The sequence below is a fragment of the Rhipicephalus sanguineus genome, chromosome 1, assembly GCF_013339695.2.
Source record: "Rhipicephalus sanguineus isolate Rsan-2018 chromosome 1, BIME_Rsan_1.4, whole genome shotgun sequence".
NCBI lineage: Eukaryota > Metazoa > Arthropoda > Arachnida > Ixodida > Ixodidae > Rhipicephalus > Rhipicephalus sanguineus.
Window position 1 is genome coordinate 70,614,829 of NC_051176.1, and position 72,089 is coordinate 70,686,917.

Here is a 72,089-nt window from a genome sequence, read left to right on the forward strand (position 1 = left end):
ATTGAAAGTATCCCTGAAGAACACGGACAGACACAGGTTTACAGGATGAAGCACAATTTCGCTGTTTTCACTGTTTCAATATCAGTTGAAGGTTGCACTTTGGCCTTAACCTGTGTCCGTCTGTGCTCTTCTTGTGACACATTCAATCAGCGCACGCTCGAGGTCAAGGTTAAATTGTGGGAATTACCTGAATTTTGTTGCAAACTTAGTGTTGAATTTCCAATAATCTTTTGACAAAAACAAGACAAGCTCTGGCTATTGTGAATGTGAGGGCATTCGACCAGGAATTTGTAGCCATCTTAACGTTCTGGACTCGGGTGGATGCGAATAAACGTTAAGTCTTGGCCAGCTTTTCTGTTTGCCATATCTTCAATACTTAGTGTGCATACACTGGAGAGAAAAAAAAACCAAGGATACTTTCAGCCGTGAATGAAATAAGCAACAATATATTGTCTGGTCATGTTTTTATTTTCTGTGTTTTTCAAATGTTGTGTGCTGTATATCGACGAGCTCATTATGTTATGGCGCAACTTCATGGTGTGTTTGAAAGGCAGTGAGGTTTGCTCACTGATTTCATTTTCTGTAGGCATTTGCCAGGTGCAATTTAAGGAAAAACATCAGTGCAACAGGTTTGATATGTTGATTAGTTTATTGATTCAGTTTCACATTTGTTGGGGGTGCTCATGCTGTTTGAAACACAGTATCAGAGAGCACCAAATTATTTTTCACTGCCTTAGGCTTTTCAGTGCTTGTTGATTGCTGGTACTAATGTAAGTTTTTCCGCTTTGCCCACATTGTAAAGTTGTGGCTGCAGCGAACTTGTAAGAGAGAGATTCTACGACACCATAGCTGGTGAGCCACATCTAGACATGGACTGAGAGTATTTAGTTCTGGTTATTTATTTATTTATTTATGTATTTATTTATTTTATTATTCTGCGGGTCGAGGTCCGGCCCAACGCCAAAGGGGCACACATATATACAGACATTTACATGAGTAAGTTATTCAGAAATTTCACATTCATAACAAAAAAGGCTCAGTAAACAAACGAACAATTGCATGTAGAAGCAGGGACTACAATTACATGTTCATAAGTAAGATTAAAAGCAGCACATGAACATAAAATCGCAAGAAACAACCAACACATCGAAGACCAAAAGCACTGGTATCATATATTCTCTGACAGATATTCTTCTCGACAATGATGGTGCTTGAACAACGAACTCTGGTAGCTAATTCCATTCCGATATCGACCTCAGAAAAAAGCTATTATGAAAAGCCACTGTTTGAGCAAAAATAGGCTTCAAAGCATGGGTCAGGGTGTGACACGTTCTTGATGTCAGTTGCCTTAGACAGGGCGGTGGCATTATATTTGCAGACATGACTGAATAGCGCAATAAAAACCACAGACAAGGTAGAGACGACAGACAGGTCGGAGTGCTCCATCCTGTCTGTTGTCTCTACCTTGTCTGTGATTTTTATTGCGCTATTCAGTAATGTCTGCAGTTAATATGCACCGACTAGCCCAACTCACGTCTCTAGTTATATTTGCCCTTTTGCAAAGGACGCTATACAAGAAAGATAAACAGGCTCTCTTTCTACATATTCCGAGGGGTGTGAACTGTTTATTCTTATTACAGGATGCGTAATTTTCTGAGTTCAGTTGCCTCCAATCTATGTCGTGCAGATTAATATCGCCAGTTATAATGTAACATTATGATGTCCATGCAAGAACAGGAAATCATACGAGGTACGAATAAGCAGCACCAGGTGGCCGATAAGCTGCACGATGCAAAAATGTGAAGCCCAATATTGTTACATTTAAAAATAAACTCATGGTTTGTAAAACCAATAGCTATATTTCGCTACAACCACAACACCACCACCTCTTGGACCTCTATCACGTCTGTATAATTTGTAACGTGGTGGTACAATTTGCTACTTATTTTGTCCGAAAGCCATGTGTCAGTGATTACAAGTTGCCCATGTAACAGGAGCACAATTCTAGTTTATCTATCTTTTTCACACTGCTTCTTGCATTCAGAGAGGAGCCAGTTGCTGTGGCACCTGGCATAGCTACTTTCTTTCCTAAATGCATTCGTTTGAGGCATCGTCCAGACATGAAGTGTATTATCCATACGAACCTATCATTCACTAAGGAAACCTTTTTCTGTTCTCTTTATCAGTTTGCACTTGCCACAATGCCTCGCATGGTGGTCTAATGGTTATGGCGCTCGCTACTGACCCGACGTTCGCGGGATCGAGTCCTGGCCGCGGCGGCTACATTTTCGATGGAGGCGAAAATGTTTGAGTCCGTGTACTTAGATTTAGGTGCATGTTAAAGAACCCCACGTGGTCGGAATTTTTGGAGCCCTCCACTACGCGTCTCTCATAGTCATATCGTGGTTTTAGGACGTTAAACCCCAGATATTATTATTAATATTACTTTGCACAAGTTCTTTTGTTTCCTACACTTTTCATAAGAAAAGTTTTTGAAGGAATATACGAGCTCCTTTCAACTTCCCTGATTTACGTAAGACATCTTGTTTCTCCAAGTAATTTTGAAAGTACAAGATGTCTGGTCGGTTTGATGACTCCTGTCCTTGGTGTGTTCATGCGACAAACAGCAAACCCCAAGCTTGTCCTCCATTACTTCCTTAACAACTTTCTGCCTGAGCGTTCTCCTGTGTTTCGTCTTTGGTTTCATTACTTCCAAACACGACAGATTAGATCTTCTACTCCTATCTTCCAAATCCACCAACTTCTTAGGTGCGCTTTTGTAGTTTTCTTGAATTTCCCTAGGATCACATTTGAGCTAGCAATAGTAGTTGTCTTCTTTGATACTACTTCCTTAATTTATTGTTCCACTTTCGACATCCTTTACGTCATGGACTCTGTTTTTTTTTTTTCAGTTTCATCTAGTCTTTTTTTAACATTAGCTAAGTCGTTTTGTAATAGCCCTTCTGTTCATCTGTAAGCATTTGAAGCATCTTAGCGACATCAGGACCAGGGTTTTTCTTCTATGTTCCCACAGAGCAAAAGCTTAGAAACATGAAAACACTCCAGTGCGATTTTCAGAAATCTACGTGGGCACGACACAATCAAATGCATTGCTCATCACTCATGTATGAGCGTAATAACTAACCTGAAAGCACAATAAAGTATGCTGTTCAGAGCTCGGACCCACTGCATTTCCAAGAACCCACTGAAGTTTTCGCTCAGCAGCGTTGAGTTTATAGAAAGCTCGACTGGTGACGTCACTCCCCAGGCTCCCGTCATAGCCTTTGTAGCTGGCTGTTCCATGTCTCAGTGTGGTAGCGTCGATGCGACAGATAACAGCAGTGCCTGAAACCACAATAAAGTACACATGTTCAGAGCTCAGACCACTGGACTTTCGCTGGAGTCTTAGATAGTAATAGTTTATTGTCATTCTTGCGAAGTATGTAGCTGATCGTGGTGATAGTAAAAAAGTACAGTCGCCTACGAACTGCCAGAAAGGTGCACTGTATAATGCTGAATCAAATGATTTAAAAGTATCGATCCTGAATTGTAAGGATGGAATCAGCGCTGTGTCCTGCGTGCTCATAGTCCCATTTTCTGCGCTGTTCTGCCAGAATGAATTTCAGCTCTGTAATTGCAGTCCATGCTTGCTTTTTTTTTTACAGAGGACCTGTGCCACTTGCTGCCCTTGGCCCTGGCAAACTCGTCCCCCGCTGCCTAATGAGGCAGACTCTGTCTCAAAGGTACTGGGCTCTCTGAAGGCTGTCATGCTGCAAGCCAAGCAAGTGTCGCTACGCATGGCTGCAACCCACTGCATTACTGCCCTTGTTGTGCACGCCAGCTGCCCCACTCTGTGCCCAACTTCACTTGCCTGGTGAGCGGGATGGCAGGGATCTGGTTAGCTGTTAGGTCGGACAGAGATGTTCATGGAGTGCAGGAAGAAAATGTGCAGATTTACGTCAACACATTGGTTTAGGCCACACATGGAGATTTGGGTAAACACATCAACACAGACAGCTGATCCATTCTGCAAGCACAGTGCTTCATTTTCCTCACGCATTGTTCTGACTGCACAAGACAGTTTGTCATGAGGGACAAAATAAGATTAGTCCTTCATATCAATGGAAAATGCAGACCCTAAGTCTTGCCTGCTTTTCAGGTGAGGGATTATATTGGCTCACTAGCAGAATAAGAAAAAGATCATTAACATCAAGGCATTCCAGTTTGCCTTTAAAGAAACGAGGTGATCGTGTGTCTGCCAAGAAACATTTTAGCTGACCAGTCATTCTAAAGGAACATTATTTTGCGAGCTTATGTTGTAAAAAACGCATCAAAGAGCCGTACTTGCTACTGACAGTGTTGCTTGCTAGGATTTGTCGTTCAAGGCTTTTAACTCCAATCCTCGGTTCTTGCCTCAATTTTTGTAGCCTGGTTAATGACCAGTGTTAAATTCTTTAGCAGGGCTTGTGCTGCCTTCGAGTCGTAGCTGTCAGGACACAGCATTCTTGCAAATTCCCTGCTTAATTTGGGGCAGTAAAATGCAGTGGGGCAAAGCTTTAAATTTGAAAGGTCTACGATATCTTGAGCAGTACACAAGCTGAGATATGCTGCTTGTGCAGCTCGTCATAATTCTGGCAGAAGTTTAATTCTTGTGGTGATGATCCAGGGATTTTTTGGTGACGAAGATCAAAAATACACTCACGAAGTACTTTTTTGCAAGCTAGTTGGTGCGTTCTGAAATTGATAATTGAACTCTTTTCTTTTGTGTCTTTATTTTTGTGCGCCTTCACAACTTCTGAAGTACACTATTAACACATTTCATTGTGTGCTTTGTTCTTTCCACTTTGCTGAGAGATCAATTGACACATTTTGATGCATTGCCTTCAGGTGCATTGCCACACAGGTGATGTGTTGCCACACAGATGCATTGCCTTCAGAGATGAAAGCAGCTTGCTGTCACCGCACCCATGTGTGGTCAGGAGAAATGTGGGCACTATGACGCTTATAGCAAACATGTTTGTATGGTACAGCAAGCGTCTAGTGACGGCGTGAGCTTTGTAGGCGACGTGATGTGGCACAATTAGGAACGATTGCTCCATGCGGCAGCAAACGTTGCGTTTGATAAAGCGGCGGATGTTTTTATGTAGCACACCATTTACACACGCAGACGGATTGGGCAAAGCTGGACAGTCTCTCCCGCCACAGGCCTTTGTTTTCCTCGTCATCATTTCGAGTACACTCAACCTCGTTATAATGAACACGGATATAACGAATTATCGGTTATAACGAAGTAAATGAAGAATAGTCGTGTCATAGATACAGTGCTACATATAACCGTTTATAAGGAATTTTCGGACATAACGAAGTTATTTTCGTGGCAGATGTGACTTTCGTGGCAGATGTGAACCCGCTTTGCGGGGTTCAGCGGCACTCGTCACGCCGACTTAGCACGTGGTTAAGCAGGGCTTTCCGGCAAGTACTGAACATATTCAAGACAACGCTTGTTGTGCAAGTTCTGAGTTTATGCACTTGGTTTGCCGTATTGGGGCATAATGTGTTTGCTGTGCCACCCACCTTCTCTCGCATCTCTCATTCCATCCATTGCAAGCGCTCTCGAGATCTATGATACCTCTGGGTGGTTTTGCCATCAAATTTGCAATAAAGCTGAACTTTAATGAAACGCTGTGTGCATAGTCATTGCAAAAGCCAAGCTAAACATACTGTAATTTTCTCGCATATAACCCGCACCAAAACTTGAAAAAATCGCCTGAAAAGTGAGGGTGCGGGTTATCTGCGAATAATCCGGAAGCAGAGGGTCGGCTTCACGGCAATGCATGGCCTGCCGTGCAGTCCGCATCCCCATCGGCATCGTCTGGTGCAAAGCCAATAAAAGCAACACAGGCCATAGACAGATCCCTCGTAGCGTGTTTATTCACTTTTTGCGTGCTTTGTTTGATTTGGTCAACAGCGTCACAACAGTGACTTGGCAGCGTCTGTCTCCGAGTCAGGTTGTGGCCAGTTTGCACCGTTGGTCAGCCTTGTCTGATGAGGCACCATGAGTGGGTCTCGGTGGCAATCTTTCACCGCGAAAGAAAAACTTGAGATTACAGCTGCTGCGGAAGAAATCGGCAACAGAGCTGCTGCGAGGAGGCACGACGTCGACGAGTCCTGCATTCGCGACTGGCGAAAAAAAAAGGCCTCTCTCGAAAGTGCACACAAGGAGAAGCGAGCATTTTGCGGCCCGAAGACTGGTGCCTACCCCCTTCTTGAGACGCAGCTTGTCAAATTATTGAGGTTGGTCCGCGCTGAGGTTGGCCCGCGAGATGAACATCTCATGCAAGTTTCGGGCGAGCCGTGGATGGCTCCAGCGATTCATGGCCAGGCACGGATTTTCGATGCGGCGGCGAATGACTATGTGCCAGCGGCTTCCCAACGCCTGGCGAGGATAAGCTGTTGAGCTATCAACGTTACGTCATCGGGCTGTGGAAGGAGCCACAACTATTTGCTCTCCCAGGTGGGAAATGCCGATCAAACGCCGGTGTACTTCGAGATGCCAATGGGCACCAATTTGCAGAAAAAGGGCTCGAAATCTGTAAGCGTACTGACGGGCGGAAACACCAAACTACGCTGCACAGTAATGTTGTGCGCTTAGGCGGACGGTACCAAACTGCGCCCGTACGTAATCTTCAAGCGCAAAACGCTACTCTGCACTCCACCTGCCATCAGGGATTGTTGTGCGAACCGAAGATAACGCGTGGATGAATGGTGACTTCGTCTGTGACCTAAGACGATTGCGTCTTCGAGAGCGGCGACGAAGCCTCGGATGGCAGCAGCGACAGCGGCGAGTCGGCGATGATTGAAGGAACGGGAATCGGCGCCGTCAACGTTGCGGCGATCGCTTCCAAATAAAGTTCTTTTGTAAACGAGATTGTGACTGTGCAGTTGTGACTTCCCAAAACAGTTTTTTTAAGCTAAGCATTGCGGGTTATACGCGAGGACTTTTTTTCTTTTTTTCGGGGAGTTCAGAGTTAGGAGTGCGGGTTATATGCGAGAAAATACGGTACCTCTTGCTTGTGATAACTAGGCTTCCAGGAGTTAAACCTCAGCCAGTTTTTGTTCAAGAGACAAGGAGTAGTGAGTTTTCACTTCCTTTCGTATCTCACCATTGGATGGAGGATGTGCCAGTGCTGGAGAGAGCCCTGGCTATGTGGGAGCAGTTGAGGCACTACACTGAAGCACTAAGCAGCTGCAGTGAGCTCGCACCAAAATGCGCAGTTTATGAAAACGTCAGTGCTCTTCTGAAGGACCAGTACAAGAAGGAAAATCTGGGCTAGTTGGTGAAGGTTCATTTTAACAGCTTACAGTGCTAAACAGACAAGGACGAAGTTCAAAGAATGTAATGACATGAGCGCTGACTCAGAACTACGGTTATTATAAAAAACGAGACGAATAAATACAAAAGCCAACCACGCCTCAACAGAACGACTGCACATGTGCAGCACAATCATCCAAGTGATGTAAACATGCCAGAGCACGTGGACTATACACGTGCGTTTAGAAACAAACAAACAAATAAGACTAACCAACATAAATGTGAAAGAAACCTTTTCCCGCCTTAATCAAGATGACACTCAAATTTCAAAATCGCACCTACTTTTCGCTAAGGCAACAGACAGATGCACCTCTCCCCTTCGCTGTTAATGCGCAGTACTCACGGATTGAAACAGGACAATTTAGAGCTAAGTAACGCACATACTTTCATTTCCACCGTCTTCAGTTTGGGTAATATCGGCGTAATTTTGACTCGAAGGCGTAGATCAGAGCCAACATTATCTTTAGAGACCAGATTCGTCGTGACATGACGGGGTTATCTCGAGCAATAGTGCATACCAGTCGTTATACCAGAAAATTTGATGTCTGGTTTGAATCCATGAGTACTGTCATAGCTTCCATTATCTCCCTTGTGTTTTGATGTTTATGCTGGAACAAACAATCGGTTTCCCTTACCATGGGTTCACATCCACACTCTTAGCAGTGCGATGGAGGGTGCAAACCGCCTGTAGCCCTCAACAAAGACAGAAGTTCTTTCAATCTAATATTCACGCATCGCCCGGTTTGTCCAATACACTGGAACCTCGATTATACGTCTACCGGTTTGTGACATACCCGCACTTTACGATGAATCGGTTTGGTCCCTGCAAAACCCCCATAGAAATAATGTATTAAAACCTCGGTTATACGATGCAATTTTTACGCTGACCCCACGTTCCCACGTTGTATGACGACTCTCTGATACCATCCGAGAAAAGAAACGCCTTTTTTACTCTAATCTAACACTGGCCAAATATTTATTCACGGGCGCAAAATAAAAACTTATGTGCCGTTAGGTTGACGATTAAGAAAAAAAGCAAAGAGACATCTACAGTATCCCTTCACAGAATGGAAAATTTATTCTCCTGGTAGTCACTTGGTGCTGTCATCCAGTTTCCTTGGCTTTAAGGTCATTTATGGATATGCCTCGATCGAGGCACATCCCGGATTGTTACCTAGACAAGCTCTATCTACACCGAGTAGCTTCAGCTAGTCGACAAACTCGTATTTGAGATCTCGATATTTTCACGTTTTCGGCCCATGGGAACTGTTCCTGGGTGGCGTACAGCTGAAGATCTCCCTCTGTTTGCTGTACTCGGTCACAGGCCTCGAGCACTCAAAAAGGATGTAACGCAGCTATCTTCACCGTGCAGAATAACTTTCCCTTGATGTGAGCCTTCATAATAGCAGCAGCACATCACCAACTGTGCTTCACAAGGAAACAATTACAATGCGCACTGCTCAGTCAGGCACGAGAGCATCCTATGCAAACTCTCAACATGTGCTCCATCGCTATCATGTGATCGCGATGACACTGTATCTGTTTCTTCTGATGCAAGGCTGTCGCCAATGCGGTTTTGGTTTCGTTTCTACGCGCAGGCAATTTTCGGACTCGATTTATCGGAGGAAGATGCATGTTGGATTAGATTTTTTTTCAAGTTGAGAATAAAGATTCGCTCACACGTCCTTCAATGGTTAGCTGTGATTTTTAAAAAATAATTTAACCTACCTTCCTCGGAGAAATGCAGGATCGTACCGCGGGCTTATTCAAGCGGTCTGTACCCGTTTTTTGGACAAGACTGAGTGTCACTGCCTATGTTCTTAATTTTTCGATTATACGATGCCCGTATTATACGGTGGTTTTGCGTGGTCCCCTCAAAGTCATATAATCAGGGTTCCACTATATATACACGCCCGCATGACAATGGCAACCTATAAACAACAGCTGACTTGTATCTAATATATCTGTCTTTTTGCTTCTCAGAACATGAGTTGCAAGTTTTACCCACGCTCTAAGTTCCTTATGCAAACAGGAGTGGATTAGGGTTGCCACCTGCCCGGTTTTCGATCGGCCCGCCCCGGTTTTTTTTTAACAGTGGGCCGGTTGCCGGTCCGCACCCAAGACTGGCCGCCATTTGCCGTTTTTTTTTGCCATCGTATAATGGTTAATACTTTCTTTTGGCATTTTATAAGCGTAAATTCAACAACTACGAAGCTTATACTAAACATTTTTGTCAGTCACTGAACTCTCACACAACTTTGAACCAATTTCTATCTTGTGCCCATAAAAACTCGAAGCAAGATTCGTTCAATTTTACCAATAAATTAAATAGAGCAAAAATGAACATCAGTGGTTACGTGCTTGCATCATGAGTGAAAATCCTCCGCCTTCGAAGCAGCGAAAATTATGTCAATGTCTGTTCCGAAAGACTGGATATCTCAACCTGAGAACGAGAGCTTGCTCCTGGCCGTGGACTACATGTATTAATAATAATTGCTAGGGCTTTACGTTCTAAATGGATGGCACATATGTAGATGGCAATGGCGTAGCCAGAAATGTTTTGAGGGGGGGGGGGTTGTATGTTTGCGTACAACGATTGAAAAATTTCGGGGAAGGGGGTGGGGTTGAACCTCCCCAACGCCTACGCCAGTGGTAGATGACATTTATTTATTTTTGTGCCAACAGAATAGTTGGTTAGCTGTGTTTTTTTTTGTACATGTACATCACATTGATTTCTGACTAGGCAAACAATGTTACAATACATGACATTGCGTGTCAATGACTGAACATGGCATCTTTGTTTCAGCATAAAGTCAACCACCTGTATGAACCCCCTCTCCCCTTTCGAAGAGCCGGTTTTTTTTATAGTGGTAATGTGGCACCCCTAGAGCAGATAGTGGCAAGTTTATTGGGGGCAAATAAGGCCACACGCACCCCATACCTGCTTCCTACATTGTTCAGGCAGTGTGAAACTTTATGTATATAAAGTACAACCACTGGCCTTTTTTCATTGCGGACCTTCTCTTTTTTATTTTTTTTTCCTCATTGACACCTTGACCCATTTGATCAAATTATGGCAGGCTGTCATGACTTCCATTTCGGGGTAGCCCGGTGACAGCATTTTTTTGATCTGGTTCAGGAAACTCTCGTTCAGAGAATGAGTGCAGATTTTTGGGAGCATGGCATGCACGCTGCACTCCGGTATCGTGTATCGCGTACACGGCAGCATTGTGTACGCTGCACTGCCAGTGTTGCTCGTGCGTTTGTATGATCCACAACAGCAAAGAAATATATTAGAAACAGCCGATCGTTTTTGTATTCTAAGCAATGCTTTTCGGCTGGAGAATATTACAAATTCTTCTCGCACCAATATTTGCACCAGCAGTGATGTATGACTGGAGTTTCACTGTATGAGTTTTATCTAACTCGTGTGCGCAATATCACTGTAATTTTTTTGCCTTGCACTTTTCTTCAAATAAGTTTTCGAGATGTTTTTTTGGTGTAATGATTGAACAGTTCATTTTTCAAGTGCTAACGTTACATCAAGCAACCATAGTTATGTTTTAGGAAGCTAAAACAATTCACATGTTGAAATGGCGTTTTGGTTCATTTGGACAGATGTGAAGAAAAGGTGTGGTTTCTTAGCTTGTAGTATTTGTGTTTCTTCTGCCTAACCGTAGCCACAATCATTAATGTAAATGCAGTCTATTTTCCTGTGACGTGAAAAATTATTTGCCCTTCATGTACTGTATGTGCTCGTGCTTTTGCTGCTAGGTTTGCCAGACTGTTGCTAAGTGCGCACTCATGTTTGTGCAGATGTTCTTGTGGAGTGTCTGGCATCAGCTGACGTCCTCTTTCTTGAGTGAGTATGTTTGAGCCCTGAATCGAGTAGTCTGATTGTACATGGAATTTAACTGTTTAAAGGTGTCCTCAACCACCCCTCGTGCTTGGTTAAAAAAACGAATACAGCGGAAAGCAGACACTGCTTTGAACAGCTCAGCGAAGGTTATGTGGAACAAGGAGAGTTCACAAGCAGAGCGCACAGTTATCACGTTCTCAAGTGCCCTCTCTTAGACCTGTCCACACTCTCTTTGGAGGGTCTGCGCCGGCTCTATTTCGTCATAGAGCAGATTGCTGCTATTGGCTGGTAGCTGACATAAACCCAGAGTGGCGTTTGGATCAGATTCACTTCTTGCCATACGGTGCTGCCACATGCTATAGTCTACTAAATCTACACAGTGGCAACAGTAGCGCAAACTGGAATCACACTGGGACAGCGCGATAGCATTTTATGACGCGCGCTTGAGGTCATGATGCACACTGGCGTAGCTTCCTATGTCATCGCTCCCCATATAGCTTCCAGTGCACTCTTCGGGATGCAAGAAGAAAGTGATTAAAGCATGGTACATATCCCTGTAACTTCACTCGTTCCTGAGGGGTTTGAAAAATTTTTTCATTGATCAGTTCATGAGGCAATAAGCTTTGATACTGAGGTCATTCGACGATTACTTGGAAAAGTGGTTCAGGGCCCTTTTAAGCTCAGTGAACAGCATGTGTGGTCTGTTACATACTTGCTATGAACATTATTTATGTGTTTGCATGTGCTTATTAACTGCAAACATGTTTCTGCTGGAATGCTTTATTGGAAACGAAATTGAATGGCCTTTTCTGCACAGAAGAAAATTTGATGCACCTTTATTAAGTTATTTTTGGGATGGGAGTGGCATTTGGCTGCACTTCCATCATTTGCATGGCTAAGCAACAAAAGTGGTTATGGTAGCACTTGGAGTGCAAAGAGATAGGTGTACCATACCCTGAGATAACTATCAGTCGCAGCCCCAGCCAAATCAGCGTAGGCAGTGCTGTTCCCACTTGCCCGAATATCTTCTGTAGGTAGCGCTTCTGCACATGTATTACTATGTCAAGCAACCTGCTTGCAGGCAGTTTCAGTTTTGGCTTTACCAGCACATCCAGCACAATTTTTTTTTCCTTTTTTTTGAGGCGCATATTTTTCAGATGCATTTTTTTCTTGTGCTATCATCAATGGAATAATGGTATGGAAAATTGGTTTTCCATAACTTTAACAAAAAGACACTGCAAGTATTGATATATTTATTAGTATTGATTAGTAAAAGCTCGTTAATTCGAATTCCACGGGAACACTGAGCAATTTCGAATTAAACAAAATTCGAAATAATGAAAGTGAGCAAAAATGGGTGGATTTCGGGGGTGGGGGCACGAAAAATATTTATTGGCCAAAAAAGTCGGTGATGACCATCTGCTTCTTTTCTCTGAATGCCACAGCTGCGGGTCTCTGTTCCAGCGCGCGGACGCGGCGCAGGGAATCCTCTTCACCCTCTTCAAAGCTGAAGAAGAGACGCGCCACATTAAGTGCCTCCATCACCGCAGAAGCTGACGGGCGCACAGGCGCTTCGTCATCTTTGTCTTCCTCACCTTCTGGCTCTTCAGCAACAGGCTGCGCACCGGCTACTTGAGCGATAATGTCCTCATCAGTCAGGGCACCACACACCGATGCACCGGTGTCAACTTCAACATAATCGGCAAAACGTACGCCCCGAAGAGTGTCGCGCAATGCCACTGGCATGAGCTCCTCAGCCCCGTCCACGTCGACGTCACAACTATCCTGCGCACTTCCAGCTGCAAATCCACTGTGGCGGAAACAGTTTGCGATTGTGGTCGTGGTCACCTGTTCCCATGCGCGCACCAACATGTGCATGGCAGTGAGCAGCGTAATGCCGAAGTCCTTCCTGTCGCCCGCGCACAAAATCATTCTCTCCAGCATGTGACGCCTATAAAAGCACTTGATGTTCCTTATCACACCCTGGTCCATTGGCTGTAGGGCCGCAGTCGTATTTGCTGGAAGGAACACTAACTTTGTTGCTCTCAGCTCAACGTCGACTTTGTGCGCCGAACAGTTGTCGACGACAAGAAGAACGCGTCCGCCGCCCAGTTCCATTCGCCTGTCGAATTTCAGTAGCCACTTCCTGAATAGGTCACCTGTCATCCAGGCTTCCTTGTTTGCGGCGTACTCCGTCGGCAGTGACCGAATGTTTTTGAAGCGCCGTGGCTTGAGTGCTTTGCCAATCACAAAAAGGGGGACCTTTTCCGTACCGGTCATATTTGCGGCGACCAGAACAGTGACACGCTCTTTGCTGCGCTTGCCGCCGGCACAGCTGTCTCCCTTGTAGGTGATCGTCTTGTCTGGCTGCAACTTGAAAAATAACGCTGTCTCGTCAGCGTTAAACACATCCTGTGGTGAGTAGCTCTCCAAGTACTGCTGCAGGGTGTCGCTTCTCCAAGTAGCGCATGTTTCGGCGTCCACTTCCTTTGCCTCGCCGGATAACGTGCGGAATACGAGATTGTGCCGCTCCCTGAAACGATGAAACCATCCCTCGGAGGCGACAAAGTCTTCAATGTCCAAGAGCAGGGCGAAATCGGCTGCCTTGGCCATGATGATAGGGCCGCTCAATGCGATACTCTGGGCTCTCATTTCTTTAACCCAGATAATCAAAGCCGACTCCAGTTCCGGGAACTTCGCTGTCCTTAGCCTTTTTCGACTGGCACCAAAATCCTCGGCTTCATAGGCGTTTTCAATGGCCGTCCTGTTGCGTATGTAGGTTGACAACGTGCTCGGAGGTATGCCGTGCTTCCTCGCAATTTCGTATTTGTTCGAGTTCTCTTGGTCAACCTCTCGCAAAATCTCCACTTTCTCCTTGACAGTCTTCGCGCAGTAGTTTCCCCACGGCATCTTGCAACTTCGATGCGGAATAAGATGGCTTGACGGCGTGAACGAACAACGTGCTCGAGGAACAAAGTGACGCTGCCGGGTGCGGCCTAGGACTGCTAGGACTACTCCGCCGACTCCTCAGCGTCCCGCGGGTCCCGCGTATACAAGTGGCGCCAGGCGCTGAGATAGCGGGAGGGCTACGGAAAAAAAAAAAAATTGCTCCCTGGATTTCGGAGGCCATACTTTGCTCGCCCTTTGCTCGGAGGCCACTTGAAGCTTGGATTGGATTGGATTGGATTTATGGCCTCACCCTTTGTAACGGGCGGGCATCAACCGATGCCCTGGCCTAAGGACTTAAAGAAAGAAAGAAAGAAAACTATAGCGCGTACACGTAAGTGGCTACACACACATCTGACCACCACTGTACATGCACATGTTCAACGGGGAGAGCTTCGACATGTCAATGTGCGCGCACCTTTGTCCACCACTCACTGAGTCGCTTCTTGGTCGTAGCCACTCCGCCACCACCAGGAGCGTCGTTGGGCGAGAAGCCAAGCGCCTGCTGTAAGGTGGTGCCATCTGTAGGTGCTGTTGTGAGGCCCTCGCAGTTCATGACCAAGTGTTCGATTGTCTCCTCGTCGGCACCACATACACGGCACATTGCATCTCCCACACTGTCATCAAAGCGCCGGCGATATGCCAGAGTTCTGAGAGCGCCGGCTCGTGCTTCGAAGAGGAGGCTGCTGGCTACACTATTGTCGAATAGAGGTTCGACATGGATTTCCTGTTTGGATTCCCTATAGATCCTCAGTGTACTCTTCTCCTCCATGTCTCGCCGCCAAGTGTCAGCCTCCGTCATTCGCACTTGGGTCTTCACTGCTTTGGACCACTTACGCTCGGTGTCCTCCTGCACAGGGCTCGCATAGAAGCCGTATTTCCTGCTTAGGTGCTGCAGTCTTTTCGACCATCTGGTGCGGATGCCGTTGCGGTGAACATAATCAAATATTCGCCGTGCCCAGCGATGTGGCTGCATCAGGCGCAACCTGCCTTCGTAGGACAGCTTGCTCCGAGCTTCCCGCGCTTCGAAACAGGACCAACCCAAATCACCCTGGACTGCCTCGTTGGCAACGTTGCCGTGGCACCCCAGAGCCAGTCGTCCCACGGCGCGCTGACTGCGTTCAAGCCACTCCCGGGTCTGCGCAGCGGGGCAAATCACTGCATTAGCGAAAGTCAGCGCCGGCACGTGTACCGCCTTCCATAGTTCGCGCACCATAATGGGGTGGTTGAAACCCCACAGGCACCTCCTACGGAGTACTTGGCCGGCCCTCTGGGATGATTGTCTCAAGTGCCTCTCGTGGTTTGCTGTATAATCTACTTGTGCCCAGAAGTTCACCCCGAGGTATCGGTACTCAGGTGCTTCGGGCAGCAGTCCTCCATCTGGCAGTGTCAGCAAACCAGGAAGCCCCGGGCCAGAGAAGTTGACCACCGCCGATTTCTTCGTGTTGAACTGCAGTCCCAGTGGCGCCATGGCTTCGGCACAGCTGGTAACGAGGGTCTGCAGGTCGCCACTGTTTCCCGCCAGCAGCACAATGTCGTCAGCGAATACGAGTCCCGGCAGGGTTTGCTGTTCTTTGAGCCCATCGCTTATGCGCTCCACCACAAAGCCCACCCCAGAGGCTAGTATTTTGCGCTCTACACCGGCGGTATACAACATATAGAGTAAGGGTGAAAGAGGGCAGCCTTGTTTTAATCCCTTGCCCACCCTCACCTCACTTGAGTAGGCTCCGTTTAGGGTTGCCACAACAGAGCTATCTCTATACAGGCGTCCGAGCAATCCAGTCCATGTGGGCGGCATTCCAAGTGCCTCTAGATGCTGTAGTAATAGCTCGTGTGGTACACTGTCATAGGCCTTTGACACATCTAGGAAGCAGCCAATCAGTCCCCGTTCCTCCTTTCGTGCAACCTCTATACATTGGGTAAGGACAAAAAGGTTGTCCTCCAGCCGTCGGTCTCGTCGAAAACCGTTCTGTAACTCCGTGAGGTGACCACCCTCTTCGGCCCACGTAGTCATCCAGACCTTGAGAACTTGTGCGAACACTCGGTACACAACACTTGTGATTGTGAGCGGCCTGTAGTCTCGTAGGAGGCCGGGGTCTACCCCCCTTTTCGGGAGCAGGATTACTTTGCCACGTAGCCAGTCACTTGGGATAGGGCCACCAGCTAGGATTTCGCTGAAGAAATCGGCCAGCTGGGCCCGTGCACCAGCACCGAGGCGTTTCACCAGCCCTGCAGGAATGCCGTCGAAGCCCCGAGGAGTGCGGGCACCTATCTTGGAGATAGCCCTGTCAATGGCGCTCCTTGCCACTGTCCACTTCTGGTGGCCTGTGCCAGTCGGTTCTGAGACATCTGGGCAGGGGAGTTCAGTATGTGTACTGGGGTGTGGCTGCGCGTACAGTTGGTGAAGATAGTCGGTTAAGGCTCGGTGGAGATCTGTGGTCTTGTCCCCTGTTGATTCTGTGCGAATTTCCGGTTGTGTTGCTTTGCCATCGAGCCGAGAGACATATGTCCAGAACTTGGCCGCTGCTCCTCTGCCTGCAGACTTGATTGCATGGAGCGTCTTGTGATTGGCTTCTGCTATCTTCCGTTGTGTGATAGCCTGCATCTCCCGTTTTCGCCGCAGATATTCCTGCCATGTCGCCTGGACATCCTCGCTGTGGGGCCTCTTTACACACTGGCGGTGACATCGGTTGGCGGTTCGGCGGGCTTTTATTGCTCCTTGGACCTCCCCATCCCACCAACTCTTTCTGCTAAACCCTCGACGCGCCTTGACAATCTTCTCGTGTTTCCGCATGATCTGGCGGAGCTGGGCAATGTACTGCTCATAGGTATCTGCTTGTTCGCGGCCGGGGCATAGTTCAAAATCATTGGCCACTTCCTCGTAGGCCGCGTCGGGGAGAAACCGCGTAGCAGGCTCGTGTTTCTTCACCTTTTGACGCCAAGGAGATGCTTCAAACTGCAGCCTGAGGCGATTATGGTCACTGCCCAAACTGTGCCGGCCTTCCTCATCAACATGCACATTCCGGAGGCTCTTGCCAAGACCTGGTGACACAAGGGCATAGTCGATGCATGAGCTCAGGCCCCGTGCGCACCACGTATACGTGCCCTCGCAGTCTGCTCTGAGGTTTGCGATTTCAAGGGAAAGCTCCTGGGTCATCTCTAACAAGAGCCTCCCATTGTGGTCAGTGTAACCGTCGAGCTCCTGGATGTGGCCATTAAAGTCGCCTAGGATCAGCACTTCATGACCTTGCCCCCGAAAAAACCGGTCGTGCCACCTATCGTTCGGCCGTAAAAGCTTCCACTAGTGTTTGACGATGATGACGCTCGGCGGCGCGCGCTTCGAATTATCCGTAGAGGCGGCAATTTCTGTTCGAATTACCAAATCGTTTTACACATGGTCTCCTATGCACTGCGAACCGGACTGCGGCGACCATTTCGAATTATCCAAAATTTCGAATTAATGAGGTGTGAATTAACGAGCTTTCACTGTATATGTGTCACTGAATAACTGACATATTGGCAGAACTCTTCTGCAAAGCAAATTACTTCATCTCTTACGTTTTCACTAATCTGCCAGTGTATTGAGTCTGCATGCAAACATGCACCTTACACCACAGTAATGTTTTTAGAAAGCGATAAAGTATTTTTCTTTCGAAGGAGCGTGGAAAGCAGTTTTATTGAAGCAAGCAGTTTATTTTGAAGAGCCATGGGGCACGAATTGTACAATTTGAACTCCTACATACATGCGCAATTATTACTGAATTTTGTTGCATACAGGGTTGGTACTGTTGTTTGTCCCCTTTTGGGGTTTGTGGGGATGCTTGCATCTCCTGATAACTTTTCACCACATGGTGCAATGTAAGCTAGCTTCCCCATGAGATACGGGCCAAGCCAAGGTCAGCTACTTGTGCTGCAGTGCAAGAGATGGCACCAGTGTTCCCGGGTGACGTAACCTGATGGCAGGGACAACCTTAGACTAGGTTCAGTTTTCAAATTCCTGTCACTGTGTGGACCTGCCACCACTTCTGGCATCTCGTGGCGTTACTGTCACTTCTTGATCGGTCAGAGCGGCATGAATGGAGCGGTGCTGGTGGCGCAGCACTCTGTCTGTGGCTGTGCATGTGCTTTGGTGATTTGTTTACATGAGTGTTTTCCTGTACTCTCGGTGCTTTTTGCGATTGTCATAGCCTAGGCGCATAGTGATGACTGCGGTCCGTGAGTGAACGATGCCGACATGCTATGTTCCTGGCTGCACGAGCGGCTATGTGACGGATATCAAGTCCAACATTTCTTCTCTGCTCCCAGCGATGAGACGGTTCATGGAACAGGGCCATTCCGCGTGCTGACAAAGAGCTCTGAACGAAGTCTAAGGTTTGCAACATCTATTTTCATGACGACTATAATCTTGAAAACTATGTTCATGTCATCAATGGAGCAGTTGCTCAAATGGCACATGAAAAATGGAGCCTCTTTGAAGGTGTGATCCCAAAGGTCTTTCCAAACCTACCTTCCTACCTCCGGAAGCTGCCCTCAGAAGAAGTGGAAAAGAAGAGAGGGCGTTCAGGAGACATTTTGTCAAAGTGCTGTCTGGAGTTTTTCAGCACTTGTCAAAATGTTGTCGCATTTTTCTGTTGACTCAGCTAGCAGGGTTGTACGAATAGAAAGGTGCGTAGGAGACGAACAGCTGGCTACAGTAAGTGCACGCACACTCGTGGAAGAGGCTTACTTGAGTGGCAGCATCGCCATTATTGATGACCTCCAGAAACTACTAATGACAGTTGACAGACATCTAGTTTGTGAAGGAGAAGGGGCTCATAGAAACAGCTGCTATACATCTCTTAAGTGCAAAGTACTTTCATTGCAGGCATTTGCACATTCTGCCAAAAACACGTGCAAAGAGATGCCTCTAGGGAGAAGGAACAACAAGCACAGAGGCAAAATAATGTGAAAAATTTTGAAAGGAAGGCGATGAGGTCAGCAGCACCAGCAGCAAGAATTTCGTCTTTGCAGAATATCATGAAATTGAAAGAACACTGTCATCTAAGGATCCAGTGCAGTTCTTGGATTGCTGCCACTGATAGAGGAGTTAGATTTTGAAACCTCTGTGGGACAAGTGTAAGTCAAACGCTCACAAAGGAGTGCGGTACACAGAGATGTGAGAGATTAACTGCCTGCTACTTCGCATTGCCAGCCCCAAAGCATATATGGCTTGCTGCGCAGCATGACACTCCTCCCACTTACAACGAGCAGCCGGCTCAATCAGACAATGTCAGGTGTACCTTGTGAGTATCCGTAGCTACAATGGAGCAGCCCTTGAAACAATCCATGGCTTCTAAAAGGACAAGCCTAATATACAAGTGTGCAGAACACTTGCGCTCAATGAGATTAAACTTAACGAGACTTCAACAAGTCACCGGAAAAGTTTTATGGTTTTGTCGACTTTTCAGCTCGAGCAGGACAAAGCTGGGTCATATCTGCCGACCATGCTTTAGTTACTATGTTCATCCCTATTTTGCACTTGTGAATGCGGTGCTCTGATGAACGAAATTAGTGCTGGCTTCATTTCTTTTTGATCCCGAAATAAAGTGCTCAGAGTGTGTATATATCAGGAGAAGCTGCCTTGAATTTATTCATAGTACCTTAAAATATGTACACCAATTGGCCTGTTGATTGCTGCTTCACGGCTTCTTCAGTGATTTAAAATAGTAGGTCTGAAAAGAATGATTAGTGCGTTTTCATGCCCGTTACTGCTGAGCTACTTACACTGTACTCAGACTGAAATGAAAATGCAACTAACTTTGAAAAGACTTTGGCATCTTGGTGGCGATGATGAAATGTAAAGGGAATCTTCACCATGCTGCTTTACTAAATACGCAAGAATCGGCAACAGCTGATTAATAGAGTGTAGCGCACGGCCAAGGCTACTGGAGCTCTTGATTACGCACTTCAACAGTGCACTCTGGGAGAGTGCAGCGGCATTTTTCACAACTCCACAAATTTTTTCAATCAGTCTGCTGAACACGAGGCCATAAGAATATTACAAAGGGCATAAAAAAGGGCATATTAAAAAGGGGTGAAAACACCTGTTGCGATTGTACACAGTGTGTCTACTAAGTTTCGAGACTGGCAACACTGCAAGATAGCGAATGGAGCTACAAAGCAGTTATTCTCTGTAGCTTTTAGTGGCGAGTGTGCTGTACATTGTGTGAAGAATTCACGAAGTTGTGGTGTGAATTTTGTGAGTTACAGTGATTTCGGGAACATTGTTCAGTTTGTTCGTCATGGATAGCAAAGTGGAGCAGAGAGTAGCCATCAAGTTTTGCATAAAACTTGGCAAAACAGCCACGTAGACCACGGACATGATTGAAACTTCTAACAACACTGACACTCTTTCTCAAGCGAACATTTTTGCATAGTATCGACGGTTTCGTGAGGGTCCGGAGGTGGTCATGGACAGCCTTAGACCTGGCCGTCTGGTAACCGTTTGAATTAACTGTTAAAAATGTTGAAAAAGTGCGGGAAATGCTGTCTGAAAACCGCTATCAGTCCCTCAGGATGATAGCGCAGGACCTAAACTTTAGCAAGGATACTGTCAGGAAAATCCTGGAACAAGATCTAGAAAACAGGAAGATTTGTTCGAAATTTGTGCCCCACAGTCTGACAACAGAGCAAAAAGAAGACCGGGTATCTTCGTGTCAGTTGTGGGTTTAACTGGCAGAAAATGACCCAGAATGGTTTTAAAAAAATGTTATAACTGGCGATGAATCACTTTTCTATGCGTGTGATCCTGCTACAAAGAGACAATCAGCAGCATGGGTGGGGAAGAATTCCCCACGACAAAATAAACTTCGCATCCAGAAGTCGCTTGTGAAGACAATGCTTGTGGTGTTTTTTTGACTGGCAAGGTGTTGTGCATAAAGAATTCATTCCAGAAGGACAAACTGTGAATTCTACAATGTACAGAGACATTTCAGCATGCTTACTGCAGAGAATGCAACGGGTCCGGCCGGCAATAGTTCATTCGCATGACTGATTCTTGTTGCATGACAATGCATCGTGCTACAGAGCAATTGAAGTACAGACATTTTTGGCAAAGAAACAGGTGACGTGTTTCAACCATCCGCCTATTCATTTGACCTTGCCCCAGTGGACTATTTAATTTTCCCAAAAGTCAAAATGACATTGAAAGGAAAACATTTCGACTCACTTTCGGAGATCCGGAGGGCTGTGACGAAGGAACTCAACACAGTTGGGCAAGAGGACTTCCAGACTGGAATCCAGAAACTGTACAGCCGTGCAATTGCTTGTATACAACAAGAAGGTCATATATTGAAGATTAACAGCCAATCAGGGCAAATCTCTTCTGCATTATTTTTCGATGACGCCAGTCACGAAATTTAGTAGACACTGTGTAAGTTTAAATGTAAACATTTCGACAGAAGTCTGTCTGGCTGGGTAGAAGAATTAAGAAGTTGAAATACCTCCAGCCACAAATTCTTGGAGGAAACCCGACGTTTCGAGACCGGCTTGGTCTCTTCTTCAGGGGTGACTGTGCTGATCAGGGGGGCTTCGTCGCAGCTTGTTTTTGGCTCCGCCTTTCTTTTTCCCTCACATTCCGGAGGCCGTGCACGTAGATCGGAGGCATTGTTCCGAGGGACCGGTTCACATTCGCAGGTGTGTTCTGGATGTGCCACGACTCGAGTAAGAGCCTCCTTCCCAGATTCCTTTCCGTTTCTATGATGGCAGCGCCCTCGAAGTCAATTTTGTGGTCGTGCTTCTCGCAATGTTCTGCAAGGGCACTGCGTTGCATTTCCATCTTTCTGACGTCGTTTTTGTGTTGGCGCATTCTTTCCAGGAAGCACTTACTCTCGCCTATGTAGCTCGCTGGACAGTCAGCACATGACACTTTGTAGACCACGCCCTGGTGTTGCTCCCGGGATGGTCGATCTTTCGGCCGCGGTAGTAAGCGAGCGAGCGTTGAGGACGGCTTGTGAACCACCGTGACCCCAGCTTTTCCGAGAACCCTGGCGAGCTGTTCGCTAGTTCCCGGAACATACGGGATGACGACTCGTTGGGCTGGTTTCTTCGATACCATTGTATCCGGTGGGGTGGCCAGCGTGGGAGGAGGGTCGCGTGTGTCGTTCGCAGGTGCGTCTCCGCGGTGGGGAAGCTGATCTCTCGGCATGCGGCGTGCCACACGGCGGATGAAAGCTGTCGTGTATCCGTTCTTTCTTAACTCGGCCACGATCCTCTCTTCTTCTCTCTTTCTCTCTCCTTCTGATGTGCAAATGGCTCTTGCTCGTGAAAAGAGTGCCGACACCACGGAAGCTTTGTGGGCAGTGGGGTGACTCGAGGTGAAATGCAAATACCTGCCGGTGTGCGTTGGTTTTCTGTACACCGAGAAGGTCATGCGTTCGCCTTGTCGTCGTACTAAAACATCGAGGAACGGTAGCGCTCCGTCTTGCTCTCTTTCCACCGTAAACTGGATTGCTTGGTCGACGGAGTTAAGATGTTCGAGGAAGCTGTCTACCGCTGTCCTCTTTATGATGCAGAAGCAGTCGTCCACATACCTCACAAATACTTTTGGCCTTTCAATAAAGGAACGCAGTGCCGCCTCTTCTACGTGCTCCATTGCGAGGTTCGCAGCTGTAACGGAGACGGCTGCTCCCATCGCGGTCCCGTTGGCCTGTCTGTAGAAGTCCCCGTTGACACTAAAGTATGTTCCCTTGAGGCAGTACTCCAGTAGGCGGCACAGCTCATCGGTGCTCAGGCAGGTTCTTTCACTCAGGAGTTCGTCGTCATTCAAAGCTGCCCGTGCGCAAGACACCGCTAGTGTTATGGGCACGCTGGTGAACAGGGACACGACGTCGAACGAGACGAGGCACTCATCACTGCTCACGGTCACTTCCTTCATGCGCTCCACGAAGTGGCTGGCGTTGCGTATGTGGGTTGGTGTTTTTCCCACGAGCGGCGCCAGAGTCCGGTGGAGATATTGGGACAGCGCACGGAGTGGAGAAGATGTAAAATCCACGATCGGACGGAGCGGGATGGTGGGCTTATGGATCTTTGGAAGCCCGTAAAATCCTGGTGCAGAGCCGTTCCTGCAGATGAGCTGGAGATAGATGGCTCTTGCCTCTTGGTGTCCTTTGAAGATATCCGCCAGAAGCTTGTTTAGTTCCCTTTGGACTCTCGGTGTGGGGTCTTTCGTCAGCTTTTCATAGGCCGGGCTTTGGAGCAAATCCTGAACTTTGTCGTCGTACGCCTCCCTATCAAGCAGGACCATCGCGTTGCCTTTGTCGGCCGGGAGGATGACAATCTTTTCATCCTTTCGGAGCGCACGGATCGCATTGCTCTCCTCTCTCGACAGGTTGTGCTCACGGTGTTTTCCTATTTTTGATAGTACACCGATGGCCTTGAGACGGATGTTCTCTCGAATTCCACTGTCGAGTCTCCTGATGCCTTCCTCGGCAGCCGCAATGATCTTTGGTAGTGGCGGACACGTCGTGGTCGTGTTAAAATTGTGTCCCTTTGCCAGCACGTCGTGCTCGGTCGGGGAGAGTTGTCTGGAGGACAAGTTGACGACGAAATTTTCGTTGACCGGACTGCGGTGGCGTTTCCCTTGAAGCGTCGCAAGCTTGCCTTTGTGAGCTGCTTGTTGCTTCCGAGCTGTTGTTGCAGCCACATCCCGCGCGAATTCTTCCAACGACGGAAAGATGTTGGGCAGTCGATGTTGTAGCTGTCGTCGAAGGAAGAACAGGTCTAATTCCTTCTTCTTGATCACGTTGTGGCACTCATGGATTCGGGCTTTGAGCAGGCGTCGTTCAGCTTGTGCGACGATCTTGTTGCCCTCCGCCGTGTGCACCATGCGTTTAAGTTGAAGGCTTCGCGGTATTGCGTTCATCTCCCGGCAGGTCTTCGAGAAGTCGAGATGAGTCCGATAGGTCGCGATGCCTCGTGCTACGTTCACGTAACGCTTTGCGAGAAGAGCTGCCTCTTGACCAAAGTCAGTGCGTAAAGACTTAAATGTAAACATTTCGACAGAAGTCTGTCTGGCTGGGTAGAAGAATTAAGAAGTTGAAATACCTCCAGCCACAAATTCTTGGAGGAAACCCGACGTTTCGAGACCGGCTTGGTCTCTTCTTCAGGGGTGACTGTGCTGATCAGGGGGGCTTCGTCGCAGCTTGTTTTTGGCTCCGCCTTTCTTTTTCCCTCACATTCCGGAGGCCGTGCACGTAGATCGGAGGCATTGTTCCGAGGGACCGGTTCACATTCGCAGGTGTGTTCTGGATGTGCCACGACTCGAGTAAGAGCCTCCTTCCCAGATTCCTTTCCGTTTCTATGATGGCAGCGCCCTCGAAGTCAATTTTGTGGTCGTGCTTCTCGCAATGTTCTGCAAGGGCACTGCGTTGCATTTCCATCTTTCTGACGTCGTTTTTGTGTTGGCGCATTCTTTCCAGGAAGCACTTACTCTCGCCTATGTAGCTCGCTGGACAGTCAGCACATGACACTTTGTAGACCACGCCCTGGTGTTGCTCCCGGGATGGTCGATCTTTCGGCCGCGGTAGTAAGCGAGCGAGCGTTGAGGACGGCTTGTGAACCACCGTGACCCCAGCTTTTCCGAGAACCCTGGCGAGCTGTTCGCTAGTTCCCGGAACATACGGGATGACGACTCGTTGGGCTGGTTTCTTCGATACCATTGTATCCGGTGGGGTGGCCAGCGTGGGAGGAGGGTCGCGTGTGTCGTTCGCAGGTGCGTCTCCGCGGTGGGGAAGCTGATCTCTCGGCATGCGGCGTGCCACACGGCGGATGAAAGCTGTCGTGTATCCGTTCTTTCTTAACTCGGCCACGATCCTCTCTTCTTCTCTCTTTCTCTCTCCTTCTGATGTGCAAATGGCTCTTGCTCGTGAAAAGAGTGCCGACACCACGGAAGCTTTGTGGGCAGTGGGGTGACTCGAGGTGAAATGCAAATACCTGCCGGTGTGCGTTGGTTTTCTGTACACCGAGAAGGTCATGCGTTCGCCTTGTCGTCGTACTAAAACATCGAGGAACGGTAGCGCTCCGTCTTGCTCTCTTTCCACCGTAAACTGGATTGCTTGGTCGACGGAGTTAAGATGTTCGAGGAAGCTGTCTACCGCTGTCCTCTTTATGATGCAGAAGCAGTCGTCCACATACCTCACAAATACTTTTGGCCTTTCAATAAAGGAACGCAGTGCCGCCTCTTCTACGTGCTCCATTGCGAGGTTCGCAGCTGTAACGGAGACGGCTGCTCCCATCGCGGTCCCGTTGCGAAGTCAGAGGATCCGAGCGTGTTCGCCAATATAAGACCTGCACCTGCGTAGAGCTGCTTGTGCCACTCCCGCCATCTGGTAGCAAGCCAAGGCACGGGGTCGCCTGTGATGTAAGGTGCCTGCAGGGAGTTTGACAATTGACCTAGTCTATTAACGTTGGGCAAGGACACATGGGGCCATAAGGAAGTGACCGATTTTCGCATTTAATGCACCGCGACTACACTGTGACTCAAGTTGTCTGACCTTCATGTCAACTCGTCGCAAAGAATGAATATAAACTGTACCAGTTCTGAACCTGAAACTGTGGCATGTTGTCCAAGTGGCCAAGGTCAGCCAATGTATCAGTGGTGTATCTTGGAAGTGCAGCTCTGAAGTGATGGTGCTTGTGGTGTAAAGGGCGTTTATGTAGAGGGTGTTTCTAACCATACTGATATCAATAACTTATCAATGTTATTCTATGTTATTATCTGTCTACGGTGTTCATATTTGTCGTAACGCGGAAAGAACAGGACACAGGACCACGGTGCGACAAGAAAAAACAGGGTCTGTATTGAGAGATCACAAGAGCAGACGCTCCAACGTAGTCTTCCTCAGAGGAACGGTGGTTGCTGCTCGTGCTTCTCACTTTGTTGTCGTCTTGTCGTCCTGCCGGCTTTTAGTCGTGACATCAGCCTCCCTTCCATGAAAGCGTCGTCCCGATGCTTTTATCGTCTAGGGGTTCGTACTCATTGGCAGCCCATAAATTCATTCGGACAAATAGTGCTTCATCCGACCCACATGTACGACTTCTGCTATATGCCTTTGATGACTTGAGCAATGTGGACTATCGGGAACAACCTCTTAGTTAACGTCAGTGAGACGTTGGAGAACTTTACACGGCCCGAAGTACCGCCTTAACAGCTTTTTGAGAGGCCACAATGGTGAATTGGAGTCAAGACACAAACTTTCTCTCCTGGCTCGTATGAGACTGGTCGGTGATGAATATTATAGCGCCTTGAATTGTAGTCCTACTTGCGCTGAATATATGCGCGCACAGGTTGTCGCACTTCTCCAGCAAGCTGTATGATGTGTAATCACCATCTGTTTCAGCACCTTCGCATTCATGTGGCAGCATAGCATCTAGCATAGTTGTGATTTCACGACCATGGAGAAGACGGAATTGTGCCATTTGTGTCGTTTGTTCCTGAGCTGTGTTGTATGCGAATGTGACATACGGCAAGATCTTGTCCCAGTTTTTATGCCCTACATCGACGTACATGCAAAGCATATCAGCAAGTGCGTTTTTGAGGCGCTCCGTCATACCATTCATTTATGGATGATATGACAGCTTTTCGAAGCCAAAGTGGCATTTTTCCGGCTTAAACCTTAGTCCAGCAGAATGTATAGCTTGAAATATTGCATTTAGTCGCTTCATGTGCTCATCAATTATCGCAGAGAATGCAATGACGTCGTCCACATACACTAAGCACGTCTGCCACTTGAGGCCTGATAGTACTGTGTCCATTAGCCGCTGTAAGGTTGCTAATGCTGAGCGCAAGCTGAAGGGAAGTACCTTAAATTCATAAGGCCATCAGGTGCCACAAATGCTGTTTTTTCTATCTCTTTTGTCGACTTCTATCTGCCAATATCCACTCCTTAAATCCATCAACAAGAAATAATGTGCATGCCGTAGTTGATCGAGGGAATCGTCTATAGATGGTAGCGGGTAAATGTCTTTTTTTTGTGACCAGATTGAGCTTGCTGTAATCCACGCAGAAATGTAAGGTGCGATCTTTTTTTTTTCACTAATACTACCGGTGATGCCCAAGGGTTCTTTGACGGCTGAATAACGTCATCTTGAAGTATCTTTTGCACTGACTCTTGATGGCTTCACGTTCCTGCGGAACTACCCGGCAGGTGCTGCTAGGCTCTCCGCTAACAACTTTCATGCTGGCACTCGTGAGCATCAGATCATTTGTCAAACGAAGGTGGCGCCACTAGAATGTTCTGTTCAATACAAATGAAGGCATATCTGCACATTTTAAGCTAGAAAAGATTGTGATAAAGAAAGTCTCTTGTATTTTAACAATAATATAAAAGCACTTAAAGGAGTACTGACACAATTTTGCGGCACCCCAAAAGGGACATTTTTTTTTCCATGGTGTGCACTATCAACACTCTCCACACACCGGAGCCAGACAACACATATAAAATATTTTTCTTTGATTTTGAAGTTTTCGTCGCCCAGCATCTGCAAGCCATCTCCTCCACGATGGACATTATCACAACCAGTCAATACAGTTCATTGGCTTTGCGAAATCTGCATCCTGCATGCAGCCTAAATCGCAGAAATCGCTGTCAGAGTCTCTGGATGACAATTCACTCGTCGTTGTTTACGTGAACCATGTGTGACTGACGGCAAACTGACAGCTATTGCTAGTATGTTGCGAGTTGCAGTCTTTCCGTGACGTCAGACTTGTGTTGACACGTCACTGCAAAGCAGCCCTCTCAATACCGAAACAAAAATTTCTGTTTTAAGATAGCAGTGTTTAAAAACATATTCAATGCATCCCCAAGCACTATGACACTCTTTTCAGGGTTCTTGACACCCGTGTTTTTATTTAGAGCCACAGCCCGAAAATATTTAAAATTCATGTCAGCACTCCCTTAACCGCGTACACCAGTGAAAAGGTCACATGATCGGGATTATATACGATAATCCCTCGTTATAACGAAGTCAGCGGTACAGTGAAAAAATTCGTTATAAGCATTAGTTCAATATGAGTGACCACTCGAGAAAAGCTAAAGCAGTCAAGCTTTAATTGCGCCACAACTGCGAGGAAGTCAAAACGATGTATTCAGTGAAGCAAAACTCTATTGAGGTGCAAAAAAGGCAGTGAGCTTTGGCTGTATCAAGTTCCTGCCGGGTGCGAGCAACCCCTGCTCAATTTAACCAAGCATTGCATGAGGCCAGGGTTGCCGCCCATGCATTAACTTTATTTCGCAACAGGTGTAGGTACTCCCGCGTCAGCACCATAATTGGCACTTCACGTGGCTCTTCGTCCGCCGGCTCTTTGTCTTCGTTGGGGCCACCAACAGTGTCAGTTATCTCCGCATCCGTTACTGGGGCGTTCACGGGAGCGGCAGCATCAACCAGCGGGAATGTGTCGAAGTCTCCTTTTACCACTTGGCCAGCAATATTATGAACAGCCTTGTACAGATTACTGCAAGTCCGGTGAGGGAAAAGCCGGCGTGTGCAGAGCCGTTGGTGACCTTCGAAGGTGCGAATTCTTTCCATGAAAGGTTCAGCAAATGGATTGCACCAAGCAAATCAATCTTGTACCTCTTATGGAGCTCTTTTCAAAGCCATGCAGCACAGCTTTCTTGTTTTTCAATACAGTTGACAAAGTAGACAGTGATATGCCAAGTTTCTTCGCGATTGCGATGTCAGTTTTCTGCCGGCCACCTTTTTCCACTTCTTTTATCAGCAGAACTTTTCGCTCAAAGTCAGGCACTTTCGCCTGGAGCCAGGCAGAGCCATTTATCACTGTAGACCACAAAAACACATGCGAGGCACGCCTAACGAAGCACCCTGAATGACACAATCACATGGCCTGCAGCACGGATCAAAGGCACACACCGTCAGCGCCAAAGTGACTGAATGCAGCAGGTGACGCAGAAGCTTCAAAATGTTATCAAGGCATCTCGCTTTTCTTGTGCACGCCGGTGATGGCGACAGTTGCAATGGCAGGCTTGGCTTCGGCTTCACATGTTGCAGAAGAAAGGCGATCGGAGTCGTGCAAGAGGCAGGAACCGTGGAAGGGCACCCGTTGGTGGAAGGTTGGGCTCAGAATTGCAGCTTTGGAGGAGCAGCGACATTTAAATTAGCAGCAAGGAGGCTAGGAATTGACTTGAAGGCGAGCGAGAGCAGTGACTGGTGTTAGAACGGCTTGCAGACTGGAGAGCGAATGAGGAGGGGAAGGCAGTGAATGCTTTTATAGGGGGTGTGTGAACGTCGCAGAACGCTACGAGTTTTGCGCTGGAAAGTGCCGCAAATGCCGTGGCTTGAGTCTGAGGTTGTGTTTTTTGTAGAGCTGTGCGAATAGCAAAATTTTTGGTGCGAAGTGAATTCGAATATTGAAGTCTGAGTGCGAATCGAATCGAATATTTTTCTAATATTTTTCTAATACTTTGAAGCGAAATTGCAGAAATAAAGATTAGACAGTATTCCGAAGCATATTCTTATGAGATAGCAACATGAAAGTGTTCCTTTTCGCTAAGTTGATGACGCGCTGGCGGGGTGTGTTTGGAATACTTCGGCCTCATCGGCTCATCAAGAATGAGGCAATGTAGAGGCCGAATTGTATTTATGTACATGACTTGGTGCAACCAGTGTTGCCGACAACACTTTACACGTGATAGGCAAAGATGCCATTTCCTCAGCCTCTCCTCCTCTTTGAACTTTTGTGGAAGCCCAACTGATGTGGCGGACAAGGGTGTGCTCCCTTCAAGTCCGGAGTTCCAAATCTGCCTCGTAGACGTTGATACATAAGAACATCTGAAATTTTGGATGCTAAAAAGCTTCGGCTTCCAATTTTTCGAACTTCGTGCCGAAATTTCAGGTCCAGAACAGCATTAATTGAGCCCCCACCTCTGCCACATCTTTCATCTCCATGTTGGAACCAGCATTTTCTTGAGCTAATACATTTGCGACCGTAGCAGAGCTTGAAAGGCAGCTTTGCCGCAATACGGGGGTGTGATGAGGGGAAGCATATTGGAACTCTAGGGACCACTTCCAGTCGGACGTTGACTGTGTCTTGGCCACTTGGGAAGTTCGAATAGTAAAATTCCAGTGTGAATCGAATCGAATAGCAAACACTATTCGAAAAATAATCGAAATTTCGAATATTCGCACACCCATAGTTTCTTGTGCTAAAAAAACTATTAACCACTCATTGTGGGTACACAGCGCAATTGTGAAAAATGACCGGCTTTGCAGTAGGCGTTTGGCATGATCACTGGGGGATTTTTTCCCGAGACGTGCAGCCGTGAAGCTTGAAAAACAAGAGTTTTTCTGTGCCCCGTTGTTGACGAAACTACTAACTACACATGTTTAGGAACGAAATTAAATGACCCTGGCACGCGTTTGGACCATTTGTCTGAAGTCGGATGGCACGTTTCAGTGCCAGAAGTGCTCTTTAGAGTGGTAAAACTTCGCTTGGGTGCACCCCATGGAATGCTGTGGTGCAAGTCAGCGCGCTGTCTTTTGGCTGCTTTTCAGCATCCAAGAGACCGTGGTTTTCTGGCGTTGCAAAGTACCAGGAAAACTTTATTTTCATTTATATTCTATCACGGGGGACACCAGTGATGCGGTTACGATTGAGATTAACGGTATGGGCGCGTTGCACCATGGAGTTTGACAGCTCCCTTTTGCTCCGCAGTAAACAGCTGGGAGCACTCGGCACTAGCTTGGTACCCGTTACTAATTGGTCATCGGTCGTGGGTTTGGTACTTTTGTGGCCTGTTCTGTGCCTGCAGGAGACTAGTTCGTCAGCAGCATTAATTTGACAGCGCATGCGCAAGTGGGTCGCTACCGCTTGGCAGCACCTCTGCTTGCCACTTCGTTCTAAGCGGGTCAAGCTCTTTGTGCGCTTCGAGTAATGTGGCTCTATATGCATGTGTTTGGGTTGGGACTGGAAAAAATTTCGTATAAAGTGATATTTTGAGTAGAGCGATTTCGTTATAATGAGGGATTACTGTACATTGTCAATTTTTTGCCGAATGGGGCACCAACAATCATTTTTCACGACTTAAGGGAAGAAATGAAAATATAAATCTACGTTTAATGAGGAAAATAGGGTTTGTTTTAGCCAATACAACAAACAATCTTTCCATTAGTGGGGTTATCTCAATTCGTATTCTGAGCGGTTGTCTGTTCCTTTAACCAAGATCACAGCTCAACTGCTGCTTTGCCATTAGAGCTATGGCAACAGCTGTTCCTCCATCCACTTTGATTGGCAATTTGATAAAAAACAGAGCCCCGGAATTGTTAAAATTGGCGCTGCTCACCATTGTTGTGGCTAGTGTACTAGCCACTATAGACCTCGCATGATTTGTGACTTTATCGACAGTGACAACAGTGTACTATTCTGAGCTGTATCTTCAAAATGATCGAGGTGCCACGCTTAAAGGAGCACTGATAAAAATTTTGAAGGCGATATAACTTGTGAGATTGATTTGTGTGATCATACACACGTCATCTACAAAATATCGATAAAAAAATATTGAGTACTGGTTAGTCAGTATCCCATATTTTTGGCCTTTAGAGAGTATGCAAGTTTGTTTGGTTGTGAAATCCCTTGACAATAGGTTGGCTACTGGATAGTGGCCAATTATTTCTTGTTTCTCTGGTTGGTAAGAATGGGGAGTTTCTTCTGTGCTGTGTGGCGTTTTGCAGCCTTCTGAGGAGGCGGTTGCTTTTGCAAAAGATTCTATTGAAGAGAGAAGTGGGGTGCTTTATGACCCAGTTGTCGTCGTGCGAAGAACGTGTCCACTTTCTTGTGGAGGACAGTGTGTCACTCATGTATCCGTGCTGTCACCAGTCTTTGCTCGGCCTTGTTGATGACTTCCTGACCTTCCAGGGTATTCACAGGTTGGCGTAGCCGGAGGCTTTGTGGCATGATGGTCTTCTTGCAAGAACAGAAGTGCATTGCTAATCCGAATCAGAGAGAAGGAAAGAAAGAAATTCCGTTTTCATCGAACTCCAAAAAAAAAATGGCTACCTGTACCACTTCATTCGGAAAGCAATCTGGCAGCAAAAAAAGAAAACTTTGAACAGATCCCCCAGCCATTCCCTCTATACCAGAAGCAAATCTCTCTTCCCTGCATGAGAGGCACCAGTAAAACCGTCAGCAGATTCCTAAAGAAGGAAGGCATAACGGTTGCACACAGACCAGCCGACACAATAAATCTCCCTCTTCCGAAACCCAAGGACCGTCCACCACGAGAGAAAGTGCAAGGCATCGTCTATAAAATCAAATGTTCTGACTGCCAGGCCGCATACATTGATGAAACAAAAAACTCAACCGAAAGAATTGAGCAACACAAAAACGACGTCGGGATGTTCTCAGGACGAAGAAACCCCCTTGCGGAACACTCAGAAGACGCAGACCATAAGATTGCCTTCGAAAAAAAACCTAGATCCTGACAACAGAAACGAACCAACCAAAATGACTGTTACTGGAATGATGGTTCATTCAAAACACCGAAAAAAACTTGAACCGTTGCAAAGGAAACCTGCCATCAGTTTACATTCATGGCCTAACCACAGCAAGAAAAGCAAGGGAAACCAAGCCTAGAATGAACTCGACCGTCTCTGCCCACCCCCAGCCCATCAATCTCACGCAGCCGTAACAAGCACAATGGCACAAAGCCCTCAACACTCTCACCCCAGCTTACCCTCCTTCTCCCCAGCTGGTCTGTGAACAATGTTGAAAGTTGCACCTTGACATCTACACTGTCACACCCCCCTAAAGATGAAATATAGTGGATTCCGAAATGCTGGGAAATGAACCCATTTTTGGAGCCTTCTGAAAGTATTTAATAATTAACTCAACAGACAGGCAACTCTGTCAAAATGCTTAGCTTTATTAGAAGTTTCATGCATAAATAAGTTTCTTTTATGGCAACTTTTAAAGAAACACTCAATTTTCATTGATGCTTTTCCTGGCCTTGGATTCATATCATTGCAACTCTTAAAAGGAAAAAAAAAGGAAGTACATATGCTCATCGTGTAGAGTTGTCAGAGATGCCATGGGCACCATATACTATAACATAAGGGACTACAGTGGGCAAAACTATGGGGCTCTCTGTGAATTGTGCTTCTGTGTCATGTGAGAACAATGTGTGCCCTCATGGTCATCTTGCACGCACTTTTTCCTAACAGGTCTCTGGTGAAATGCCTATTCAGCTTCAGCCAGTGTCCCGTGTTTTTTGACAACCTCATCATTGCCTATGGTGAGTATTTCTTACCTATTTTCTAATGCCTTTAGTGCACGGTGTAAGAATATTCAGGTGTTGACACTGCGCGCGCCTAAGCGGCCAGAAAATGTTCGGTTGTTGGTCCGTTGAGCGGTGCGCCATCTAATGGCTTGAGGCGGAGAGCGCCCGCGAGTAGCCGAATCACGGCGGTGCTGCGTCATCGCCGCCGCTCTCGCCGTGCCCTCTCCTGTTGCTCTCTCGATTTCGCCCCTAGACGCCGCTTGGCGGATGCACATTATCCAGCAAAATGGCACAGAAAAATGCACATTATCAGCAGCATGCGCGTTGCTATGGAGACGACAGCCCCGCTTTTCGTAGCGCCCTCTGCAAGTCATTTGATAAGAACCCGAACATTATCTGGACGCGCGTGGATTGCGGTTTCCCATGCGTTGGGGGAAGAGTGTCATCACCTGAGTATATTCTTACACCGTGCTTTAGTGGTGGTGTTGTTTATGAATGGTTTTGATAAATGAGCATGTATGCAAACCTGTTCCTGTGTTTGTTGCGTGGCCTCTTAAGTTAGCATTCTAGTTAGATGTGTGTGAGATATCAATGAGCGGTTTTCAAAAGAATATTTTTTACCTTAGAAATTTTGCATTGCGTCGTGACCTTTGAGGGTCAAATTTTTTCGTGAGATGCACTCCAAAATGTGTATTTTTTATTGCTGAATTAAATTATTCAGACGATTCTATTTAAGAAACAAATTGTTAAAATTTTTTTGCATGACCGTAAAGTGACTAAAAGATAATTTTTGTTGTTACATACACATGGTTGATTCATGAGTAACAACAAGGAAAATCCTAAAATAACACTTATATGACTTTTTATAGCGTTGTATTAAACATAGCTCACAGACATACAAAAATAAGCACACAGGAGTACTTCTCTGGTAAAAAGTCACCTTTGATCCAGTCTGCATCGTCTCGTCGCACAAGCTTTCGAGATATGTCACTCCTTCATCATCATCTGAGTCTGAATTCGTAAGTAAGTCCTCGTCTGACGAACTGACATCCAATGAATCAGATTCTGATTCGGCGAACAGTCCACATTGAAAGAATCGCCGCTCGACTCACTAGCAGCAGAGCAACCGGTGCGCACTTCCATACCGTAAGCAAACTGCATGAGTGAGTGCACGGAAGAAAACTGTATGGTTGTGCGCCCGTCCGGGAAGCAAAACGAGTGAAAAAGCTATAATAATCCTTCATCTTATCGCCACTGAGACGGAGTTAGTTTTTCCGAGTCCCCAAAACAGGAAATGCAACCACGGTGGCATCGTTTGTGTAATTTAGCGCCACACGGAAACAGATGTAATCGCTCTCCAGGGAGCAATAAACGAGAGAGCTACAAGCAGTCACCCTTTGAGAGATTAGAAACCGTACAGCCAATCAGCTTTACGGGCGCGAGAAGCATAACCACTGAAGGACGAAACCGAAACCAGCCGCACCGCGTGCGTGTGCACTCGGATTCGCAAGCGAAAGTCGGCGCACCGCTTTGGAATGAAAAAAACCAAAAAAAACAGAGAGACATCGGTGCATGAATAAAGTTCCACGTATTCCTGAAGTGTGACAGCACATGCCAAGGAAGAGAAACGATCGAATAAGGCGCGGGTTTTAAACATACAGGCTATGACGTACACGTACGGCGTAAACCCTTTGGTGCCTGTTAGGTGATGCCATACATGTACGCCGTAAGCCCTTAAAGGGACACTAAAGGCAAATATTAAGTCGACGTTGATTGTTGAAATAGCGGTCCAGAAACCTCGTAGTGCCGCTTTTGTGCCAAGGAAGTGCTTATTTTGAAATAAAATCACGTTTTTAGTGCTCCGCATCGCGTTAGCGCGCTTCAAATCTCCGCCTGAAAATACGACTTTCATACGTCACTGCTGCCGTGCCCAACGTTGCCCGCTTTTACTGCGCGGCCGCCGACACTAGTAGCAGCCGAGCGGAAGTAGCGGGACCCACAGTAGCAACAACGGGGCGCTGCGGCAAAGACTTGGTCGGATGGGCACATTCAAAGCCTTCACCAAGTTGCGGTTGGTCTCGTAATCCTCAGTACGAAAGGGCAGCGAGCACACACGCAGAGGTTTTGACTGTTTAGCACACTGGCGCAATGGCATGACACTAAGCCACTTCGAGCGTAAGGGTTCATTCCGCGGCACCCAGTGAAAAGACACACCGGTTTCCTTGCTGCAGCACTGGCGTTGTGCACCATTTGGGCATCCGGCAATATCACACGCATGCGGCATTTTGTCGAACTTTCTGTCAGAGCGACTTTCACGAGCGCGCAAAACACGCACGGCAGTACGCGATCCCGAAACTACCACTGAGACGGCGAGGCGCAGTTGGCGCAGTTCGGCGAAAACGGAACCTTTGAACCACGCGCGCCGTTCCCCATGGCAACGCCACGGAGGTTTTGTTTTCCATGAATCAAGCGGAAACGAACAAACAGCATTTTATTACGTCTTTTGATGCTCGGAATGTTCTTTTTTTACTGCTGCTAATTTGATCACTAGTGATTTATTGTAGGCCGACTTCCATACGTCATCGGGATCACTTCGAAAATGTCCCACTCGTGGCGCTCATCATGTGATACATTTAGCTTAATTTCTCGGTAAGTAGGGCACTGCTGTTGATAATATTGCCGTTTTAGAAGTTGTCATACATTGGGCTTTCACTCTGACATAAATTGTTATTTGCCTTTAGTGTCCCTTTAAAGGGTTAAGATATTGCTCAGGTATTTGGGTAAAAACTCGACACACAAGTTCGGCTGTGTAATGTTAGACAGCCTACACAAAGAACACGTTGTTTATGAAACGCAGCATCTGCTAACTACAATTTCTGACTTCTCATCCTGAAGGATATTAAGTCATTTTTGTAATTCACTAGTTTTTTTTCATATGAAGTACTTTCTTCAGTAATAAGTGCTAGACTTAGACGCTTTTCTCGCTGGTAATTTGATCCGTTTTCCTAGCATCCAGTTCTTTGGGTGTTCTCGGTGCTCGCATTTGTGACCCCAAAATAGTGCGTTGCATATCAAAGAAACATTTACAGTAGACTCTCAGTAAACGGAAATCTCCTAAATGGAACCTCTGCTTAAATGGAACAAATGCCCCTAATATAATTGGTTTCATACTTGGATTCTGCACCCCCGCTCCTCTCTCAGTAAACAGAACTCCTCTTAAACAGAACACATTTTCCTGGTCCCTTGAAGTTCCGTTTAACGAGGGTTTACTGTATAGTATATGTGTCATGTAATTCAACGAAACATTACCTCACATCTTGTGTGACGAAATATGATTTGATAATTTCCTCCTCAGACAGTTTGCAATTGCACAACCACGTACCTTTTCAAGTCGGTACTTATTCTCAAGTGCTGTGTTACGATTCTCACGAAGTACTAAGTGAAACTGCACGGGCACCGGTACTCATTAACACCTCCATGCAATTGGGATACAGAGGCCATTTCTCCAGCTTTTTCAAAAAAACACAAGCATAAGTGGTTTTTGAAACGTGAACCTGCAGGTTTAACAATACGTGGTTGTTTCTCACCTTCAATTTTCAGCATCTAGCACGTAACACAAGGCGTAGACAGAGTGAAAACTTATAAAGACAGCCGCTAACTTTCAAGAGATTTATTTTCAGAGCGTATATGGGGATGGGTAAAAGCCTGTGCAACTGCATTTGTAACATTTGACATCACGTATGATGATCAGTGCAGAATAAAAGCAGCGTAACAACTAAGATTATGAAGTGGTTTTATTGCCTTCCCTGTTGTGCCAAACTCATTTACCAGCGTCGTACTGCGCTGCAGCACCCGAATTTAGCCACAAGGTGCGACAGCCATCAAGCTCCGTGCCTGAAAACGTGGCTGAAACATTGTCTTTTCGGTTTCATCGAAACGGTTAGTTTCGGTTTCATAAAGCCTGTGATCGGCTATGGAGGTTGGCTCAGCAGGCGCTACGCGCCACGAAAAAAAAAAAAAGAAAAAAAATAGTACTGAGGTTTCACAAGTGTTGGGACCAAGCGCTGTCTTTTATTTTTTATTTTTTCAAAGCTCATTGCACCAAAGTGTCTTTTGTATGAAAAAAAAATAGACTTTATTGTGTGACATTGTCTTTTGGGTCCAATATTGCATAGTACCGCAATAACAAAACGCCAGAATTATTTTGCAGTTCTGGAGAGAAGTTTAACCTAGAGGAAAACTTCCAGGATATGAGTTTATTTCTCCAGGCATTGTATTACCTAGCACGACGAAAAGGACAACACGAATGTGTGTGCAGGCACCCATTTTTTAACCTGAACGTGCGAGCGTTGGCGGTTGACGCTCGCGAGTTCAGGTTTAAAAAATGGGCGGCTGTACATAGTTAAATAAAGCTATTGTGCAATTTAGCTTAGTGTTTGCCAAATGCGGCATTGGAGAAATGTTGGTTCACAAGTGCTGTGAAAACGGTTTACATCTGCAGGGGTGGAAGCGCTGCGCCATTTGCGCCACGCTACGCCAATCCGCTTCTGCTGCGCCATCCTGCTCCAAAACGCATTATTGCGCCGAAACTGCTCCCAAGCGGTCTTTGGTGCACGGCCTCCGCGATGGGCTCCAGTGCGCTTCCGGAACCGATCACCGAGGCTGCGTTTGGTGCCTTTATGTGCCGCTGTCATCCGTGTCATGGCACGCCTATGCGAGCTTATATCATCATCACATCACTTGGCGCGCTCTCGTGACGTTGTCGAAGGCACAAAAAAGCTAGCGAGCCTGTACGGGAGCTAGCTACAAGAAAGTGAGTTGTGCGGCCATATTTAGATTGTGACGCCGGCGGCAATGGAGTTTTCTGATGCGCTGCGCGCACGAGGCGGTTGTGGTTATCGTGGCCTGGGATTGCAAACATGAACAAAAGTAACTGCGTTGACGCTTCATAATTGTCCAAAAGGTTCTATTTACTGCGAATACTTAATTTGATGTAAAGCCACGAGGATAGTGCGAGCAGCCGCCGCGGACGTAAAAGCGCGACCATTATTTAGACAATTTGCATTAAGGAAACCGCTGTATAGCTGAGTGTGTAATGTGGATTTTGTGTCATAAGTCTTCATGAGAAAGAAAAAAAATGTTTTATTTGTTTGCGGTCAGTGAAGCCACTACCAACCGCGAAACCACTCACAGGGCCTCGGTCCGTGCAAGTCGGTTGGACCATTTCCGAAACTCGTTTTTCTTAGTGAAAGCGTGCCTCTCCACGTGCAGAATTTGTTGCATTGCACACAAGCCCTTAGACGTTATAAATGCAGCATGTAAACGCGCTCGTGCAGGGACGAGCTTAGTATCGCTAGTGCGATCGGTCGCGTTGTTCGATTTTGGCTCGTCAGAACCTGCGCTCGGCTCGTGGTCGAGTACGCTGTAGCTCGTACCATCCGCAGCACTACATGACATGCCGCTCGCCGCCGTTGCTGCGTGTGGTTTGGCTCATGAGGTGGCGAGTGAAGAAATATACAAAAAAAGAACAAGACAGACACTTGGAACGTTTATTACTGAAAAGACAAATGTCAGGTAGTACAAAACCAGAAAGACGGGATACAAATTGTGCGATTGTGACATCTAGTATCATCGCATCTCAAGTACCGTATTTGCGTGCATATAAGCGACACCAATAATTGACAAATCTTGGAAGGGAACTTGAAGGGAGAAGGTCGAACCGCATTGCGCAATTTTTGGCGCGATTTACGCGCGTTTGGAGAGACGCGCGTGTTTTTTGACGAACGCCTTCGCGAAATCGCGCTGTTGCGTCCTGAATGGCTTGATTTCATGCGCGACTGACGCGTGGTCGCAGGGTCACGCGCGTCCTTTTGACGAACGCCATCTCAAAATCGCGCCGCCGCGTCTTCCTCGTCGAAGTAGAAAAGAAAACGCCTCGCGCGGCACATCGCCTGCTCGTCCGACAAACGGAGTTTAGAGTGCAGACACGTGCTTCTTTGGTTTCTCCCACTGCCTCCAGACGGCGCTGACCTCCGCACATTTCAAAGGAACTTTTTGAAACCGGCGTAGGCTTTTGACGAAAATGTAGCAACCCGGCAAACGCGGTGCGAAAACACCGCTGATGAAAAACGTTCATTATCTTTAATGTTTTTCATTTGTCAGTCAAGTGTAGCTATTCAGAACATTGCTTATCTCATTTTCCTGAGTCATTGCTCTATCACAGCTGTGATGTTTTGATAACACGTACGCGTGTGTGTGTGCGCATATATATATATATATATATATATATATATATATATTCTTGTTAAGTGTGGGGTTGGTTCATCAGTATTAAATGTTGTCTAAAATCGTTGGAATTTCTTGTGTTTACCAGAAATAAAAAAGAACAATGATATTTGATCATAGAATTCTGCTCCAAAACTAACTTGCATGGCTCCAAAACACACATTTTGGTGCTCCAAAGCTGCTCCAAAACAGCATTATTCCTGCTCCCTGAGCTGCTCCAAAACACTCAAGCCCGCTTCCACCCCTGCATCTGCTCTGAACATTCTCTCTGACTGCTCCAAACTTGCTCGAAAAGGCCTCTCTGGCTGCTCCAAGCTTGCTCCAAAATGTCTTTCTGGATGCTCGAAGCCTGCTACAAAAGGCATTTTTGCCTGCTCCCAGGACTGCTCCCAAACCCATGTACCTTGTTCCACCCCTGCATGCCTGACGCTGCTACTACTCCTGCTGACATAGATGACACCACTATTATGTCTCCTGTCATAGCTGCAGGGCTTCACCTTCCTAGATTTTTGCCCAGGAGTCCCCGAATTTGGTTTACGCAAGTAGAGGCTTGTTTTCAACTCTGGCGCATCGTCTCACAGACATCTAGCTACTTGCACATCATTGCCACGCTACGCTCTGACATTCTCAATGCCGTAGATGAGTTACTTCTGTCAGAACTTACGACAACTTGAAATGCACAGTCCTACAGTGCATTGAGCCATCACAACAGCTCCAGCAGCTTCTTTTCGAGGAACTCTGTGGCCAACAACCATCGCAACTGCTGCACCGGATGTGCCAATTAATTGGTTAGCACTCCTCAAATGAGAGCCAGCTTCCAATTTTGTGCAAACTGTTCATGCAGCGCCTCCCACAGTCTGCACGCAAGGCAATAGTGGAATCCGACAATGTGAGCCTCGACAGGCTACACTGCACTTGCTGACTACATGTGTGACTGCTCCTCTTCAGTACAGCTACCTATCGTTGCTGCGAGAGTATCGGAGCCAGGTGACTGACTCTCATGCCTGGAGGAAGCGGTCGACATTCTTGTCTACGCACTTGAAAAGCGGACGACTCGCGGCAACGCTGACGACCAACTTCAGCTCCAACCGTATGACCTCAGAGCCTCACAGTGAATCTAGCGACTGCACACATAAATGTGCATGTTCATGTAATGACATGGTTTAAAGCACCATTACTGATATACCGTAAAATCCTGAGCAAGCGCTCCCCCACCCCCTACGGTGAAAGATAATCCGACAAGATTTGGAGGGGTTGGGGGGGTGATGATGCCCTTGATGGCCATCACGGTGATGATGGCCTTGTTCAAGAACTGTCAAGAACCCCTTCTACACATACACACGGGTTTGTGAAACGTGCGTGCATTCTCCGTCATAACGGACAAGTATAAACATAACAACTGTAACTGTGACTGCAACGTACGTGCAGTGTGCCTGCATATGCCACTCTGTTGTGTACATATCTAGGCAAACTTTTCTGAATGAAGCTGACTTGCGAGTAACACCTGTCCTGTGCATTTGTGTTCCTTCTTTGTCCTCTTCGGATTCGCGTTATCCAGTATTGAAGAATATAAGCACTACATATCAGCTTACCGCGTCTGGTGTTGGTAACATCCATGTTGCTGTTGGCATCATTACGCAACTGTAAACAACTGGTTATATAATGCATATGCGACTCTTGAACACATAAGTGTGCATATACCACTTCCACATTTCTCTCTCGTTATTCCGTAACATTTCGCTCAATGTGAAAAATTGCGCCACAGTCACCATCCTGTGCATGCTTCGCATAACATCGATTCCCACGGTATACGTGGGATCTGCCGAATTTTTTCTTAAACTATGCAAGTAATAACGTCACCTGCTACTCCGAATGGTCGGGACAATAATACAGGGACTTTTTTGCAATATTTATAATAAAAAGCCTGACAGGACTCATTTGAAGAATCTCCAGAGGAAGTAATAGCATGACTGAACACGACACGCTGAGGCTTGTGCAAGCACTGGTTTTGAGCCGGCTGACCTACGCCCTCCCTTTCCAGACAACCCGAAAAACAGAGCAGGAGTAAGCCGACATTTTAATTCGACTTGCGACTAAAGCAGCCCTTGGACTACGTACCGGTACAAGCACACAACACCTGCTAGCACTGGGTGTGCACAATACTTTCGAGGAATTGGCAGCTGCCACACTCATCTCCCAGCGAGAAAGGCTCTGCGGCACACCACAGGGGTAATTTCTCTTACAAAGGCTCGGATTTTCAATCTCACCGCAATATTGTTCAGAAGCCACCGACCTACTCTCACAAAATCTCAGACAACGCATCGTGACGCAGCCCATCCCCCGCAATATGCATCCATACCACGATAAGGATGCTGCAAAGCTCGAGTACAGAAGCTGCAACGACTAAAGGACCACCCTGATGTTTACTATACAGACGTTTGTCCCTACCCAAAGCGGCAAGGGCAAGCTCCCACCTGTGCTCTCGTTGTAGTCAACCGGGGCAAACTTGCCAACTCCGCGACCATACTCATCCTCCGCAGCAGCCGAGGCAACTGCTATCGCTCTCGCCATTCAAGTGGCAGGCCAACAGGGTATCTCTGCCTATGTGGTCTCAGAGTCGCAAGCAGCTTGTCGAATGTACCTCAAGGGCATATTACCAACAAAGGCCATCCAGCTACTGGGAAGTGTACTCCTCTTTGATCATGGTATAGTCTAGTGTCCAGCCCGTATGGGCCAGGATAGCAATGAACTAGTTCATTGCCAAGCTCGAGTACTCAGCGGCCGAGCCCCAGGACCACCCGCCACTGAAGGACACAGGTGATGGGGTGACACGGCGTGGCATACTAGACAAACAAAGATTAGATCGCCGCCTCGGGGCACCTCTTCACAAGGGCCTCGACAGGCACCAAGCGCGGGACTGGTGCGGCCTGCAGACCAGTATCTTTCCGAATCTGCATAAGCTTCACGTCATGTACCCAGAGAGATATCCCAACACATGCCTGTGTAGCAGAGATATTCCAACACTCACACACATAACCTACCGCTGTCCCGAGCGACCCGCTACAGTCAACACAGGACATACGCACCCAATACACACGTGGTCGTGGGAGGCGCAACTCGCTGAACGAACCCTGGGAAGCCTAAGTCAGGCCTGCCGAGCCGCTATAGCCAGTGGAGCCTTGGAAGAAGGGCCCAACCACAATGAACCACTTTTTTTTTCTCAATAAATGTTGTCTCTCTCTTCAGTAACAGAGTGAGAAACTGCTGACTCACTTGATGTCTCGAGCCTCTAAGCATGATGATAGAACATTAGCATGCATTGGAAGAAATCACAAGGCTTCCACACTAATTGCTGATCTAAAAACTTGGAGTACGCTTGAGCTTTGCCTTCAAGAGCAGAGCGCAATAGTGCAGTCAGGCCCCATTTGCATCGCCTTCTCAATCGCTAGCCTTGCTTTGCTTCTCAGTGGACACCGTGCGACAAGGAAAGGAACGTCTGTGCGCGTAACATTGGCCATTTGAAGCTATCCTAGGATGCTTACTGCAAGCAGTTGCGAAGGGCCCACTACGCCATAATTCTTCCTTTTGCGAATTGGTGAAGTACCCAATACGCATTCGTAAGCCAGCATCGAGCAGCTGCACATACTTTGTTGCAGTGGCGTAGCCAGGGGGTGGCACACTGGTGAGGCGCCTCCCCCCGAAATTTTTTTCTGCAGTGGGATACAAGAAGGATATACATTTAGGCAAGTTGGAATTGGTTATGCATTGAATTGGTTATGAATTGGTTATGAATTGGTCTCACAACTAACTTTCTAATATAGTTAGTTGTGAGAAAGCGCTGTGTGGTGTGTAGTACTTCTCGTGTCCTAGTTTTCGCGCTACCCATTTCAAAAAGTGGGATACAGGGCACAAAATGACACTCGACCACACTTACCTGCCCGGCCTGCACATCGGATCAAGGACATGCCTCCGCGAAACAAATTTCTGTGGACGCCACGGCTTTGCTCATGCTATTGCTGATAATGATGATTAATTATGCCTCTGTGCTTTGTAATTTGCAAGCCTTTAAAACAACTACTCTGTGCAGTGCATATGTTTTGATGCCTGGTGTGATTCTACGCTTCTGCGAGGCAACATTACATGCGTTAAGGAGACTCCTTGCACTACATGACATTCGTATAGGTTTTTTTTGCCGGAACAGTTCAAAGCAGTGGCGTGGCTCTGATAGAACACCTGCTTGCCAAGCAGACATCCTGGGCTCGATTCCCACTCAAACCGAATGTTTTTATCATTTAATTATTTGCATTTATTTAGAATTTTAACTCACAGACAATGATGATTTCGCTCACAACCAACGACACCGACACAAGAATTTCCGTGAAACGAGCTCTTTAACTCTATTGCATCAAAACAGCCTGAAAACGCTTTGTGATGCTGGCGTCTGTTACAGCAGGCATTCAAATACATGGCGGTAGCAGACAGTAGCGAACCCGACACGCTTTGCTCCGAGCTCTTCGCCCAGCTGTTGCTAGGGGGTCGTGTGAGTTTGGAGAAAGGTCTATTCATGGAGATGTAATGTGACACCAACTCCTCAAACTGCCACTTCGAACTATAATATGTAGATCTTAGGCGAATTGTCAGTCAGTGGCAACTTCTGTGCTCGGTGCTTGTAATGGAAGAAGTTTGCTTGTCAGTTGTTTTCTTTCCATAATGATTTATTAATGTATGCTGTTAGTATGCAGCAGTACTGCCTGTGCGCAGACAGTGGAAAGTCAGATCTGATTACCTTAAGGAATGTTTTATGTAAGACAAGAATACTTTGATTGTGCCAGTGCCTAAAAAGCAAGCACTTGTACATTCAAAAACTACCTTCTAAATTTTTTGAACTCATTTGTTGGTTTCCTGTTGCTGGGTGATTTACGTTCACATTTACTCACTTTGTGCAGCTATTCAGCCTCTCCTGATGTCTGCAACCCAGCTGGTTTCATCCAATCGAATAGGCACAGCAGCAAAAGCTCTCAAGCTGCTTCAGATGCTGCTTTCCAGGTGACTGTGTTTTTTCCTGTGATTATTGTACTGCCCCGAAGGGGGTCAGGGGGGCAGCCGTCCCCCCTGCCTCCCCTGTGCGCATGCCTATGGTAATTTACACACTTAGAGAGAGAAATAAACACTTATATGCTTTGTTACACCATTGAAACAGGTTGTAATAGGTAGTATGCTGTGCCCAATCTGCTGTGCTGTCTTGGGGTACTTATTGTCAGCAAACGTCTGTCCATAGCATGAATTAAAACCTAAGAATGAAGTGTCCAGTTGAGAAACACTGTCAAAGTTTTTTGTCAAAAGCAATAATTAGCTCTTGTTACAGTTAGCAGACACGTTCCGTGATTAAGAAAATAAGAAGCACTTTTGTCAATCATTCTTCTGCTGTACTGCACAACAAATTTGTCTTGAAGGTCCACATCGTACCAGTTGGTACGATGCGGTATTTTGTAGCCTGATTCATTTATCATGTTTGTATGTTAGCTGCACAGAGCGTGTACAGTGGATGAAAAGCATGCCATCTGTGTACACTGTACATCTCCTATGTAAGCATGCTGGTGACCATATTTCAATAATTAAGTTTGGTTGGAACACTACACAACACATATGTGGTGATGCATTTCACTGTCACGTATACTATACCACATGTGCTCATGAGGCAGCTTTCTCTGCTGATGGATGCTATCATGCTTGTTCGCGATTAGCCACAGGCCAGCAAATTTGCAAAGCTCAGTGACAGCACTCATGAAGCCTTTTGCACTTGTTGCTCTGTCTCTCAATTCATATTAACCACATCGCCCGGTTTCAGCCTTGCCATGTGATTAGACGAGCAGTTAGTGGCAGTGCACTGGAGGCATTGTGTCAGAATCTAACAGACATAGATTGGCAAAAAAATTGGAGCTCACTCAGACTCACTCAAGAAATATATTTTGCTCTGAGGGCTCACTCGGACTCAGATGCACCAAAATTTTCCTCAATCGGACTCACTCAGACTCACAAAATTTTTTCTTAACCAGACTCACTCGGACTCGAACTCACCAACGTATTACTCAGCCGGACTCACTCACTCAGACTCATGGCTTGACTTGAGTCTGTGTGAGCCTGAGTGAGTCTACTCATGAGTCTGTTAGCGTGAAATTAGGTTTTTCAATCATGGTGTCAATGTTCTTTCACGCCATTATGTCACATAATCGGTGCTCTACGATACGCCTTTTGATTTGTACCTTCAAATAAGAGTGTTCAGTGGTTTCAATCTAGTAAGGACGTTTTTATGAAATATGCGACTCACACGAGATATTTTTATCAAGAACTTCCTTTTGGCGGGGGAAGGTCATGGCACCCCCCCACCTCACCCCTCTAATCAATAAATAATGAGGTGGCGCATTAACGCTGGTGTGTTGTGATATGTGTGAATAGACTTAAGTATAAACGTAAGCCGATATAAGGCTGATAGTAATGCTGAAGTTGGGTAGATAGGACCATAGGTAGCCAATAAAGGGTGGAGCTCACTTAGACTCACTCAAGAATTATACTTTGCACTTAGGGCTCACTCAGACTCAGACTCTCTAAAATACTACTCATGCGGACTCACTCAGACTCACGGCCCGATCTGAGTCCGAGTGAGTCAACTCATGAGTGAGTTTGCTGACCTATGCTCAGAGGTATCGTGTGATATTCCACCTTGTCTTTTATTTAATATCATCGTGAGCATATATCTGCTGCTTGTCTGTATTTGGCAACATAATCAGGTTGACTACTCCAGTATTTTAATTGGCAGTGTTTCGGTTTGGTGAGGTTTCTTTATAAATGTAGTCATTGTATACTGTAATCGCTGGTCTAAAGTGCATTCTGTGTGTGTGAAAAGCGCAGAAACAATGTAAACCTTATCGAGTGCAACTGTTTTCTTCTAACAGGCAGCAGAGCTTTAGGGCAAATCATGACCTTGTAAAGTTGTTTGTGCAACACTTGTCTGATCAAATGGCTACTGGACACCAGGCGATAGTGCTTGCTTCACTGGAGGTCTTTGGAGAACTGTGCAGGTAAGTGCACCAAGTGCCCTAATTTGCTTCTTTCATGTGAGGAAGTCAACTGCACTGCTCACCTCCTCTTGAGAATTACGTAGTTGGGATGCTGTCCCATTCATAGATTGTGTTGTTTATAGTGATCCCTATCTGGTGTACATTTTTCTAAAAATAGTCAATGCTGGCTTACTAGCAGTTATGCAGTTTCTTGCAGAGCATGATTGGATGGCCAAATTTCCGAGCCAGGTAACTTATTGGGAACGAAATGACGAAATATTGTAGAGACAGAATTTGAACCATTCTGACAAATTCAAATAATCAAAGTTGAATTTTACATTTTAACTGTGACATTTTGTTGTCACAACAAAGAATTTATTGATGTGTTTGCCATTCTGGTTTCACTTTATAAATGAATTGAATTTGGTACAGTTAGGATAAATATGTGCTAGAGCAAAGCTGTGTTACAAAAGTGCATTTGCTCTTCAAAAGAAATGGAAATATATGTGACAGCTAGCATTCTATTCTTCTACGACCCTTGTTTTGTCCATCATTGTTTGCAGCATTAAGCCTGCATGTTAGCACAGCCTAGAAAATACTACCGCAGTTTTAGAGGCATTTCCTAAATATTCTTGTGCTCCTCTTTTCATTTGCAGATAATTTGTGAAATTAAGATATTTGCTGTGAAAACGTTCATATCCATCTGTTCCATGATGAGAAAGGCATGTAACAGTGTGAGCAGCCACCAATAAAATCTGCAGAAGTGCATAAAATGTTTTAGAATAGGCCTTAGTTTTAGGGATGGGCGAATAGTGAATTTGAGGTTCGAAGCGAATCCGAAGCGAATAGTGATTTGGTCGAATAATTTCGAATCGAATAGTTCAAATAGGATACTCGCGGACAACTTTTCTTGGCAATGAAGGGAAAGCTACGGGGGCGGAGCTACTGCACATGTACTGCTCCGCGAAGTAGTCCCGTTCAGCGCGCGTTTCGAATTTAGTTTTGGTTTGTGAACCTTCCGTACCTCCTGTGATGGCCATATCATTATTCGAGCGGCCGTCACAGGCTTACACAGCCATTTGTTAGTGAAATTCGTCACAAGCTCCCTCAGCGAGTCGTCGGGAAAGCTGGAGGGTGACGATCGCTCACCTGAAGATGAAGGCGCCATTTTGACTGTGAGGTGCACGTAAAAGGTGCGACGTTTTCACAGGTGCGAAAACGCGAAATGACACTGCATAAATCAAAACAAATATAAATATCTCCTTGGTGCGCGCTGACCCTCTCTTCAAACAGCACCCCATAGAAAATAAAGCAATGTTGTTGTTTTTATTCTCGCGCAGAAAACACGGACGCAATTGTGGGACTATATTCTTCAGCGGTAGCACATGCGTAGTTCGGCTCTCTAGCCTTCCCTTCATTGCCAAGAAAAGTTGTCCGCGAGTATAGTGTGGCTTCGTGGCAGTGCAGATTTCCCCTGAATGGGTCGCTTCACGGCACAGCAACTAGACGCTGCAGTGAAACCACCTTTACAGGGGGGTTATGTGTGGTCAAATGTATACATACATCCGTTCATTTCGAATGCTTCGAAACTTTGAATAATCTGAATTCGTATCGAACCGAATTCGAATACTGTAATATTCGTTCGAATATTCGAAACGCCCGAATATTCGCCCATCCCTACTTAGTTTTGCACAACAAGTACATGATCTCCATTGCTCTGATTTGGGTGGTGCACTGTTCATGTGCATTTTACATAATGGCTTGAACAGAGTCGCAGGGACTCTTTAGTAAGTTATAAATTATTCACATGCAAAAAAAAGAGAAAAAGTTGCACTTCAGTAAACGTAGATTCACCTTCTCTGCACATGTGTACTTCATTCTTTTGCATTATCCATATTTTGATACTCAATTTAGTGCTAATATAAATGCCTGTGCATTTGTTATATCAGAAAGTCTCATAACATTTTATGTTTATATCTTGCTGTGTGCACTGATGAGCGTAGTGTACAATTTGAAGAGTAATTTGTTTGATCCCCACAGTAATTGCACCGATCGCACACAATAGTGAGCTTAGGCAATATAAGCACTTGAAGCTTCGAAGTTTTCAAGAATGCAAGTAGTTCTTTTGGTTTCCACTGCTTTCAAGCAAATGAAAGAGTTCAAAGGCTTTGAATGGCATAGTTCATCTTGAACTACAGCGACTTCTCGCTATAGTTTAATAGTTATTTGCAGAAGTGCCAGAAGTGGTAAACCTAGAAGTTCAGCCCATGGCTGCCTCTCTTCGGCTGTGGAAGATGTCACTAATTGCTCTTTTCGCTGTTCGACAGCGAGGTGCAGTAGAGCTGAATTAACTCCTTTATTCAAAGCTCTAAAGCAGGGGTCTCAAACACACGGCTTGCGGACCTTTGACTAGCAGCCAGACCTGCATACGACTGTTTATGTCCCATATATTTTTTTTTATTTTCCTAAGAAGTATGTTCATGAGCTTGAGCCTTCAATTCGCAATGGACAGCTGTCCACACCAGAAAGGAACTTGGCAAGCAAGGCCAACGGACGGGGTTCTCTTGGAATGTTTTTGGCTGAACTGGTGATTTCGTAGTGGCCCAAGCGCACTATTAAATCTCACTTTGGCGACAAATCCCCTTCAGAATTGACCCATGTGTGAGATGTAGGAAAAGCCCTTTTTCAAATGGCAACATTAGCTAGCATTGTGTTCAACCCCCCCCCCCCTTCAGTAACTAAGAAGCTTTCTTTTTTTCAGCAACTAAGAAGCTTTCTTTCTGAGAAATCCATATGGATTTCCTTGCGGCCTGATACTACAAATGGGTGGTTGTCAATTTCCCTTTCGTACCCTTCCGCCACCTTGCAGGATTCCGTAGAACTAATTTTCGATAGTCTGTGTCCATGTGATTTGTGTTGTCGATGAATTCGCCCTCGCACTGCCAATTGCTACCTTCCTGGTTAGCTCAATTGGTAAAGCAACTGCCCGGAAAGGCATTGGTCCCGGGTTAGATCCCCATACAGGACGAATTTTTCGGCAACTAAGAGGCTTTGTGAGCTTTCATAAAGTGCCCTTACAATCGACTCTGTTGCCCCAAGAAAATCTTGTGGCAAGAGTTTTCTGAATCCGTCAACTATAAACAAAAAATTGGGGGCCGCTTAAGCTTCGCCTTTAAGAGTTGAACGCGATAGCGATATCCTGCCCCTAGCACTTCGAACACTACGAGTGTTTAACAGAATGCGCGCACTAAGGTGTGTGCCTTATGTAATGGATAGCATGCTTTAAACCAGAAACTTTTTCGAAGTTGCAATGCACCCACTACGTGGCCTTAAGGGCCTAGTAATGTGTGTGCCTTTTGTAATGGGTGGCTGTCTTTAAACCACCAAGTCGTTATGATATCGACATGGTGTGACGCCCGATGGCAATGTACGCTTGTACCACGCAATATTACTGCGATATTACATCTCGTATTGTGACACCTGTCACAGTACGAGACGCGTATTTTGGGAAGCATGAAAGTTACTTTCAGTGCAACTCCAAGCAGAGGCGTGGCTGTGTGGTAGAACACCTGCTTGCCACGCAGATGGCTTGGGTTCGATTCTCAGTCGAACCCCAACATTTTTATAATTTATTTTATTTCCAGCTTTTTCGATTTTTCGGTCACAGACAAGATGATTTTTCGCTCACAACCAACGGTGCCGACGCCGACGGCGGAATTTCTGCAATACGAGCTCTTTAACGCTATCGCGTTAAAATGATCACAGAAGGCGAGCGCCTTCTCTCTACTTTCTTTACCATGAGCGCACTGGAGGCTACATGAGGCAAAGGACTGATGTGCCACCATACACTGCTGTATGTCATGGCCTCGAACATTTTGTCTTTGTTTATTTGAATGGGTTGGCTACTAATTCCACTTAAAGATGTGCATGGCACCTGCTCGTGGTGGCAAACGGGAGTGGCTGCAGTACCTGCTCAGGATTATAGAATAAGCAGTGTACAACTGTCATACTTAAAGGGCCCTAAGCCATCCAGAGGTTGAAATTGTGAGTTGCAGTTGTGCATGTGTCTACAACGAAAAGTAGCCATTAGAACATTTTCAAATGATGCCGTAATAGTGAAGTTACATGCATTTGATGATTGAGATGTGGCCCTTGCTTGTTTCGCTTTTTCCTTCGCTTTCCTCTATTCGTTGGCTCGTCTCTCCTCCTGTTTGAGTGCTTCCCCTCATGCTAGGAGGAAGAGCAGGGAGCATGCATGCCTGCTAGCACACAAACAGGTTCTTGCTATTCTTGCTGGTGCTGACATGACCAGATGCACCTTGTGACATCACGACCAATACTGGAGATACTAGAAAGGCCTGGAGAGGAAGCACTGGATTTTTTGAAAACTTTGTGGCACACCTACAGCTCATAGGGCTGCTTTTTTGGCATTGTTGATCCAAACTGCAGTCTGAACTTGATGCACATGTTTACTCTAAATGTTAAAAAAACATTTCATAGGTGCTCTATAAGTGCGAGTTCGGACACTATGCTAGGGCTAAACAATGCTCTTACCTGGTGTGGACTAGCTTTTTCCTGCGCCAGCTTGACTGATGGATAGCAGCCAAATCCAGATTGCATTTAAGGTGCTTTTAATTAGTGAAGTATGAACTGACCTTTCCCAAGGTGCCTAGCTTGGTGCATAAAAGAGCTGGCATGTGCTGGCAAGCGTGCTGCTGTTTTGGATACTACATGCATTGGTAAATACTGTAGTACCAGGCTCAGTATCTGTATGAAACAGGTAACCAGCTCAGGCACATAGAGTTTGAAAGAGCATGCGTGTATACGTTGAATGCTGCTCCACATGAATATAGGAGAAAAACGAAACGAAGACCACAGTCGATCGAGATGGGAAGAGAAAATATGAAATATTTTTTCGGTCTTATATTGCAGATACATGTACCTTTCATATGCATGACTAATGATTAACAATTGTACTATTACTCGGAATTCTCTCGCGATCAAGAAATCAGCCAATACCCGTTAGGCATCTTGCACATTTGCTGAGGGCATTGCGAAGGGAAGAGCAAGCAATTTTTAGCTATTTTTGAAAGAAAATTCTAAACTTCCTGTTACATGCAGTGCTCTAATATTTGGCCCACACGTTTACAGCAGCCTTGACTACAGACTGGCAACATTTTCTGACTGTGTTCATAAAGTAGTGCAGTGACCCCTTTAAGATTTATATGTAGTAAAACTTGCACAAAGACTTCACCGAATCACATGATGGTTCTCTTTTTTGTTACAGTGGTTTGGTGCTTCCCACTCCTGTGCCTTTGTCTCTGCTGAGAAAGCATGTTCAGGGCTGCATGGACGCCTTGTCTGCAGCTCTCACCTCACTATGTGGAGGCAGTTCCGGGGGAGCAGTTGGATCTGATAGTGCCAGCCCTGCAGTGCCTCTGTCAAGGAGCCAGGAGCAGTGTTTCATGGAAGGCAGGCTCCTCTGTGCTGGCCTTCGCCTCTTGTTCCGATGGGCCCAGTATGTCTCTTGACACTCACCTTATGAAACTGCTAGTCTTGTTCATTTATTTCTTTGGAGATTTGCCTTCCAGGTTTCTGAAGTTCGTAAGGTAGAGGTAGCTTTATTGTTCTTATCTATATTTCAGAAGAAGAATGTAGCATGAACAGAAGAGGCACAGTAAATAAATGGGATGTGCACTGCATGTACTATTTAAGCCATTAACATTGTGGGATTTAGATTTCTTGGTTATGCTTCATTGTGGTACTACAGTGGCTATGCTGCAGTTTCACCTGCTGTAGAAGCTATGGCATAGTGCTAGTCAGCTTGAGGCTGTGGTTTCCATCGACTGTAATGGCTGCATTGTGATGCTGGCAAAATGCAAAAATTTTTTGTACTTAGGTTTTGGTTGGTGTACATGAAAAAATCCCAGCCATTTAAAAATATTGTGGGCACTAGTTATGTGCTTCTTTCTCATCTGTGCATTATCATAATCATCATCATCCGTTTGTCTCTCTGTCCTCATCGTCACCGCGTGTCATTGCCATCATCATCGGGTGTGTGCGCGCTCGGCCCATTCTCTTCCGAGGCCTTGAGTCTAATAAACTTCGCGTCAACCAAGACGTCATACGTGGTGGAGGTGGATTTTCGGTCCTCGGTCCTCTCCCAGCCCGCTCTACCTCCTGGAGCTCCGTTCAGGCCGCCGCTTGCCCCCACTGTCCGGCAGCATGTCGCAGAACGAGCCTGCCGGTGCTGATGGCGTCTCTACCGCTCCGCCGCAAGCATTGCCTCCTGTTATTATACAAGGCCACCACCGTGACCCCCCGCTCTTCGCTGGTCTTCGTGGAGAAGACGTCGAAGACTGGCTCGATGACTACGACCGCGTGAGTGCCGCTAATCGGTGGGACGAGGCCGCCAAACTGCGTTACGTCCCTTTCTATCTAACCTGCGTCGCGAAGACGTGGTACTTCAACCACGTCGTTGACTTACCCGACTGGGCGACCTTCCAGCGGCAGCTCCGCCATGTTTTTGGCACACCGGACGTTCGGTCCGCCGTCGCGAAGAGGACCCTCTATACTCGCCAACAACATCCCGGCGAGTCGTACACGTCGTACATCGAGGATGTTCTTGCGCTATGCCGGCGTGTCAATTCGTCCATGCCCGAATCGGACAAAGTACGCCACATTTTGAAGGGCATAGGGGCTGTTGCCTTTCATGCCCTCGCTGCACAGAACCCAACTACCATCGCTGACGTCGTCACGACTTGTCAGCGCCTCGATGCCCTGGACTCGGTTCGTCTACAACCAGACATTGGTGAACACCACTCTACGTCTCATCAACATCTCCGTGACCTCATAAGGGACATAATACGGGAAGAACTACAGTCGATGGGCTTCTCGCCTCCGTCACCGTGTTCTATACAGTCTTCTGGACCGGCCTTGCGCGACATCATCCGGGAGGAACTCTCATCGATGACCTCCCCTGCGCATGTACAGCCACCTGCTCCTCGGCCCATACCAACCTACGCCTAAGTTGCCGCCGCGCCTACCGGCGACGTAAAAACGACTTTGCTGCTACCACCATACGCGTCAATTGCTGCTGCGCCCCCGGTCCCCTTCCGTTCGGCGCTGCCTGACCCTTCACCTGCCCACCTGACCGCAATATCTCCAAGTGCTCCAAACGCCTTCTACTCACCACCGTGGCGCACGTCCCGCCCAGTATGCTACTACTGCGGGTATCGTGGCCACATCTCTCGTTTCTGCCGAAAGCGCCAGCAGGACGAGCGTCGAGGTTACGACATGCGTGAACGGGATTTTTCGTCTGGGGCCTCTTATCATGGTCAGCGTTACTCGTCGCCCCCGCACCGGTCTCCATCTCCGCCCGCGTCGAATCCACCACGGAACAGCCGATCCGCACGACGCCGCTCACCCTCGCCATTTCGCCGCTCCTCTTCTCCACTTCGGCCTGCCTCATTCGCCACCGATAATCAGTCGGAAAACTAGGTGATGCAGTTTTTTGGGGGAAAACTGCATTCCAAGTCAGGACTGATATTCCTCCATCAGGCCCGTGCAACATGGTCTTTGTCGTAGTGGAAGGAGTGCATGTCGATGCTTTGGTGGACACGGGTGCGACATTTTCTGTTATACGTGCTGATTTGTGTCAACGTTTGAACAAAGTGATGACGCCTTACGATGGACCCACGTTAGTCGCTGCCCAGGGGAACATCATTCGCCCTTCCGCTTTTTGTATCGCTCGTGTTTTTATCGACGGTATCCGTCATCACATCCAGTTTGCTGTCCTGTCCCGTTGCTCTCACAAACTAATCTTAGGGTGGGATTTTCTCTCATCTGCTTCCGCGGCTATTTGTTGTGGCCAACGCGTCGTCCACCTCACTGACACCGACTTCATGCTCGACGACGACACCCAGAAGCCACTTCGTCTGATCGCTGCGGAAGACACCGAACTGCCGCCACTCCACGAACAAATTGTCACCATTACGTCCAACGACATCGACCACGGCGACGTGTTGGTCTCCCCTTCATCACTTTGCACTCGTCACGGCATACTTCTTCCGTCCAGTGTCGTTCGTTTTCGCAATGGGTCTGCTCTCATCACCGCCGTAAATTCAACATCGGAGAAGATTCTATTGGCACAGAACAGTACGGTGGCCCGTGTTGTCGACCACGAGCCTGTATTCGTCATGCCCCTGCAAGCCGTCTCATCTAAAGACCTTTCCATCGGGGAGCGTGCTTCTTCCTCCGCCTTTACCGCGGCCATCAGCAACGACTTGACAGCTTCACAGACGCAGCAGCTGCTCGCATTGTTACAGAAACACGCAAGTTCTTTCGATGTCTACTCGTCTACGTTGGGCCGCACTACCACTACAGCGCATCGAATTCAGACAGACGGAACATCTCTTGTACACCGCCGGCCCTACCGCGTGTCTCTTGCTGAGAGAAAAATTATAGAAGAAAACGTTGCCGACATGCTCAAACGTGAGGTAATACGCCCCTCATCGAGCCCTGGGTCCTCTCCTGTCGTTTTGGTCCATAAAAAGGATGGCTCTGTGCGCTTTTGCGTGGATTACCGGGTGCTCAATAAGATCACCCGCAAGGACGTGTACCCCATGCCACGCATTGACGATGCCCTCGATTCCCTACAAGGCGCGGAATACTTTTCAAGCCTCGACTTGCGTTCAGGATACTGGCAAATTCCCATGTATGAAGGCGACAAAGAGAAAACGGCGTTTGCAACCCCCGACGGGCTATACGAATTCAACGTGATGCCTTTCAGGCTGTGCAACGCGCCCGCGACTTTTGAGCGCATGATTGACACCGTGCTGCGCGGCCTCAAATGGAAAACTTGCCTTTGCTACCTGGACGACATTGTTATCTTTTCGTCAACGTTTCCTCAGCACCTGCAACGCTTAGATGAAATGTTGACGTGCCTTGCCGGCACTGGTCTCCAACTCAACACTAAGAAATGCTGTTTCGCCAGCAAATCAATCAAGGTCTTGGGACACGTCGTTAGCAAAGATGGAATTCGTCCAGACCCTGACAAGATTGCTGCGGTTCTTCGCTTTCCGCGCCCGGAAAGACCGAAGGAGTTGCGGAGTTTCCTTGGCCTCGCCTCCTATTTTCGTCGGTTTATCCAGAACTTCGCCTCAATAGCTGCTCCACTACACCAGCTACTTGCTTCCGACGTCCCCTTTCGGTGGTCTGAAGAATGTCAAACAGCATTCGACCTGTTAAAGGGCGCCCTCACGTCCGAACCAGTTCTCTGCCATTTTGACGAAGCCGCACCGACTATCCTTCATACAGACGCTAGCGGCCGCGGTATAGGTGCCGTTCTTCTGCAATGCGACACCTCTTCACAAGAAAGAGTGGTTGCATATGCCAGTCGCGTACTCACCGCTGCCGAAAAGAACTACACGATAACTGAGCAGGAGTGCTTGGCTGTGGTTTGGTCGGTACAGAAGTTCCGTCCCTATCTCCACGGCCATCACTTTACAATTGTTACGGACCACCACGCCTTATGCTGGCTTTCCACTCTGAAGAACTTGTCCGGACGCTTGGGTCGGTGGATTCGCAACTTTCAGCAACTATAGGGGGCGCCACAAGAAATCCAATATGGCTGTCGATGCGGTGATCACCCGTACACACGGAGCGATGACCGCATGTGTTTCGCTGGTTGCTGCCACTTGCCGGCTAGGATAATTTTCCACTGCATTGAACTTCCCATGCATGGAGTGGCTCACGCTTGAGAGCATAAACTGCGAGACACACGGCACGATTTTGCATCCGATTTGACGTCCTACGCGCTTGTGTAGCAGCCGGAATGGTGATGTTTCGCCGTACGGGGTCGACGGATCGGGCGTCCGGCGTGCGTTAAACTCGGCAGATTTTTCTCATCCGCCCGGTCCGGCGATCGCACGGCCGTATAGCCATAGTGGCAGCAGCACGGGAGACAGGCAACGTCGTGCCACTGCTCGGTTTCTTACTGCTCCCATCATCATGTCCGAGGATGCCGAAGTATTTGCCGGTATCGCCGCTATCGGTGGCATGAAAAAGATGTGCTACAATTATTTTATCATGCAAACTAATTCATAATTCAGTAATGCGGTACTTCCAGTGTGGCACTAATAAAAAAAAGCACCGGCGTCCATACCACTCGCGAGATCGGGAACCACGATGCGAAGGCACCTGCGATGCATTCGCAGATAAGCAGTGACACTGCAGGCCGTCTTACTTAACCGGCTTGCTTCGCTTTCACCTTTGCTCTTAAAATTGAGGGTGTCGAGAAAACGGATTGCGTATGTCGACGCCTGACATAAGAGTACAATATCAATCGTGTTAGCAAAATTTGCTCACTCTACGGCGTGCTCGCGCTCGATCGCGGACGGCAGCGGCGTCTGCCTAGCCGCCGCTCGCCGGTGTCAGTTGCGGCAGGCTGTTTTGATGTGGCTTTCGCTCGCGAAGACATAGTTTTATTGACCGTCGTCTTCTAAATTAAGCAAAAAAAAAAGAGCACTTGCCTGCTGTCTCCCAGGACCGTGGTAGCGCAGTACGTAAGGTGTTGCGATGCATGTTCACGCGGGTTCGATTCCCGGCCACAGCGGCCGCATTTCGATGGAGGAAAAATGCAAAAGATGACCTGCGTGCTTAGATTTAGGAGCACATTAAAGAACCCCAGGTGGTCGAAATCCATCCGGAGCTCCTCACTACAGCGCGTCCCATAATCGTATCGTGGTATTGGCACGTAATATCCGAGGAATTCAGTTGTGTCCCAAAATTCAGCCGATTTGAGAAGCACGATGGAAACCATCATTTTCTCGTATAACAAGCTTCCCGATGAGCACGTGGATATCCCATTGTCTTTTCTGCCGCCGGTCCAAGGGAAAACCAGCCACGTTTACGACGCCTTTCACAGTATACGGTTTGAGCATTTTGACACGCAGTACACGCGATTTCTCTTGTGCTGTTTACCCATTACTGAACCGCAAAGCTTCCACAATGTTGCACCAACAAAATCCATCGTAATTCACTGGCCACACGCAAAACAAGTTGCAGGACACACCGACGACGAAGCACAGCCCGCACGTTGTCGCCAGGCAAGTTTTCGTTCTATCACCGGAACGCGGCTTTCACCGGTTGCCGCGTGGCGGCACCACCGTAGCTGAAAGTTGCGAATTCTACGCCTGCAGGAGTATGACTTTGACATAATTTACAAGTCTGCAAGAAAACATCAAGACGCCGACGCTCTTTCTCGCTGCCCGCTTCCTACTACCCAGATCAGCATTGGCGAGACCTCGGCCGTCACTTCTACCGCAGGTCCTATGCTCGCCTCAATAGGCCATCTCTTCTCGGACGACGAGCCAACATTTCGCTCCCGCCAGCTGTCCGATCCATACTGCAGGCGTATTATGGACCACCTTTCGGGAGCCTCTCATCCACCTAACGCGCGACTTCGTCGTCAGCTGGTGCAATTTAAGCTGGAAAATGGCGTTCTTTACGCCATATTTACCATCTTGACGGTCAACGCTGGGTTCCTGTGCTACCACGCGCTCTTCGACTTCATGTGCTTCAAGCCTTCCACGATGATTTGACTGCTGGTCATCTTGGTTTTCAAAAAACTCTTGACCGCATTCGGTGTCGTTTCTACTGGCCCGGCCTTTATACTAGCGTAGCGCGGTACGTCGGTTCCTGCTTCCCATGCCAGCGCCGTAAACTCCAGACATCTGCACCTGCTGGAACTCTACAGCCAAATCCGTGCCCCACACTGCCATTCGAGGTTGTAGGTGTCGACCTTTACGGGCCTCTTCCCGTCACATCTACTGGCAAACGATGGATAGTGACCGCCGTAGACCACTTGACGCGCTACGCCGAGACAACCTCTGTGATTACTGGCTCAGCTGCCGAGGTTGCTGACTTCGTTCTCCACGGCATAATACTGCGTCATGGGGCTCCTCGTATACTGCTTAGCGACCGTGGAAGGGTGTTCCTGTCACAAATGTTAAATGAAGTACTGCGCGCTTTCGGAACTACTCACAAGACAGCTTCAAGCTACCACCCTCAGACCAATGGTCTCACCGAGAGGTTTCATCGTACTCTTGCTGACATGATAGCCGTCTACATCCAACCAGACCACAAGAACTGGGATACCCTGCTACCATTCCTCACTTTCGCCTACAACACGGCCGTTCAGCGCACAACTGGCTACTCGCCGTTCTGCCTCGTTTACGGACGTCCCCCTGCTACCTTTCTCGACGTTTCCTTCTTCAATAGCCATGGTAACTCAACTCAGTCTCCCAGCGAAGGCTACATTTCCCGACTGGCCCAGTCCCGCCATCATGCTCGCATCAACAGAGACGCGAGACAACAAGAGCGGAAGATCATTTACGACGCATCCCATCGTGTTGTATCTTTTCGACCTGGTGACGAGGTGCTGCTTTTGACACCTATTCGCACTCCTGGCCTCTGTGACAAGTTTCAACCACGCTTCATCGGGCCGTACATTGTTCTAGAACAGACTTCGCCTGTTAATTATCGTGTGACACCACTTGTACTCCCAACAGACCGCCGTTACCGCAGCACCGAGATTGTGCACGTTTCTCGCATGAAACCCTTCACGCGACGTTCCTCGTCACCTTGACTTGCAGCGGCCAGGATGTCCGCTTACACGTGGGGGAAATTAGTGTGGGCACTAGTTATGTGCTTCTTTCTCATCTGTGCATTATCATAATCATCATCATCCGTTTGTCTCTCTGTCCTCATCGTCACCGCGTGTCATTGCCATCATCATCGGGTGTGTGCGCGCTCGGCCCATTCTCTTCCGAGGCCTTGAGTCTAATACACGTCGCGTCAACCAAGACGTCATAATATATGGATTCCCCCTGTGCAGTGTGCCTTGTAATCAGATTATACTTTTGGCATGTAAAACCTCGGAATTTGAACAAAGGTAAACCTCAATATAACAAAGTCGATAAAATCAGCAATTTACTTCTTTATATAAAAAAAATTATATTAAATCGAAATTCAACCTCTTATGTTAAGTACAGTCACTGATGGGTTCATTTTTACACTAAAAGTGCCAATACAATGTTAGAATAATATGGTATTATTGGAAAAAATCTCCAGGCCTGCATGGAGCAAGCAGCAGTCGCAGTGTTGGCTGGAGGAGTGGGCTTCATAGAGCCTGTTGTAAGCTCTTCGTAGGCCTTCCACAACTGCACTTGTGAGGTACCCACTACACCATTAATAGTCATCATTTTACGAAGTAGCGAAGCACCCACTACGTGTATGTAAGGCAACATTTGCACACCATACTTTGTTGATGCTGTGACTGATGATGATGATGAATTGTGACGGAACCCTTTCTAATATGTGGGAAGCTTTGAAGGCACCCACTCGTTACACAGTTCATATGGTGTGACCACATGAATAGCCTGGTCTGATTGTACGCTTCTCCCACGTGATACAGTCAGACCCGACTATATCGAACTCTGATAAATCGAATTACCCTTGATATCAAACTACTTTCAGTCATGGCAATGCTTTTAAGGTCAATGCATAGGAAAACCTACGACTACATCGAACAAAAATAGCCAGATCACTTGATATATCGAACATCGGGCCACGGGAAAAGCCCCAAGAGGTTGGCTTTCTCTCGCAAACTCTTGGCTTCTTGTCTCGGAAGGGTACTTTCCCGCATGTATTTGGGAGATCGAGCGCCATGATTAGGAAGACGCCGCGCAGATTGAGTAGAAAGTACCGCTTGGCATCGTCCCCCATGATTCCTTGTCGTGGCAATGCCGGCCTGTTGTGCGGGGGTCGTCATTTGCTTTTCCACTCGTTTTATCAAAGTGATAGATGCTGCAAAAGAGAAGAACCTGCTGCTCACCGCAAAGTTTGTCATAATTAAAAAATCGTGCCATTTCCACTCCGTGAAAGTTGTACAAACTGTGGATCAGAGCTGAGGATTCGTCTGCGTCTGTTGAAGCTTGGCTTGTGTTTGAGTCGAAGCTGTGGGTTCGCCTGTCTTTGTTAGTGCTCGGCTAGCGTCCCAGTCTGCGGAAGCTGAGGATTATCTGTCATTCACTGGTGTTTCGTCTCTGCTTCTTCTAGTGTCGGCACGCGGCGTGACTGAGGACAATGGATGCACTCAACTCATGCCACGCAAGACTCCTTTATTCCAGTGTGCACCTGCATATATATATCTATATACACACAGTCAAAGGTGGCACCATCTTTTGATTACAGATGGACACAACTAAAGCCACCTAGTGGCGACCTTCGACACTACACTTCTGTCTTCCTTAGATCTGCATCTCACGGCGCCGACGCTTCGCTGGCTCGGACAGACGAATTAGCCCATCGGCTACGCTGGCGCTAGTGTTGTACGCATTCCTCTAAAACAGGAGCGAAAGCGCGGTCCTCGTTCCTTCTCCATCTTGGAACGAGTTCCCGTTACAAGTTCTTTTAATGCGAAAGGAACGCATTCGAGTTATGTTTCGAACATTATGCGAATTTGACATTGCCGGCAGAAGGTTATATGTAGATAACAGGAATCTAAAGAGACGCTCATAGACGAATTTTTTTAAAGAGCACTGGCCATACTACAGACATGTCTAACTGCAACATTGGTGCTCGTCTATCAAGTGCTACACATGTGGCACTTTCCATGTTGGTCTTCAAATGTGCAGTCAGGATACTGTGCTTCAGATATTCAAATAAAAATTTTCACACATGCAGCAATATATAATTAAATTTCTTGCACAGGAAACTGCATCGAAAGAAACAATAACTTTAAGGAACAATAAGGCGTTTAATGAGTGCTGATTCAATATTGCAGTGAGTACAAAATGTCCAGGATACACATTCGCAACTTAGTAAAGTCGCTTGTTCGCACTTAGGAAGAGTTGCACCTTGATGTTGGTACCCGACAGACGAACCTGTTGTCTCGTCAGCACTTCATTGGCAATGTTGAAGAGCCGTTCCATCGAAGTGCTTGAGGGTACTGCTGTGTTGTACACCATTAAGAACAAAGACAACCAATGTCATGGTTACAAGGGCAGACTCAACGAGCGCGACAAGAATGTAGCACTGAATGTATGTGTATCATTTATTGCATGACAGAGACAAAACCGGTGCGTCAGCTGTTGAACTGAACTATAATAAAATTATAGACCGATAGCCGCGGAGATAACTCGCATCTTGAAGGAATGCCTGCTCAAATGCGAGAATCGAAGGCATGGGGCAGGCGCCACTGTGGCGCCCGCGTCCACTGCATTGCGGTCCTCTTCCCCACCATCCACGCAACCGGGTGTCAAAAGACAGATTTGTCGATAGGTGCCGGCAGCACGCATGAGATACTGAAGTGACGATCAAGCCAGCTGTTAAACACCACGTGACCAGAAAAACACTCCCAGGAACTGGGCCGAAGCTTCACAGTCGGTGAGTGCGTGAACATAAAACCAATAAAATGTCGGAAGCGTACGCTGCATGCAGCAAGGCGCCCCCTCCCAAGGGATAGAAGTGTAACCTCGCCACTGTTGCATTGGGACCCAAGACCATTCATGCGCAGCGAGAGGCCACCGCGCGGGATTTCGGTGGTTAGCACATTAGTGCATCACTCACTTTCTGCGGCCTGTAGTGTTGTGATGGGTTCCTCTGTCTCGAGTGTGTCAAACACCAGATTCGCGCTGTTCAAGGACTCTGTGGAACCACGTGCAGGTGCCTCGACTACTCTAAATCGGCTACCCCGCTTTTCCCTATGCCGACAAGGTCATGGGGATGCATAGCAGAACCGCCCGAATACGCAGCCACACAAACACAAGAACATCTACTTTCGAGTTGGCCAAACAAAAATGTCACCGATGTAAAAATGTAGCTCGCCCTTTTCTGGTGGCAGCCTAACCATGGGGTTCGATGATTCTCGAATGTCATCTAAAAGTTCTCCACAGTGCGTCCACACTCCAGAATAACCCTTGGTAGCTGTCAGACTGGCTCAGACAAGAAGAAAAAAAATTAAGGCAGCCTCGCACTAGTGGTGCCAAACCTGAAGGAAGTGCGGAGCTGGGTGGCCTTCTTTGTTTCTCTTTATTTTGCTCATTCTTTTTCTCTCTTCTATATTTTCTGTCTTCTTTGTCTCCGTTTATTTCTGTTTCTTTCTTTCTCTCAATATATATTTTTTTCTATTCCTTGCTCCTTCTATCTTTCTTTTTCTTCCCTTTCTCTCTATCCATTTCTCGCTTCCTGTTTCTTTCGATATCTTTCTCTTTCTGTCTATATATTTCTATCTCTGACTCTCTTTCTCTGTCTTTTTCTTTCTGTTTTTCTTCCCTTCATTTCTCTCTATTTCTCTCGTTCTTGTTCTTTCTATGCAGTGCTTTACTCTCTCCCCTCCTCCTTTCCCTCCTCACATCTCTCCTCCTCACCCTCATTTTCCTTTCCTACCCCCTTGGTATACTATACTATACAAGGCTCTGCTAGCGTGCTCTGCTAGCATGCCTGTTTAGCCGAGTGGTTACGATGCTCTCCTTCGGATCGTCGGTACGCAGCTTCGAATCTCACCTCGTCAAAAAATTTGGTCGCCGAAAATTTCTATCTTTCTCTTTCTTTCAACCGCGTTCTTTCTCTCTGCCCTTCTCTCTCTCTGTGCTCATTCTCTCACCCATCAGAGTTATTCCATCCCACACTGGACAAATCGGCAGCAGAAGAAGAGGATGAAGATAGCACGTGCCAGTTCGTGATGATGATGGTTTTCTGTTCACGAATTGCGACAGATAGCTGGCATAAACAGCTCTGTGGCTAAAAATCAGCTGTTCCTCCCGCATGTGGTCACTCTCGGTGTCGCGAGCTTCCCTGCACCCACGGCGGGCTTCTTGAAGTGAAAACCAGGACACAGCATAGACACGTGCTGGGCAAGCAGTAAATTTTTGTGCCGCACGCGGTCACTCATTCGCCCTGCTCTGCATGATGTGCTGTGTGTGTGCGCCTGTTCAATGCCATGGAACGTTTACAGAAGGAACGCCGATTCTTCATAAACGTAACGAGTTGCCGTTACAGTTCCACCGATCCTGAAAGGAACAGTGGCATTCCTTTGTTCCTCCGAAAAAGGACTAGTTCCTGGAATGTCATTCCTTGGAACGCCGTTCCGTACACCACTGGCTGGCATTCACGGGCAAGCGCGCGCTGGCATTCAAAACGTGCAGCCTGCTCAGTGTCCATGGCAGGAAAGGAAACCTTCATTTGTCATGCAGTCACGCCCTCTCTTGATCTTTCGTCGGGCTAAAGGAAGTCAAACACGTCAGGGAATACTGTACTACATCAGCAATTTAGCAAGTACAAATCAGCCCTGTGTCATCCAGTCGTGCACTGTGTATACTGACACAAACATTGCTTTGGTACTGTTTTCCTTAGAAGAGCATGAACAATGCAGTGGCCTTTATTCCCACATCTTTCTGCATGGCCGCGGGCTTTTTCAGACGACTTAAAACCTCGTTAATACATAGCTGCCAGGAAGGCTGCACAATTACGCACTAAACGGTAGTGCGTAGTAGCCACCAAGTACAAATTTGCATCTCGTAACATTCCCTACTACTGCCAACAAAGACATAAATGCAATACCACAATAAATATTGCCTAAGGTACGCACTACAAAGCCTTTTCTTTGTTTTTGTCAAAGCGCGGAAAAGATTGCAGCTCTCCTGCATGACCGTGTGATAGCACGCGGTGGTGACACCAAGGAGCATTCTGAAACTAATACAGAGTCTAGAATACACAGGAACTGATGTAGTGACTGAGTGGACGGACACACGAATCTGTTTGCCTCGATACATGCGCATGCGTCTGTACTACAATCTGCTACACCGTTTCATTTAAACACGGTACAGATGCGTGGAGGCAGTCGTCCCGGTTTGGTTGCATGCAACTAGTCGCCTACACGTCACGCCGTCACTACCGGGTTGCTTGCTGTACTGTACATGCATTTGCCGTGGGAATGTTCTTCGTACCTGCGCTGCTCCAGACCGTGCATGGGTGTGGCAAGTAGTTTGTTGTGTTAACGCGGTGACGAGCTTCCTGCAAGTGATGCCCAGTCCGAGTTTGTGTGATATTGTAGCAGCCTTGCATGATGAGGCAGCAGCGAACAGGTGTGTGTTTGGTTTGTCGCCTGTACGCGTGCATTTGGCATATGATTGTGCATTGCAGCAAGGTTTTTCGGTGCCCGCACAGCACAACTCTGCAACAGTGAGCTGCATTAGTTTCTACAAAGCGACGCACACTTCAAATTGGCCCTGCTCAGAGGCGGCAGTGAACGGCAGTGCAGAGCGCCTAGGTTGTCTCTTATTAAAAGTGTGCAGTATGCTAAGACAAGTGCTACGCAGGGTACGCCACACGCACTGATGAGCAGATAGCTGAAGATGCCTATTGTGATAAGGTTGTTGGCAGTAGGTCATAGTGCCGCCTTCGTTGGCGGCCGCCATTTCACCTTAGTTCTTTTCTGATGCTTATCCATAAAGGCATCGCCACAATCGCGTGGAAGTCAGAATCGTTGATCGACCGGACTCTGCACTTCCCGAAAAGACGGAAGACCTTTCAAACATACAGCAAAGTTAGCACTCGCAACAAATTTAGCCTAGTCATAGTGAAATTCGATCAAAGTTGGCCTTGAAGTATAGAAATGACATGCAGAACTAGGCAGGTATGCAATACTGCTTCCATGTAGTTGGTTGGTTGGTTGAAAAACTTTATTTGGGTCCTGTAAGCACTTTTAACGTGCTTCATTATTCTCACTTGCATATAGCCATCATCATCCCTGTTCTTCTTCTTCTTCTTTGTATTTGAGCCTGGTCAGGGACATGTGGAATAAACGGGTCTGCTGGTGTTGTTTGGTCCGTTCGTGGTTCATCTTCCAGAGGGCTGGAGGTGTGTCAAGATCCCAACGTCCTCCTGCATTCCTGTCCTACCTGGAGCTGCATTTCAGTCACCACCTGTGCCTGGCCGTCCCTACGGCTATGCAAACAAGGGACCCTGGCTCTTCCGCTAACCTTAACGCTACCACATTGATGACATCAACTGCCCTCCCTTTGTCCACTGTTACAAGTCATCAATGTGAACCACCTGTGTTCGCGGATTTCTGCGAACACAGGTGATCCAGGCCCAGTGGCGAAGCAGTGGTGCGGAAGTGAGGTGTTCTTTAACCCCTTAAGTGCTTTATTTTTTTGAAAATTTCCCAACCAAAAGTGCCTATTTTTTTTATTGCTGATTTCGAATCTGATTGTACTAAAACGCAGCTTGTCGATGTTGAAAAAATATTTGTACCACATACTTAGTCAAATCAAAACACGGAATAACGCAAGGCGGCCTGTTGCAGCTCCTGCACCAAAATCGAGTTTCCTTTCTCATTTTTTTTTCCGTTTTCTCCTCGCTTCCGAGAGCAAACGAAGCACATTTGAAGAAACTGCTGAATATATTCCATAAGGTCATCTGGCAATGACAAGTTGAAAGTCTTGCCTGGAATGGCCAAGAATGGAAGGCGAGGAGGTTTCACAGGAAGATTGTCCGCATCAAGCAGGATCCACTGGCGAGCACTCGCAATGTTCGCTTCCGAGCTGTTTTCATCATCACCGGAGGAGATGCTCAATTCACCGCCTTCGCTGTCTTCACTTCGGACACAAGATAAACATCTGTATCCGAATGACCATCACTCGAAGAAGATGACGAAAATGAAAAGCCTCTTTTTCGTGTTGACGAGCCAGTTATGCATGGGTGACCGCCACCGCAAGCCATCTTTTCATACAAAAACCGCGCTCTTTCCGCAGGAGAAAAATAAATTGCCAAGTAAATGCTGCCATCTGGTGGATTACACGCAATCTAAGCTGTAGAAGAGCGCCTCTTGTCCTGAACGCTAGAGGGGAGTACCTATTCCGCTAGGACGAGCTCTGCTCGTCCAAAGCAGTTCGGGGACAGTTTGGGCAGGACGAGCTCTGCTCGTCCAAAGCAGTTAAGGGGTTAAGTATTTTAAACGCGTACTTGCAGTTGTTGGACCATGCGAAAGAGGAATCGGTATGAATAGCTTATTTAGGGGATCTGCTGTTGTAGCGAAGTTATGTATACAGCGACAAAAGTAGGATGCTAGATCAAGAAAGCTGAGCAACGTCTTTTGGTTCATTGGTTGAGGGAACTGCAGTACAGCAGCAATCTTCTCAGGGTCTGGCTGGATGCCATCTTTTGAAATGGCATGACCAAAGACTTTGCTCCGTTTGCTTGTGAATGTGCACTTTTTAGGATTCTTCTGGAGTATCTATCTGGAGGCACTGGAGTACTTTATCTAATTGTTGTCGATGTTGGCTAAAGCTAGAAGAAAAAGAATAATAGCATCCAGATAACAGAGACAGGTATTCCATTTTAGGCAGTGAAGAACAGTATGGAATGTGGCTGGAGCATTGCACAGGCCAAATGACGCTGCATTAAATTCATGAAACCCATGCGGCATAGCAAAGGCAGTTCTTTCTTGGTGAGCCTCATTCGTAGAGATTTGCGAGTAACCCATTTGCAGGTTAAGACTGGAAAAATATTTCACCCCTTGAACTGTGTCTACAGCGGTGTCGATTCGAGGTGTAGGATATACATTCTTGCATGTGATCTTATTCAGCACTCGGTAAGCAACACTAAAACGACAGGACAAGCCCAGGAACTGCAAGAAGGCCATATAATTTTCGTGTTAGGATGTCATCAACTTGTTCTTCAACGACCTTCCGTTCCGACTGCGAAACATGGTATGGCTGATAGTGTATCATGCCTGAACCGTCAGCTTCAATACGATCTACAGCCATTGCAGTCTGGCTCAGTGTTGTTGCACAGCTATCAAAGCAGGTTTTGTGCTCAGCCAAAAGCGCCTCGGACTGTGCAGCTGTTAGGTGGGAAGCGATGGCTGCTCGCAGAGAGAAAGAATTCGAATCCGACGCTAGTACTGGTGACGAAGATGGGCAAAGCACTGTGATAGAGGTTAGTGGAGAGTCATCTATCATTGCCACAGTCATCCCCTTGGGCAACAGCACTGGATCTGTGGTTGTGTTGCAAACGGACAGAGAGCATGGCCATGGGAAAACTGGATGGCACAAGAGGTGAAAATTCCATGTGAAGTGCAGCAAGAAGGGGCTCATTGCCATCGGCTACCAGGCTAGATAGGACATCTAGAATGTGCTCGTGGCCAGGGCGCAGGACGCAGCCTGCAGCGATCACCAAGTCGAAGACCAAGAGTAACGAGTCCGAAATACAGTCACACCCGCATGTATCGAACCCACATATAACGAATTATTGTGTATATCGAACAGTTGTAAAATCCCCTTGAATATATTTTTGATATATGAAATATTTTATATATGTATTGAATTACAACTAAATCTGGATATAATAAAACTGGCAAATTCCCGAAAATTTTCGTTACAAAGAGGTTTTTGTTGTATGCAGTTTTAGCATGAAAATTCAAAAAAGAAACACAAATTTAACAACGGGGGAACTGAGGGTAGACCTCACCCAAAACATTTATTTAGCAGCAAGAAAGTGTGTTATTTTGCTCTCTTGCTTGTTTGTGAGACGACAACACAGAACATTCGTAGTAGATAGAGGAACATAACGCTGCTTCGTCGTCGTTTAGCGAGCCCACGACGTGGCGCAAAACTTCAATGACATCCACCACTTGCATCGCGAAAGGCAAGGCGCGTAATGAGTTGACCTCCGAAGATCTGTCATCGTCATTGTGATTATGGACACTTTCCACTAGCGCATCATCTTACATCTCTTCGGTAGTGACGGTGCAGTCGTCTGCGTACAAAAAAAAATCTCGAAGCTGCACGTCGTCCGAGGCTGCTCCATTCATATGCAGTAAACCCAAGCTGCCCAAGCATCATCGAGATCGGTCAGGCCGATAGGTTGGTAAAAGAATGGGAGCTCACTCAGACTCGCTCTAGAAATATATTTTGCTCTGAGGGCTCACTAGGACTCAGAAACACCAAAATTTTCCTCAACCGGACCAACTCGGACTCAGGCTCACTAAACTTTTTTCTCAACCGGACTCACTCGGACTCAAACTCGCCAGCACATAACTCAGCCAGACTCACTCAGACTCGCGGTTTGACCTGAGCCTGAGCGAGTAGACTGATCAGTCCGTTAGTGTAAAATTAGCTTTTTTGATCACGGTGTCAATGCTCTTTAATGGCAATATCTCTCACGATCAGTGCTCTACGATACGCCGTTTGACCTTGTACCGTAAAATACGAGTTATCAGTGGTTTCAGTCCAGTAAGGACATTTTTATAAAATACGCGACTCACACGAGATATTTCTATCATGAACTTCCAGTAGAAGAGTTTGTGGGGAGGGAGTTATGCCCCTGCAACTCACACCTCTGATCAATAAATATTGAGATCGTGCATGAACGCTAGTGCATTTACATATACGTGAATTGACTTGAGCATAGGTCGGCAAAGTCACTCATGAGTTGACTCACTCAGACTCAGATCGGGCCGTGAGTCTGAGTCCGGGTGAGTAATATTTTGGTGAGTTTGAGTCCGAGTGAGTCCGGTTGAAGAAAATTTCAGTGAGTTTGAGTCCGAGTGAGTCTAGCTGAAGAAAATATTGGTGAGTCTGAGTCCGAGTGAGCCCTAAGCGTAGAATATATTTCTTGAGTGAGTCCGAGTGAGCTCCACCTTTGGCTGCCGACTTATATGTTCCTATCTACTCATCTTCAGCATTACTATCAGCCTTATGTCGGCTTACGTTTTCTGTGGCTGCACACTCATTGGTTCGTGTGTCAAGTAAACACATACAACTTGCGCCGTCTCATCAGCAAACATGGCGGTGCCCGCGATGATGCTGCAGGCGTGCCAAAGCAGATGCAAAGTGTGCGCTGGGGCGATGTGGTCATGGAAAACCACTTACGATCATTTTGAGGCACATGAAGAAACTGGGCGCCTCAAAAAATGCTATGCGCATGCCTTTATCGATGCTGCACTCCACTGCTGCAAGCCGTGTTGCTCTGTTTGCAACGCCGCGGGAAACACTGAGAAGTGGACACAGTCATGCGCAGTGAAAAACATGAAGACGTTTACGTCGGGATGCTGGACTTGGTAAGTTCTCGTTGCAGTTCAGAACGGAGCTATATGAAATGCATGTTTTTTAGACTGTCAGTGCAATTAAGGCCGGAAACAATGCTCAGGTAGCCAGTGCAGCTTCGGCTACTGGCCCTGTTACAGCGCTACCAGCGAGAGAATGAGTATTGCTACTGTTGCACAAGGCATCGCCTTTAGTGGAATAAATGTAGGAGAAAATTCGACTGAAACCCAGGGGTTCAAGTGTTTTTCGAAAGCTATACAATAAAAAAATAAACGCGTTTATTGTGGCTTTACCGCAGTACAGCTGCATATTTTGGTGAAGACGTGTGAATCTTTGAGTGCCCAGCCTAAGCAGCATGTCGCAATTCACTACACAGTTAATTTAGTAGAGCCTCGAGGACATCAAAACAGCGATCCGGAATTGTGGTTTCAGCTTGCATTCACCAGACGGCAATTAATTGACAAGTGTCCTCTGAAGTGCGAGTATAAACAGGATTGAGTGTAGTGTTCAGGAATGCACCCTTCATATATACAAGCACACCTAAGCATTTTTTTTTACAGACAATGCATGTTCGAGCAATGCAGAGAATTAGTAAAAGTGTGCAGAGTGCACATGCACATGACAGAGAATATTGTACTGCTGCGTGGTTATGAATAAATGATCAGTTTATTTTGATAGGTTGCAGCACGCTGAGAAATCACCTGGGCGCTTCGCAACACTGTTAGTTCTGGGCCCATACAGAATATAAAACATCATTGCAACTCAGGTTAACAGGTAATGTGATTGACACAAAGATGTGTCATACGACAAAGGCGATATAGTGTGGCTGTGGGCACCACTTCACAAGTGTGGCCTATGCCAAAAGGTTCTGGCTCGTTACACCGGCCCTTTTATCATCGTCGATGGCCTGAGTGATGTGAAATATTCAATAGCTCGTCTCCTATCTCAGAGCTACCATTCTAGGAAGATGCAGCTTGTTCATGTCGCCTGCCTAAAGCGCTGCCATCCCCATGACTCCGAGTACATGTAAATGTTACTCGGCCGACGGCCTTAATCCGTGAAGGGAGGAGTGCTACGCTAAAACGACACGGAGGACAAAGGGTGCTTGTTTCTGGAGTGGCTGGGTGTCGGTGCTGAAACCATTCTTTGATTTATATGAGCTCATTTCTAAATAAATACACCTCATCGTAAATAAATACACCATACCTCCATCTGCATTATCTTACTGACTTCATTCTCGGCGCAACTACACAGCAAAACACGAAACAGTATCTAGATAAGCTGAATGCTGGAAACCTGTGTCATTGAGAGCACAATTTCTTTAACAATGTAAACCTCCCATGCCTCCTTTCCTCGAGTTTAATCTTCATTGTGCCCGCTTGTGTGGTTGTTGGTGTTTGTACTCAATGTTATGCCTCCTCTCTGATTTGTGCTATGGTGCTGACACACCTAGAAGTGCTGACTTCTTCCTTACCATCATTTTTCCATGCAACTGTTCTGGGAAACTAGTAAAAAATGTCACTAGATAGTAAGTTACTGAACTCAGAATTTAAAAACGCTTCGGTATCTCCACTTAGAGGCCGACTCCTAACGCCGTGTAGATTGGTGACTGGATTTTTGTGTGGTGTTCCCTTGTGCCTTCTTCTGTCCGTGTTTCCTTCGCTCTACACCAAAAGCCTTTCATATGAGTAACCAACAAGCCCACGTTGCAACCCTCATTGGTGACTGGAGCTTGAATGCTGCCAGGTACTGGTGCTCGGCTCAGTGTGGACAAGTACTACAACGAGGACAGCACCTTCCTTTGTGGAATCTTTCTGAAGGCTTTTAGCACATCTTTTCTCATTCTGCTTGACAATTAAAAAAAAAACTGTTGTGCAACCTAACCTTTGCTTATATCCAAAAATAAAAAATGAACCCAAGGATTGCCAGAGCAAGCCTGCTACTAACGATACTTCTTATATACGTACTTTGAATAAAAAGAATTGAAAATAGGATTTTTAGTGCTGGAAGTTGTTGCTGTCACTTATTTTAAAACAAGCCAAATCTGTCCTGTTAAGTCAGCTGCAAGCACAGTTACACCACAGTACTCTCTGTCATCGGAGATGAATGCAGTTGGACACACCTGAACTTCTACTTTACACAGTGCAATGAATTCAGTTTCTAACACATTCGAAATCTTTGAATTGA

The 72,089-nt window shown here is 46.9% G+C and overlaps 1 protein-coding gene across 1 annotated transcript; it reads left to right on the forward strand.

Moving 5' to 3' along the window:
* The first annotated feature begins 3,776 nt into the window (after nt 1-3,776).
* Nucleotides 3,777-52,726, forward strand: LOC119392893 (uncharacterized). The gene is made up of 6 exons (XM_037659821.2): nt 3,777-3,874; nt 11,189-11,234; nt 33,390-33,460; nt 44,677-44,776; nt 46,684-46,809; nt 52,076-52,726. The coding sequence occupies exons 4-6, from the start codon at nt 44,694-44,696 to the stop codon at nt 52,317-52,319; spliced, it is 453 nt and encodes a 150-aa protein (XP_037515749.1). The 5' UTR covers nt 3,777-3,874; nt 11,189-11,234; nt 33,390-33,460; nt 44,677-44,693; the 3' UTR covers nt 52,320-52,726.
* The last annotated feature ends 19,363 nt before the right edge of the window (nt 52,727-72,089 follow it).

What these genes read in the sequence shown, in the direction of transcription:
- LOC119392893 (XM_037659821.2), top strand. Translation starts at nt 44,694, where the DNA reads ATGTCTGCAACCCAGCTGGTTTCATCCAATCGAATAGGCACAGCAGCA. An exon ending in CTTCAGATGCTGCTTTCCAG is followed by an intron (nt 44,777 to 46,683) that starts GTGACTGTGTTT and finishes TTCTTCTAACAG; the next exon opens with GCAGCAGAGCTTTAGGGCAA. An exon ending in GTCTTTGGAGAACTGTGCAG is followed by an intron (nt 46,810 to 52,075) that starts GTAAGTGCACCA and finishes TTTTTGTTACAG; the next exon opens with TGGTTTGGTGCTTCCCACTC.